The 72,089-nt window shown below is 37.0% G+C and overlaps 1 pseudogene; it reads left to right on the top strand.

The window, feature by feature from the left end:
- The first annotated feature begins 22,496 nt into the window (after positions 1-22,496).
- On the top strand, positions 22,497-52,585 carry LOC110142514 (amine sulfotransferase-like; annotated as a pseudogene).
- Positions 52,586-72,089: the final 19,504 nt, after the last annotated feature.

The following is a 72,089-nucleotide window of genomic DNA, read 5'->3' as shown; positions in this document are numbered from 1 at the left end:
TAGGCAATCATCCCCACGCATGACCAATTGTTCAAGTTTTGTGTCCTCTCCGCAAAATGTCTGCCTTTGTTTACTCTTTGGTGTATTTGTCTAGTTGTGTGTTTTTAAATTCACTTGTCCGGAGAATTTATAGATATCTGAAAGATGGGCGAAGGGAATTATGCCACCATCCTGCAACCAGAACTTGAGTGATAGGGTTTTGATTCTAGAGTTTTATGGTCCTTTGAGCGAACTTGATGGGCTTTAAACTCCTCTAGATTGGATTGATATCACAAAATTCTGTCTCCCAGAAAGGCTTCTCTCTCTCTTCTTGCATGAATAATATTTTTACACAGTAAAAAAGGCACCTATAGTTCTTCCTTGAAATGTGGCCTGTCTAAGGTTCCCTGCCTAAATTTTCCTGCATCCCCATTTTCCCCAGGAAATGACTGTAATACATTTAAACCTTAAATCAGCTCCCACTGAGAAAAAAATTTCAAAAAGATTTTTTTTTTCAACTCTTAATCATACCCATTGAAATAAAGAACTCAGAGAATGACATGAGCATCTTCATGGCATAAGATATTCACTTTCTCCTCTCCTTTGATTTAAAGCTAATTGGATATATATAACCAAACAGAAGTGCCTCTGTGCAGTGCATTAGGACACCAGGGAGACACACACATTTTCTGCATCTGAAAGGGAATGGACTGGACCTCAAACAGGACTCGGGGGCCGTGAGTATCACAGCTGCTGTGGACACAAAGGGGCAGTCGTGGTCCCTCTAGCAGAGGAGGTGGAAAGGGAAGTGTTTAGCGAAAATCTGTCTGCCTGCTCAGGTACAGCTGGAGAGACCTGCTGCTATCTAGGAGCACCTGGATCTGTGAAGCAAACCCTGTGACGCAGGAGGGAAAGGGGAGGGAAGAAAGCAGACAAAGAGAAGAAAAGGATCACATTTCCTGCTGTCCACTCCGTGATTTCAGCAAGAGGACCACTCACAGTCCCCTGGGATTCCCTCCTGGGCTGCGGACACAGACAAAGCCCCAGGCGCTATGCACAAACCTCCCTACTCTGCTTCCAGCTGCTTTTTAGGCCACAATTTGTAGGGTCATGCCCAACTTTTTTGCAAGTCAGATCCACTCAGAGAAACCAAAAATTTGTGCTAAGTGCCATCTTCTGGAAAACAAAAGAAAGGTTTCTGTCAATCTGTTGAACTGTTGAATCAAGGTAAACAAAACTTTCCCTAAAGAAGAAAGGCATTTGCCCTTTCAAATGGGATTTTTATCACAAGCTATGAAATAGCACAGTAATACAGTATCGCAAGAAGAAAATGGCAATTCTTAAGCAAAGGAACTGACGGACACATAATATTGCAATATAACTGATAAAGAATTCAAATGGCTGTTATGGAGAAATTCAACAAGGTACGAGATAACTCAGAAAGACAATTCAAAGAACTTAGGAATAAAATTAATTCTATGGAGTCTGTTTCTCCAGTTTCGTCACTAGCCTTCACTAATTCTGCAGCCTTCTTCCTCGCAATCATCGCTGATGTCTCTACTTTTGTGCATGTATGTGCTTCTTAGGTGTCAATCCTGTGTCAGCAGGTAAGGAATCCGCTGCAATGCAGGAGACCCTGGTTTGATTCCTGGGTCAGGAAGTTCCCCTGGCATAGAGAAATGTTACCGACGCCAGTATTCTTGGGCTTCCCTAGTGGTTCAGATGGCAAAGAATATACCTGCAGTGCGGGATTGATTTGGGTTTGATCCCTGGTTGGGAAGATCCCCTGGAGAAGAGAGTGGCAATCCGCTCCAGTATTCTTGCCTGGAGAATCCCCATGGACAGAGGACCTGTTGGGCTACAGTCCATGGGGTCGCAAAGAGTCGGACACGACTGAGTGAGTAAGCACACTGGGTCACTGTCCTAATAATCAGCTACTAATCGTCCTAAGTCGTGCGAACACCTTTACTCCACCTTCTTGCTGAGCTGTGTGGGTGTGAGTTGGTGTGCACATTCAAAAGTTCAGGCAGTTAACAAATATTTCATGATTTTTGCCTTCTTTGAGCACAGGACATCCTATTTCCCTCTGGAATGATGATGGGTGGAGAACAATACAGTCTCTCCTGTGTGTGCATGCATCCCTGTGCATATATTCAGACTTCCAGACCCCCTGAAATATACAGTTGATTATCAAAGTCCACTTATGGCTCTTGCATCCTCTGTGTGTCTCTGTTAACATTTCTGGTTTTTCTGTTTGTTGGACAAGCCAGTATCACATCTGCAATATTGACCTTCCATGAAGGTTTCCCACCATGATTATGATTATTTTCAACTCTGTCCCTTGACCTAAGGATTTTCCAGGTTCTAGTCCAAATCAAACATTCAAATTAAACACAGCATTCAAAAAACAAAGATCATGGTATCTGGTCCCATCACTTCATGACAAATAGATGGGGAAACAATGGAGACCGTGGGACTTACTTTATTTTCTTGGGCTTCAAAATCACCTCCAACTAATAAAAATAAATGAAAAAAAATCACTGCAGATGGTGACTGCAGCCATGAAATTAAAAGACACTTGCTCCTTGGAAGAAAAGCTATGACCAACCTAGACAGCATATAAAAAAGCAGAGACATTACTTTGCCAACAAAGTTCTGTCTAGTCAAGGCTATGGTTTTTCCAGTAGTCATATATGGATGTGAGAGTTGGACCATAAAGAAAGCTGAGTGCCCAATTGATACTTTTGAACTGTGGTGTTGGAGAAGACTCTTGAGAGTTCCTTGGACTGCAAGGAGATCCAACCAGTCCATCCTAAAGGAAATCAGTCCTGAATATTCATTGCAAGGACTGATGCTATAGCTGAAGCTCCAATTTGGCCACCTGATGTGAAGAACTGACTCATTGGAAAAGACCCTGATGCTGGGAAAGGTTGAAGGCGGGAGGAGAAGGGGATGACAGAGGATGAGATGGCTGGATGGCATCACTGACTCGACAGACATGAGTTTGAGCAAGCTCCGGTAGTTGGTGACGGATACGGAGGCGTGGTGTGCTGTAGATCATGAGGTTGCAAAGAGTCAGACATGACTGAGTGACTGAACTGAACTGAGTTTTCTGTTTTAAATCTGTCTATCCTAAATCAAGATCCAGTGCATAGCGAAGGTGCAAGAATCTGGGCTGGGAGGACTTCAAAACCCTCTCCAGAGGAACGGCTAAGAAGATGTGGTACATATATACAATGGAATATTACTCAGCTATAAAAAGGAATGAAATAATGCCATTTGCGGCTACATGGATGGACATAAAGATTGTCATACTGGAGCTTCCCTGGCGGCTCAGTGGTAAAGAATCCCCCTGCCAATGCAGGAGACATGGGTTCAATCCCTTGTCCAGGAGCATCCCAAATGCCGCAGAGCAACACATGCCTGTGTGCCAGAACTATTGAGCCTGTGCTTTGGAGCCTGGGATCCTCCTATACTGCCTCAACTATTGAAGCCTGTGAACCCTAGAGTCCCTGCTCTGCAACAAGAGAAGTCACTGCAATGAGAAGCATGCAAAGCCCCCGCAGCAACGGAGACCCAGCACAACCAAAAATAAATGAATAAAATTTAAAAAATATTGTCATACTGAGTGAAGTAAGTCTAACAGAGAAAGACGAATTTATGACACTGCTTACACGTGGAATCTAAGAAAACGGTACAAATGAACTTATATACAAAACAGAAATAGAATTACAGATGTAGAAGTGAAGTTTATGGTTCCCAGAAGTGATGGAGCCATAAATTGGAAGATTGGGATTGATATATACACACTAGTATATATAAAATAGATAAATAATAAGGACTTACTGTGTAGCATAGGGAACCCTACTCGATACTCTGTCATGGCCTATAAGGGAAAAGAATCTAAAAAAGAGTGGATGTATGTATATGTATAAATGATTCGCTCATTCACACCTGAAACTAACAGAAAATAGTATCAATAAATCAGCTCTACTCCAACCGCAGTTTAAAAAAAAACAGAAAAGGTGAAGAAATTACAAAAACTAAAAGAAGAAAAATATTTTGAGCCACATGCAAATTATATGATGTTCACATTTCAGTATAATGGATGAAGTTTTGTTGGCACACATGCTTACTCGTGTCGACATGTCTACGGCTGCTTTGGCACTGCAATGGCCAGGTGGAGTAAGAGTGACAGAGATAATTCACGGTGCTCAACAAACTCTTTGCTTCCCACGGCTGCTTGTTTCCCTGCAAATCACAATGATGTCTTCATAATCTGGCTACTGTTAATAATGCCATGATTAGCATGGAGTGCACATATTTTCTTGAATTATTTCTTGTATTCTTTGGATAAACACCCAGATGCAGGATGGCTAAATCATATGGTAGTTCTATTCTTAAATTTTGAGCCATCTCGATGCTATTCTCCATGGGGCAAGCATGCTCAGTCGTTCTGTCCTTTCCGACTCTTTGAGACCCCATGGAATGTTGCCCATCAGGCTCCTTTGTCCATGGAATTTTCCAGGCAAGAATACTGGAGTGGGTTCCCATTTCCTATTGCAGGGGATCTTCCCAATCCAAGGTTCAAACCCACGTCTCTTGCTTCTCCTGCACTGGCAGGTGGACTCTTTGCCACTAAGCCACCTGGGAAACTTATTTTTCATGGTAACTACACCCATTTACGTTCCCTTCAACAGTGTATGAGGGTCCCCTTTTCTCCACATTCCTGCCAACGCTCATTTTTTCCTGCCTTATTTGGTAAAATTCTAACAGATGTGAGGTGATATCTCATTGTGGCTTTTAGTTGTATTACCCTGATAATTAGTTTTGTTGAACATCTTTTCATGTGCTTGCTTGTTGGCCATCTGTATGTCTTCTATTCCTCTCCTCTGCCCATCCTTTAATTAGGTTGTTTTTGTTGTTGTTGAGTCATATGAGTTGTTTATGTACATTATGGGATCACTTACAATAGCCAAAATAAGGAAACAAACTTGGTGTTCAATGACTGATGAAAGAATAGAGATGTTTTACATGTTTCCATTTCTTTCAGATTAAAAAAAAAAACTATTGAAAAATATAATAGTTCCCATACAATAGTTGCAATTCTGTGAGAGCAACATTTACAATTCAATTTCAGTTCTTACTCACACACAGCATTTTCTCCAATTCATTTGGAAAAACATATTATATCCTGAAACCTCAGAAGCTTCATTCAGAGACAGGAAAGTATGCACATTCCACAAAAAGTACCCTTGTTTAAGAATCTCCTATTGTTAGAAGACTAAAAAGTGTAGAGATTAAAAACATAAAATACTAAGAAACTCTATGATACAGTGATTAAAAGCATGGGTTCTAAGGCCAAAATGTCTAGTGTCAGGTCTACCATCTGGGCCTCTTTGAACAGGTTGGCAAATGTCCCGTGCTTCAATTTCCTCTTCCTTATATTTTGAATCACGATATTACCACTCTCGTGAGGCTTTAGAAAAGCTACTTAATAACCTCTTAAAATCTCAGTTTCCTCATCTGTAAAATAGTGACAAAGCAGTACCTCTAGCAATGTTGGCTTGCTGTGAAGAGTACATGATATAGTATGTGTTAGGTGGTTAGTATCAGAATGAGCTGATATACATGGGACATTTAGATAGTGCTTGGCACATATTGAGCACTCAGGAAATGTTAGTCATTATTATAAAATACTGAGAACTTGAAAAGAAGTTTACCTGCTTTTACATTTAGATATTGATTAGAGATAACACAGACATAATTACTGAACTTTAAAAGCTATTATTTTCAAAGTTCTTTACTTAATGTTGACCTACAAAATCTAAATGATTTTGAAATTATGATTTTGAAATTATGATGTTTATGATAACATATATAAAACTTGGTAAGTTTGAAGAATGGGACACCTGTTTCAGTTTTCACTCTGATTTGATAATATATGTGTATAGACATGACTGTTCCAAACATTGACAGTAGCTCATCCACAGAATCAGAAAAAATGTTAAATAAATTTTGATGTAAGATCATTTGAAATGCATATACTGTCACTTTCGATAGCACATATGAAGAACCCAAATACTGAGCCAATAGCCAATATTTCATAAATATTTAGTAGGAGATGGAACAAAGTATATTTGAAAACCCAGCAAGATTTTTGTTACCAAATTATCTCAGTCAGAACTAATTCTTAATGTCTTTCAGTTACTCTCATTGCTTTGTATTTCTCTGTAATAATGCAATAATTTTAAATTAAAATAAATTATCCTCAAATCTTATATTGCAAAAAAACACCCTTATTCTTAAATTGTGCTTATTAGAACATGGGTTGATTTGTGAGTGCCACTGAAGCAATGTTGTACTGAGTGGCTAATGTTGCTAAAAGATTCACTGAAGTTTGAGTCAATACAAAAATATGTTATTCCTCATTTTGATGAATATGCTTCAGTCCCTATTTTTACCACCTAGTTTGAAATTCATCGTCTTATTTACTTTCCCAAAGTAGTAACACATTGTTTTATTCCTGGAATCTTATACTCTGCAAAATTTTCATTATACCTATAATTGTTTTGTTTTTCTCTTCCGTAGAAGTTGGTGACATCTCATTTGCTTAGTTTTAGGTCAAGCACTGTGTCCATAAAACCATCTAGACTAGGGAGTGTTCCCCAGATTCACTAGACACTGTATCAAATCTATTATGGTTATGTATCAGCTGAACAGTGACATTTGTAGGATTGTTGACATCACACATCTTTTAGAATGTTGATGGTATGTCAATGAAAAATCCTAAACCAAATATAAGCAAAACAAATCAGGCAATGTTAACAATGCAACCTGACCAAGGTGGGTTTATTTCAAACATCAAGATTGTTTTACAAATTTATTAGTGCAGTTCACCCATACTATTAGAGTATAGGAGAAAGGCTGAGTTATCATCTCATTACTGCAGAACAAGCATTCAATGAAATTCAGCAGCAGTTCATAATAGAAATTACTAATAAACTAGGAAACAAGGGAATTTCTTTAACCTGATAAACAGAGCCTACCAAAATTACCACAAACATCAATGCAATAAACATCTATAATGAGAAGCAGGACAAGAATGCCAGCTATCTCTACTTTTACTTAACATTCTATAGGAAGACCTATGCTATACAGTATGGAAAAAAAAAAAAGAAATGAAAGGGGCTGCATTCTTAATTTGTCCATACTTTTAAAGGTAAAGGTCTGTGAAATCAGGCTAAGGAAGAAGAAGCAGAGGAGTCACACAAAATTGTAAAATGAAATCTTAGTTGAATTATAGTTAACAGAGAAGGAGCTGAAGGGTTAATTTGAATCACTACTATAATAGAATCAGAAAAACACAGCCCTTCCATGTGAAAAAGGAACTAAGAGCCCTGATTTTATCTTTACCCATTTTAAGGTAAAATATAAACAAACAACTTGGGGGAGTTCAGTGGCATCTTAGAGTGGTTAAGGGAATAAAAAGCTCCAAAGAATTTTGAGATGGAATGTATTACTACTGAATTATTGATTACAAATTAATCCAGGATTGAAAAAAGATTATTTTTACAGATACCCTTCAGACTCAGCAGATATTAATTTAAGCTTGGTTTATCTGGCGGGACATTGAACTGAAATCCTGGAAACATTTTATAGAGTCTACGGATAGCTGTCGTCTGAGTGATTCAGCAGAAGAGTCACTGAAAAAATAAAAATACAAAATTATGTTGTATTTCTTCACACTAAAAACACAACAGAAAGAGATATTAACAAATAATCCTATTTAAAATTGCATCAAAAAGAATTTAAAAAAGGATAAAATACCTATGAATCAATTAAACCAAGGAGGTGAATACCTGCACATTGAAAACTATGTTACTTCTGCAATTTTCTGGAAGAGTTTGAGTAAGATAGGTGTTAGCTCTTCTCTAAATTTTTGGTAGAATTCAGCTGTGAAGCCATCTGGTCCTGGGCTTTTGTTTGCTGGAAAATTTCTGATTACAGTTTTGATTTCCTTGCTTGTGATGGGTCTGTTAAGATCTTCTATTTCTTTCTGGTTCAGTTTTGGAAAGTTATACTTTTCTAAGAATTTGTCCATTTCTTCCAAGTTGTCCATTTTATTGGCATAGAGCTGCTGGTAGTAATCTCTTGTGATCCTTTGTATTTCAGTGTTGTCTGTTGTGATCTCTCCATTTTCATTTCTAATTTTGTTAATTTGGTTCTTCTCCCTTTGTTTCTTAATGAGTCTTGCTAATGGTTTGTCAATTTTGTTTATTTTTTCAAAAATCCCAGCTTTTAGCTTTGTTGATTTTTGCTATGGTCTCTTCAGTTTCTTTTGCATTTATTTCTGCCCTAATTTTTAAGATTTCTTTCCTTCTACTAACCCTGGGGTTCTTCATTTCTTACTTCTCTAGTTGCTTTAGGTGTAGAGTTAGGTTATTTATTTGATTTTTTTCTTGTTTCTTGAGGTAAGCCTGTAATGCTATGAACCTTCCCCTTAGCACTGCTATCCATGGCTGATTCATGTCAATGTATGGCAAAAACCGCTACAGTATTGTAAAGTAATTAGCCTCCAACTAATAAAAATAAATGGAAAAAAAAACTATGTCACTGATGAAAGAAATGAAAAATGACACAAGTAAATGGGAAGATATTTCATGCTAATAGATTGAAAGAATTAATAGTTTCAAAAAGTCCGTACTACCTATACAACCTATCAATTCAATACAATTGAAAATTTCAATTACTTTTTTAGAAATAGAAGAACATTCCTAAAATTTGTGTGAAGCCACAATAACCCCAAATTGCCAAAGCAATCTTAAGAAAAAAGAACAAAGCTGGAGGCATCGTACTTCTGTGTTCAAACTACATTGTAAATCTCTAATAATAAAACAATTATGATATTGGTATAAAAATAGACAGACACAATGATCAGTGAAACCGAATACAGAGGTCAGAGATATACTCAGACATATAGGATCGATCAGTTTACGACAAAGGAGGAATATGCAATGGGGAAATGGCAGTCTACTCAGTAAATGGTAATGGGAAATTGGTCAGAAGCTTTTGTTCGACTTCCAATTTCCATTCAACTACAAAATTCAGTCACATGACCAACATAGACCATTCTGTTGTGAGGGAGAATGAGATTGCCATGGACATCTTGGATCAATCAGGATTATTCCATTATTGGGCTAGACACTGTTGCCAGAACCAGAGATGTCTCAGCCTGCTGAATATTTGTAAGTACCTTTGGTTAAAATCTGCCCTAGATTCTCCTGTTTGAGTCCAAATCACCCACCGACAAAAATGCAAGTATCTGGCTGCTTTGCAAACCTTTCACAATAAGGCCCGCTCCAGTTCCTCCAGCCACGTCTCCCGTTTCCCATCCCATGCTTGTCCCCATCAAGCTCCAACATGTAGCTTTTCTGTGACTAGGCATTTCACACTTTTCATGCAAAACATAGACTGCGTAGACTACTTTTATTCTCTAGACCCTGTTCTCCAGTTTTGCCTATCTATAGCATCTCTGCTTTTCCTTTACGACTCAGAACTAATTTATCTTCTTGGAAATTCTCTGAATTTTGTTGCACAATTACTCTTTCCCCATAGGTCTTGAACACAACTCGTAGCAGTGATTCCACTGTTATCCCCCAGTTCACCTGCACCATTGCTCAGGGCAGTGTCTGACATATAGCAACCTCCCCAAATGTTTCCACAGTGAGCACAGATAAAATGAAATGCGAGCACCCTTAAAATGTACCCAAATAAGCACTGTGCCTGTAGACAAATGAAAGACAAATATATCTTGAAGGGACAAGAAGTGAAGTGTTGGTCGCTCAGTTCTGTCTGACTCTTTGCAACCCCATGGATTGTAGCATGCCAGGTTCCTCTAGCCATGGAATTCTCCAGGCAAGAATACTGGAGCAGGTAGCCATTCCCTTCTCTAGGGGATTTTCCCAACCCAGGGACCGAATCTTTGTCTACTACTTGATAGGCAGATTCTTTACTGTCTGGGCCACGAGGAAAGACCGAAAGGATAAGAAAGGCATTTTTAACTGTGCAGCTATTTATTAATAAGCCAGCTTTAGCACCTACAATTTTACCTACATGATACATATCACTGTGGCATTTGTACATTTTTCTTCTTGGAACTTTCATAATTTATCATTATCACTCCAATAATGGGATCAGAGTGATATTTGGGGGTAATTTTGAAATCTCAGAAGTTGTGTTGAAGTTTGCAAATTTCTTGGAAAAGAACTGAGTGAGAAAGCCATGGATGACGCTGTGAGACAGGCCATATTTCAGAACATGCCCCAGTAGCAAATTTAAAATATCCTGAAAAGCCAGACTGGGGTAAAAGGAAAAGAAGGCCACTTCCTTCCCGAAGGTGAAGTTCACCAGTGAATGGTTGTCTTGGACCATGGTACAAATGAACCAAAGTGCAAATTGCTAGGCTTCTTCCTGGAGTTTCCAAAAAGTTGAGCCCTTACAGTTCCCATCCCCTCTCTAGACTGTTTATTTTCCAATATTTCTGCCTGGTGGTTTTCATGAGACTGTAGTATTTACTTCATGAAGGTATCCAATGTCACCTAAAATGACCTGGTCTATTGCATGGCTCCTGAATACCTACCAGTGCCCAGAGGTGCCTGAGGAAAAAGTGGATGTTCACTTACAGTTTAACTTGTTGCCTCATCGACACTGGCCACAGCATCTGATGATATAGCAATGAGAGCTCTTTCAGCCATCATTGGCTGCTCTTGCCTCTCAATAATTTGTACTGAACTGCCCCCTGGGAAGAGGTAATGCCAAAATTTGAACTTCTTTCCTTATTGGGAGGGACTATTATATGCTTTTCATTAAACCAGAATCTCATACCATAGAAATTTATAATAATATCTCATTTATCTGGACCTTAAATAATCAAGTGTTTAGATTATTTGTATAACTGATAAATAAGAACATGTTAAAATATTTTTATTTTATATAATCACTCAATTACATTTTATGATCTTCTAACTTAGTACATAGAAATGTGTAATGTGGAATTATAGGCATTGATATTGCAGTTAATTATAGGGTAATATGATCACAACAAACTGGAAAATTCTTGAAGAGATGGGAATACCAGACCACCTTGCCTGTCTCCACAAAGGTCCCTATAGTCAGGCTATGGCTTTTCCAGTAGTCATGTATGGATATGAGAGTTGGACCATAAAGAAGTTTGAGCACCGAAGAACTGATGCTCTTAAATTGTGGTGCTAGAAAAGACTCTTGAGAGTCCCTTGGACACCAAGGAGATCAAACTAGTCAATCCTAAGGGAAATCAACCCTGAATATTCATTGGAAGGACTGATGCTGAAGTTGAAGCTGCAATACTTTGGCCACCTGATGCAAAGAACTGATTTATTGGGGGGGAAAAAAAAAACCCTGATGCTGGGAAAGACTGAGGGCAGGAGGTGAAGGAGACGGCAGAGGCTGAGTTGGTTAGATAACATTGCTGACTCAATGGACGTGAATCCGTGCAAACTCCAGGAGATGGTGAAGGACAGGGAAGCCTGGTGTGCTGCAGTCCATGGGGTTGCAAAGAGTCAGACATGAATTAGCAACTGAACAACAAATGGTGCAATATGACTCTATGAGAAATAACAATAAGAATTGACTTTGATTTCTCTTAGTATTTTGTTCCTTTCCTCTCAGATCATCTCTTTCCCTCTTCTCAAAAATACGAAGCACTGGTAACAATGTAGCCTACCTGATGAGAGCACATATCCTTGATGCTCTTTTGTCCTGGCATATTCTATCATGTTCTAGATTCTAAGGTCTTTGTCAACTGCCTTGCCTGTTGCTTTTTTTTTTTTTTAAGAAAATTTTCTGTGTTTCTATGTCTTTATTTTCTGTGTTTCTATGTCTTTAACAAAACCTGAAAATTAGAGACTTAAATGGCTAAGAAGAAAAATAGTAGAAGCAAAATTTCTTTGTGGAAGTAAAGCATATACCCATGTTTATTTTACAGAAGCGCAGGCACTTAGCTCTGGGATATTACCTACCTGAACTTCATTTGTATCGGCTTTTCTACACTTGCATGAAGTTTTTGTTTGTGTTTTCCATTTGTTCAGTGTTTCAGTTTATTTAAGTTGCTTATTTTCACTTCAGTGTGTGTGTTTTTTTTTTTCCCAGTGTGTTTTTAAAATTCTTTTCTGGCCTCTCTTATCAGCTTGTATTTGTCATGGCAGCTTTGTATCTCTGTTGATTTAGCCTAAGGTTATCTCATATTTAAAGAAGGAAAAGATGAAGTGAATTCAGGTCTGCCATTCTAAATTATGTAAACGTGGATTGCTTTTAATAATCTCTCTGACTCTTCAAGTCCTTGTCAGTAGATGCTAGCTCAAGGACATATGATTTTGTCCTTCACTTGTCCTCATCAGTAAATGTTGGCTCAATGATATCTGATCTTGTGGAATTGTAAAGGTCTTGTAAAGATGCAAGATACTTGCATAAGATACAATAACCAATGTCAGCCTGGTAAAAATTCGTGATTCTGTTGTATTAATTTTTCTTTTCCCCAAGTGACTGACGCTGAGTAGGGAGACTAATTAAATCTAATAACAGTATAATTGCAATGATAAGATTGTTTACTTTCTTGCCATAAGGTGGGAGACCCATGGCCATGTGAGGAGTGACCAGGAACTTAGTGGAAAGAAAAATAAAAGTGGAGGAATAATGTTTTATTCAGCACTAAGTTATCATGTTCCCCTTCCCCCAAAACCTCACTGAAGCAATTTTTTGTTTTCCCTCTCATTTGCAACTGGAAACTCGATCACATGACTCTAGTGGATAATTAAAAATTTCACAAGCTCTTCCAAAGGAAGGTGAAAGATTTCCCTTACGTTCACTTGGGACATAAATTAAGAATAGAAGTTCAGCACGTAAATATTCCTTTACAGCACTCTCTGAAAAAAGTACATTTAGGGTGGGATGAATTGAGAAAGTTGCATCGACCTATATACACAACCATGTGTAAAATAAACAGCAAGGGGGAAACTGTTACATAACACAGGGAGCTCAGCTTGGTGCTCTGTGATGACCTAGAGGGGTGGGATGGAGGGTGAGAGAGGCCTCAAGAGGGAGGGGAGATATCTATATCTATATCTATCTATCTATATATATATAGATATAGATATATATATATATAGATATAGTTTCAATTGAGTGTATGGCAGAAACCAGTACATCATTGTAAAGCAATTCTCCTCCAATTAAAAACTACATTTTAAAAGATATATTTAAGGAGCTTACATATTATGTAATGCATGAGACATCACGAGGTTTGTTATCTGGTTTCTCTTATTGTGTTGTGAAATATTTAGTTGAAATATCCAGTGTTTTGTCATGGTGGTCAATTCCCATGTTTGTCATCACTTTTGTCTTCAGGCTTGTCCATTAGTCATGGTGTGACCCAAAACCAGATTTTCTGTGGAAAGAGGAACAAACTATGTTGCTTTTATATTTTACTAATGATGCTTGCCCTGTTCAGTTCAGTCACTCAGTCATGTCCGACTCTTTGTGACCCCATGAACTGCAGCACACTAGGCCTCCCTGTCCATCACCAAATCCCAGAGTCTACCCAAACTTATGTCCACTGAGTCGGTGATGCCATCCAACCATCTCATCCTCTGTCGTCCCCATCTCCTTCTGCCCTCAATCTTTCCCAGCATCAGCCCTGTAATGACAAGTAAAACACCTTTAGATAATCTGTAGATAATCACAGTACTTGGCACATATTAAGAATGCAACAAATCACAGTATTATTTACCCTGCACAACCAGGAGAGTGAGCCTTCTGCAATTATGGCTGAATTCTGTTTTCAAATCAATATTATCCTACCCTGTGATATAAAATGTGTGTCAGTTCAGTTCAGTCACTCAGTCGTGTCGGACTCTTTGTGACCCTATGAATCGCAGCAGGCCAGGCCTCCCTGTCCATTACCAACTCCCGGAGTTTACCCAAACTCATGTCCATTGAGTTGGTGATGCCATCCAGCCATCACATCCTCTGTCGTCCCCTTCTCCTGCCCCCAATCCCTCCCAGCATCAGGCTCTTTTCCAATGAATCAACTCTTCGCATGCAGTTCAGTTCAGTTCAGTTGCTCAGTTGGGTCTGACTCTTTGCAACCCCATGAACCGCAGCACGCCAGGCCCCCTGTCCATCACCAACTCCCAGAGTTTACCCAAACTCATGTTCATTGAGTCGGTGATGCCATCCAGCCATCTCATCCTCTGTTGTCCCCTTCTTCTCCTGCCTTCAATCTTTCCCAACATCAGGGTCTTTTCAAATGAGTCAGCTCTTCGCATCAGGTGGCCAAAATATTGGAGTTTCAGCTTCAACATCAGTCCTTCTAATGAACACCCAGGACTGATTTCCTTTAGGATGGACTGGTTATGTGTCAACAATACAACTGTTGTCTCAGCCCCATGGTAATATTTTTTCATAGTGATGTGATGAGTATCAAAATTTTGCACAAATCCACACCCTCCTCTCTGTGGTTTGATGTAGGTACTCAGGGCTTCCCCGAAGGCTCAGCAGTAAAGAACCCACTTGCAATGCAGGAGACACAGGAGACATGGGTTTGATCCCTGGGTCAGGAAGATCCCCTGGAGAAGGGCATGGCAACCCACTCCAGTATTCTTGCCTGGAGAACCCCATGGACAGAAGAGCCTGGCCTGGCTACAGTCTATAGGGTCACAAAGAGTTGGACATGACTGAGCAGGCATGCACATAAGTACTAAGGGTGCTAATGACCGTGCTCCAGCCCCTTACAAGTGACACTTCAAAGCCAAATTAAGGCAGTTTCATAGCAAGTTAGAGACTAAAGGACATGGACACGGCCCAGGGAAATTAAAGTAAGTCAAAATGAAACAAATCTCAGAACTGGTAGACTGTGAAAGGATAGGATGCAGTTGGGAATGTAGGAAATGGATTGTGATCTGGGATGATCAGCCTTTGTTCCAGTCGGCATCATTATCTAGATGGACTAAAACATAGTTCTTGAATTAAGAATGATTAAACTTAAGGTTTTAAAACAGGCAAGAAAGAGATAACCACATCGCATGTAAAAATACAGGCAAAATTAAAAGCTGATTTATTTTGCTTTCCTGGAAGAAAAAGAAAAAAATACATTTGATTTCAGACTTGAATTTTTGACTCTCATTGGATAATTTCTGAAAAACTTCAGTGAATTATAAAAATTAATAGAGTATCTTAACATCATTTGCCACTTTTATTTACTTCCAGGGATTCCTCAGTTTTTGATTGAAAGTGGATTCCACTTACTATTTTGGCTTATAATTATGGAATATTTTTATTTTACTTTTAGTAACCCCTCAGTTCTTGGAAAAAAGAGGAGATCATAACATCTGATCAATTTGCTACCCTGAAATGGAATCCAGGTTAATTAAAAAGAATATTGGTTATGATTTTTTACATTTGAGATTTTAATTTTCACCTAATCAAATGAATCAATCTTTTATTTTATGGCCTCTAGGTTTTGAGATTTAATTAGGAGGAGTGCTATACAAAAATTTTCATGTATTTATAAATCATATCTTTATTTAATCTGTATATTATTCTTAAATTGTAAGAAAACTATTTTTTCATACAGAAAATAAGCTGACCCAACAACATTTATTGAATAGTCCATCTTTTACTTACTGATAAAAGGAACATTATCATGTTATAAATATTTATATGTACATAATTAACTTATGTATAGTAGTGAATTAGCTCAGTCATGTCCGACTCTTTGCAACCCCATGGACTGTAGCCTACCAGGTTCCTCTGTCCTTGGGATTTTCCAGGCAAGAGTACTAGAATGGGTTGCCATAATGACATGTTATTCTACAGATATACTTTTCAAGAAATTGACATTTTAATTTAAAATAAATTATTAAGCTCTCATTAGAAATACTGTTGGAATTTTAAAAATATTGCTTTATGCCTAAAAAAGTAATTTAAAAACTGACATCATTACAAATGAGTCTTCCCAACCAGAAATATTGTATGCTCATCATTTATTTTTGTATTCTCTCAGATCATCTGGTAAGGAACTTAGTTCTTATAACAGCCTTGCTCATTTCTGTTTTGTGTTAAGTCTATTCCTAAGCATGTATAGACAGTATTTGTAGCTATTGTGAGTAGGATATTTTTTCAGTTACATTTCTAACTGCTTATTCGTGCTCCTGGATTTTTGCCTGCTCCTCCATAATCAGGGTTCTGGTATTACGTCTGGTTGAGTGAGAAGCAATGCAATTAGTCTGAGGCCACAGAAGAGTGAATACCACCACCTCCAACCATTAGATTCTGCACCCACTGGTATCTCTTTGCTGATTCACACCCAAAGTAGGAAGGCAGGCTGCCTTACTGGCTTTCATTTCAACCGCTGTTCACCTTTCCTAAGAAACACAATGATTTTTTGTAAGCTGGTCCTTTAAACCAGGATATAAAGGGCTCTGATTCTTGCATTGGGAAGAATTTTTCATCCCTTGCCCCCAACCCCTGCTTCACTACTTTCTGCCTTTCTTGGTCGAAGCTTTCATAACTTCCATAGGTGCCAGCATAGGAATGTTATTCGACTGGAGAAAAATGTTCCTTTTCTCTTCTTTTCTCCTTAAACAAGGGTTTGGGTTAGCAGTGGAAAGGAAATCTTGTGCTTAAGAAAATAAATATAGGCACCTTCTGCATACCAGAATGGAGTTAGATTTTCATGTGAATTATCTCCTTTATTATTAACACAAAAACAAGTGAGGTAGATGCCATTTCATAAAATGAGAAAACAGTGTGTGTAGGGAGGTCAACTAAATTTCCCAAGGGCAAATATTTAGTATTAGCATTATGATGCCAACCTGTTCTGACTCTAGAACTGAAAACTCTTTAATATTCTCTCTCATCTTTTTATGTTTTATGAAGGAGAAAGAATGGCTTTAATACTCTCATCTTGACTTTTAGTTCAGTTTTAAAAATTAAGTTGTTTGGGGACTGAGTTATATTTTAATGTATTCAAATATACCTTTGTTTTATCCTCATCCCATTGACAGCCCAGTAAGTATCTTTCTTTAGCCCTTAAAAATGGGAGTATTTAGTTATCATTCTCTGAAGTGCTGATTTTAGTTCTTTATAATCTCCTGCCCTAAAGTTTCAAATTCTGACCCAAGTCCAGAATTCACACATGCACCCTGAAAAGAAAACCAATAGTGCTTCTTATACAGAAGGGCTCTTCCTCTCTAGAATTTTAGTTAATCTAGTACTTATAGTTTCCAGAGATCTAAGGTTTTATAATTTTGATTTTTGTACTTTACCTGTTTTTTACTGGATTTCACCATGGGAGCATAGGTTTCTCATGACCTATTGGTGTGAGTGTGTGTGCTCAGTCGTTCAGTTGTGTCCAGTTCTTTGTGACCATATCAACTGTAGCCCACCAGACTCCATTGTCCCTGGGATGTCCCAGGGAAGAATACTGGAGTGGGATGTCATTTCCTCCTCCAGGGGATCTTCCTGACCCAGGGGTGGAGCCTGGGTGTCTGCATCTCCTGCATTGGCAGGCAGATTCTTTACCACTGAGCCACCTGGGAACCCCAGGAAAGAAAGTTGTAACCCAAATTTAAATGATGATTTGTATTAAGTTTATTACCATAGCTACCCTCTTAGGTGCTGTAATTGACCATTTGTGGTGACCATCCTTCAATTCTGAAGAGTTCAGCTTGTCTTTCAACTGTAGCCTTAAATGCAAACTGACACTTTGGGGTTGGAATTCCACTCTTGCTATTTTTAATCTTCAAATGCATTTGCAGGAAATCATAGGTCTAGAGCAAGAGAGTGAGAGTTACAAGCTATAAGTCAATTAGCTAGTCCAAGTGCATCACCCAAAATACCACAAGTACTTTATCTAAGTATTCCCCCAAATGTGACATACTTTGTCATTTAAAATCATCCCTGTGAACATTTCCTGAGTGTGTTCCAGTTGTCCCATTAACACAGAAAGCCCTTTTATGTGTCAGTTTATTGAACTATCACATATTCCAAGAAGAGAGAAGCTGATGAACCTAAATTCATCTGTTGAAAAATCAAGATTCCTGATATGTAACCCTGAAAAACATTTTAATAATATAAATTTGGGGGGAACACCAACATTTCATCCTTAGCAGTGGACTTCTTTACTATAATTTGGGTAAGTAAGGCAGGTGGAATAAGGTTCAGTGGGAAAGGTGGGAAAGATTTGTAGACAAAGGCTTGTGAAGAAGTTTGCTGTTAACTCTCCAGTTTTGTATTTATTAATTTTATTTTAAATTATATTTTTCATATATAGAATATACATCTTCCAGATGAGAAAACTTAGGAACAGAGGTTATAATAGTTTTTTTCAAACTCCCACAGTTAATAGAAGAGCCTATTGTTTTAATTTTCATTCCCCTTTCACCAGAATCACCTCATATATTTTCATACCAAGAAATATGTTAAATTTTGTGATGGACTAAAATAATCAGGATGAAATATTAAATCTTCACATTTCCTGCCCATTCCCCCACCCCACCCCAATGCTCAGGATCCTTGGGACAACCTCAGAGTATATTGGTTCATTATGAATTGAGCACCAGTGTCAGAAAGAGTGAAATCCCAACCATCTCACATAAAAAATTACATGTACACAGAGACACTTCCTACCTAGAATATAATCCCATAAAACTAGTCGATAATAATAAGTAAAAAGACCAAGACATAAATACAGACCTTTGAGAATGTGCCTACCATTCTCCTTCCATGATATTTTCAAAGACCTTGCCATCAATATTTACCTTTTAAAACAAACACATTTAGGAACAGACCCAAATATCTTAAGGCCTTTAGATAAATAGATATGAATCCATCTGATATTATAAAGACAAAATATTAAATTAATATTAAGAAATATTGAAAAAACACTTTATCCAAAAAGTACAGGTGGAAAATGTTCTAGTTCCATATTATCAAAACAGTCTCAATTTCACAGTAATCAGTCTATTAAAGATACCACTAATTGGGAATACAATTCATTTCACTTAATGACAACCTCACATTAAATATGATTACTATTGTATGGTCAAAGCCAATAACCCACTTTTAACTGTCTTAGTCATGTGACAGTAGCCCAAATTCCAGTAATTTTCAGGTCTTTAATTATCTTAACTCTGCTTGAGGTTGTCAGTAATATGGATTATCATTGTTTGTCCACTGAGCACATTCATTCATGCAGAGAAAACTCCCTTACCTGAAAGCTCCACAAGGTTCCACCTTCAGGCCTTTCTACGTAACCATCTTCAAGATGGAGGCCAGGGAAACCTGAGAGTCTTTTTGAACTACTAAGTATTATTGGAGGAGATGGAAGCACTTATCCTGTATGAAAATTATGGCAGCACCAAAACCCAAGTAATCAAGGTAAATAATATTTTAATGCAATATTTTAAAATATTAAAAAAGTAGTGTAAAACCAATGGCAAACAAAATATTCAAATTTTAAATAATTACTGATGTTCCTTTTTGTCTTTGGTGCCAATGTGATGTTAAGGCTGTATAGTGTCACCCTGCCTATTTAACTTATATGCAGAGTACATCATGCAAAATTCCAGGCTGCATGAAGCACACTCTGGAATCAAGTTTGCCGGGAGAAATATCAATAACCTCAGATACACAGATGACACCACCCTCCACCCTTATGACAGAAAGTGAAGAAGAACTAAAGAGCCTCTTGATGTAAGTGAAACAGGACAGTGAAAAAGTTGGCTTAAAACTCAACATTCAGAAAACTAAGATCATGGCATCTGGTCCCATCACTTCATGGCAAATAGATGGGGAAACAATGAAAACAGTGACAGACTTAATTTTGGGGGGCTCCAAAATCACTGTAGATGGTGACTGCAGCCATGAAATTAAAAGACACTTTCTCCTTGGAAGAAAAGTTATGACCAACCTAGATAGCATATTAAAAAGCAGAGACATTACTTTGCCAACAAAGTCAAAGCTATGGTTTTTCCAGTGGTCATGTATGGATGTGAGAGTTGGACTATAAGGAAAGCTGAGCACTGAAGAACTGATGCTTTTGAGCTGTGATATTGGAAAAGACTCTTGAGAGCTCCTTGGACTGCAAGGAGATCCAACCAGTCTATCCTAGAGGAAATCAGTCCTGAATATTCATTGCAAGGATTGATGTTGAAGCTGAAACTCCAATACCTTGGCCACCTGATGTGAAAAACTGACTCATTGGAAAAGACCCTGATTCTAGGAAAGATTGAAGGTGGGAGGAGAAGGGGACAACAGAGGATGATGGGGTTAGATGGCATCACTGACTCAATGAATATGAGTTTGAGTAAGCTCTGGGAGGCCAGTCCATGGGGTTGCAGAGTCGTGACTGAGCTACTGAACTGAACTGATCTTAGAAGACTCTTGGTACATTCCACAACCATAACCACTTTTTATATAGGATTGTGCAAATAAACGCATAAAAACTAAACACCAGCTCTGTGAAAGAGATACAAAAGATTTTACTAACCACCTTTCATACCGAAGAAGTCATTGCTATAGCTTTCAAATATATCTTGTTGTGCTTTGGACAGTTTACAAAGTTAAGTACATATGACTACTGGTTACACGCAGGTCTCTTTAGTACCAATAACAGTTTTAACTCCTTTGCTGTTTCTGGAATAACCAGATATCATTCTCCTAATATCATCAAAATCTTACTCAATTTATTTATCCAAACTGCACTACCTCCTGCCACCCCAGAATGACACTCATTAATCAAGACAAACTCTGCAGGGTATATTCCTCTCTCAACAAATTAACAACTATCATCCTTAAAGTTGCATCAGAAATAGATTTTGTTTCTTCAGTTGACTTGTAACAGTGAGTAGTAAAAGGGTAGATTCTGAGGTCTTTCAAATCTTACCCTCTCTTTAGTACACAAAGGAATTTACTCTTTCATCAATTTTATGTTTTTCCTTCTCTCTTTTTGAACTTCAGTGCAAGAATAAGAGAGAGACCAATATATATATATATATCTCCTTTACACAGTCACTTTCTCCATATTAATCAAAGAAAGGCAAACAATATATATTTTGCAAATATCCATATCCTACAGAAATCTACCCTTTATCTCACTCTTTTCCTATTGTTTCTGTGGCACAACTGTTAGCATTCTCTCTCTCTTGAAACTGTGCTTGACAAGTTAAAAATAAAAAACAGCACAAATGGAATGATGTTCAGAGTGTTTGTGTGGGCTGGTTGATACTCTTCTCTCTTTTCTCAGCATCCAGATTTTCTGGAATTTGTTTTTCAAGTCTGTGTGTTTGGCATTAGGGGGTGTCAGGAAGGATGTGATAGTGACTCATGTTTTCTTCTCTGCTTTTCTCTTTAATTGTACTCCCTACTTACGACTTCAGTATTTGTCCATGTTTTTCAAGAGACAGAAAAATTATTCATATTCCTGGAAAAAAGAGAAATAAAAAGTATATGTATTAAAGACTTTTCTACTTCTATACAATGAAATATGTGTAAAGAAGAAAAATATAGTAAAAAACTGCATGATAAATTGATAAGTATCATGGAATCTGTGGGGCTTCCTTGGTGGCACAGATGGAAAATCATCTGCCTGCAATGCAGGAGACCTGAGTTCAGTCCCTGGGTTGGGAAGATCCCCCGGAGAAGGGAATGGCAACTCACTCCAGTACTCTTGCCTGGAGAATCCCATGGACAGAGGAGCCTGGTGGGCTACAGTCCATAGGGTTGCAAAGAGTTGTGCACAGTTGAGCAACTAATACACTCATGGATTCACACTCATGGACACCAGAATAGAATACTGCAGTGGGTAGCCTTTCCCTTCTCCAGGGCATCTTCCCAACTCAGGCATTGAACCCATGTCTCCCACATTGCAGGCAGATTCTTTATAAGCTGAGCCACAAGGGAAGCCCAAGAATACTGGAGTGGGTAGCCTATACCTTCTCCAGTGGATCTTCCCAACCCAGGGATTGAACTGGGGTCTTCTGCACTGCAGGTGGATTCTTTACCAACTGAGCTATGAGGGAAGGCCCTGTGGCCATATTGTCCGGCCTCAAATCTTGCAGCTCTGCTAACTGGGCCACCTTGAGTACCTTGCCGAACTACCTGGCCTGTTTCCTCATGTAGGCTTGGAATCATGATAATACCTACCTAATGGGATTAGAAAAAGCTATTATTCCCCTTAGTATCTTACTTTCCTCATCTTTAACATAGTAGTAATAACAATACCCGCCATAATGTCCGGTTCCTGTGAAGATTAGATGATCACCATATGCAAGCTTGTTTCTATGGTAAATGAACTGATAACACATATGACATTTAATGATGCTTGGCACTTATTCAACACTCAGGAAGTGTTAGTCATTAGTTCAAAACCGTCAGAAATTGAAAATAATTTTACCTGTTTTTACTTGTAGGTAATAATTATGGACAACAAAGACATATTTATTGAACTTTAAAAGCTGTAATTTTCAACATTATAGCTTTGATTTTGACTTAATGAAAAATCTAGATGATTTTGAAATTAGAGATAATGATGTCTTTATAATCACATATCCCGAATCTGGTTAAGTTTGAGTTATGTGTCACGTGTTTCAGTGTTCACTTTGCTTTGGTAATACATGTGGACAAATGTTCCTGACCCAGGTGTTGAGAGCAGCACATCTGAAGTTAGACAACTATTTAGGATCAGAAAAAGTTAAATAAATCTCAAGCTTATCTCACAGAAGCTCATTGGAAATGCATATATTGTCATTTTTGATGGCAGATATGAAAAGCCCAAATCCTGAACCAAAAGATTACTGGTAAGTGGTGAGCTGTTGTGTGGGCCTGAGAATGGAAGAACATACATTTGAAAACCAACCAGGAATTTTGTTAGCAGCATATCTCAATCAGAATTAATTCTTAATACACTTTCCAATTAACTTTGCATTGCCTATAATAATGAGCTAATTTTAAGCTAAACTAAAATTACCTCAATTTTACATTACAAAAAGAGTATTTTAAAAAATTGTACTTTTAAGGACATAGCATGTTTAGTCCCATTGAAGTAATATTGTATGGACTAGTTAATATGTCTCAATACACAAAGATACAGTGGAATCTAAGTCAATAGGAAAAAAAAATTCCTGATCTTCATGAAGATGATCCAGTGTCTCCCTTTTTCTATTTTGAAATTTAAGACTTTGTTTAATCTTCAAAAAGGACCTACTTGAATTATAGAGAACAGGGAAGGAGCTAAAGGATGAATCTGAATCACTGTCATGGAATCAGAACATCCATAGCTTTTCAAAATGAAGAAAGAACTGAGTCTTCATTTTTATTTTATTAACTTTAATGTAAAATACAAACAAACAAATAAAATTTGGACAAATTCATTGAGGTCCTTAAAATGGTTAAAAGAAATAAGAAGCTCCAAATAATTTTGAGACAGATGGCATTCCTATTGAACTTTTATTAAAAATTAAGTCAGAATTGAAAACAAGATTATTTTTACGGGTACCATCTGGACCCGGCAGATATTAAGCTTGATTTATTTTGAGGGACATAGTAACAGAACCTAAAATGTGCAAACACTTTACAAAGCTCCCTACCGGGAATACAGTCGACACAATTGGGACCACGCCAAGAGACCATCCGCTCACCTCTTTCCTTCCCACATCCCATGTTATTTAGCAACAAAAGGCCTCAAGAACGAAAAAGCTAATGTGTGTCATAGAAGTAACTTATAGACCAGTTTATAAAGAGAAAATTTTTTTTTCAAATTTTTCTCCAGCTTCACTCATCCACTTTCTCTTGATTGTTATAATCTTTATGATTTTACACATTAAATATGTATATGGAATTATAAACATATAGACAAATTAGGTCACCACAGACATTGTTTGCACTGTAGTTATATAATATGTTGCAAGAATTCTTTTATGTCAGGCCATAAAATTCTATCCTTTTTAATGGTTTAGTAGAAGTATATTGTATAGCCATGCAATATTGAATGTATATTGATGGAATGGTAGGTTGCAAAAAATGTATATATTACACAAACATTCTTAAAGATCTTTGCACTCTTTTGACCTTGTCAAATGTTTGTCTAAAAGACAAATTTTCACTTTAGATTTTCTAAATATTTTAAGGATTGGTAGGCATCATACATTGCCTTCTACAGTATATCAACTTATATTTCATCACATAGCATATGAGAATGCTTTTTTAGTCATGTACTCAGCATTGGTTGGAATTATCAGCCTTTGCTGATATGCTAGGTATTATCAATTTCATTCTTTGAATACTATTTCCATAGTCTCTCCCTCTGATTCTGCACAAATGGATAGAAGTTTAACTTGTGACAGTTCTTCACTGTTTTAAACTTGACAACTGATATGGTAAATCCTCATCAACTTTATTTTTAAAATGTTAATTCCTCAGTAATTTTTAAATGTTGATGGAATTGATGACATATACAGATTAATTCAAGGACAATCATTATCATTGCAATATTCCAAAATTCATTATGCTATCACTCTTATTTACCAAGTCATCTCTCCTGTCTACCAAATGTACTATTGCCACTCTATGTATGTTTTTTTCAATATTTTTATCAATTTTCAATTTTTTATTTTTTAAAGACTTTATGAACTAGACATACTTTCAATGTATTTTCTGTTTAGATTTTGCTGTTTTAAAGGAAAACGAGTTGGTTTTTTCCTCTAGTACATTTGGCTGCCTTAATCTCTTCTATTATTTTTATTAATTTTTCTTTTATTCTTTAGGATATATATCATCCTAAATTAATAACACATTTTATTTTCCTTTACAATATACTTCACAATAAGTGAAAGTCACTCGTCATGTCTGACTCTTTGCAACCCCGTGGACTGCAGCCTGCCAGGCTTCTCTGTCCGTGGGATTCTCCAGGCAAGAATACTGGCGTCGGTTGCCATGCCCTTCTCCAGGGGATCTTCCCAACCCGGGGATCAAACCTCTGTGTCTTACGTCTCCTGCATTGGCAGGTGTGTTCTTTACCACTACCACCGCCTGGAATAACCCTCTTGTCCTTTAAACTAGCATTTTTAGTATTTTTTCTTGTTTTTGTGTTTTGATTTGTTTTGAAATTGCTTTCTGTGATACATAAGGTTGAAGATTCTTTTCTATTCTTAGTTGATTTAAAGTTTTACATTCACTTTTGTTTTTGTGCTCTTTAGAAAAGGTCTAATGACATAAAATGCCTTTTGGGCAATTCTGAAGATGCCATGCTCCTGTTCTTTAATCCACAGTGAAATAAAAGTCAATAATATTTAATGAAGTTTAATTCCTGGAATAAACTCTACTTGCTTATAATGCTTGTTTTAACATAATGCTGGTGAGTGCAGGAGTTTTTATGCGCGATTATTTAGAAAATAGACTTTAATTTTCTATGATTATTTTACCTGTATTTTATTTTTATCACTGTAATTTATAGTCTTGTCAAATTTCAAGGCTCTTTGTAGTTTTGCTAGATATCAAGTAGACTAAAAGCTATGAATGAACTGAAACAGGAAAGATTTGATTAAAGTATATAATAAATATATATATGATCCTGTCAGGTATTTATAATCTTATCAAGTTTGTTTATAATCTTACCACATTTTTATTTTCTCATCAATTTACTTAAATCAGTTGACTTTTCTTAAATTGGTATTATATATTTTTTCAAAGCAAATTATTCTCATAACATCTAGATTTCAAAATATAAAAAATTTTTAAATCATAAGTTTTCGTGATCTAAACAGAAAAACATCCTTTATTTTCTTAGATATCAAATTTTGCTTTCATATTTAAATCCTTAATCAAACTATAAATGCATTTTAGTCTAGGGTATGAGATAGAAATGCATTTTAATTTTCTTTCTCCATATGGATAATCATTCTAAAATCATCTATTAAGTAGTTTTTCCTTTTTTCACTCATCTCCAATGTTACATTGACTGTGTATCAAATATCACTTAATGCTTACCAAGAATAAATTGAATATCTCTGCAAGATAGTTTGTGATATTAATCAAATGTGAAAATAAATTATTTCACTTTGAGAAATTAGTCTTATACGGTAGCACATGTAAAATGTCTTTAAAATGAAATTATTTATTCCATAAGTCTTTGTAATAGCAGATATTGGGAATAACCTAAATGTCAATGAGTAGCAAACTGATGAAATGAATTATTCTTTATTCCTGTAATCAAATACTATGTAGGTGTTAAAAACAAAATCTGTAAGGATAACCAAGAACTGTTAAAATCGTTTCATTATTTCTTCTGCAGGTTATTTACATCTATGGAAAGCCTAAGAATGTTTTGGTCTCAGTTTTTCATTTTTCAAATAGGATAGCTATATTTGTATCTTCAGATAACATAGAACATTTCATGAAAAGGTTTCTAGAAGGAAAAGGTAACTCTAAATTTATCAAGGAACATGTTTCGAGACAATATTGCCATTTAGCCAAATTCTCAAACATAAGAATTAGTTTTAAGAATCACAGAAGGCAGAGTGCATATAAGTGGTCACTATTGTCTGTCCACTTAATCTGTCACCCAGTGGCTTTCTAATTTCAACAGGACTACTTGGGGATTGTCAAGGTTGCAAAGGGACATTGTTCAAGAAACCATTTTGACCAGATCATAAAAGAATCAAAAGCAATCTAGTAATTCATCTAGCTAGATCCAATGCTAGATGCTTGTGTTCTAGAATAGCCAATGTTCAGGGTAGGTGTGATTTTCTGTGTTCTCTCATGGTCCTGTAGTAGACTTTATAAGGTACCTGCGGAATATTCGTTTCAACTCTGAAGAGGATATATGAGGCTAGAGACTTTTGTAATGTGGAATTGGGGCTGGTAGTTATTTAGTAGATTACATTCCATTTCTGACCCATTACAATGGGTAGCTAAAGTTGTTACCCACAGATTTTAAAATAAATAATAAGAGGGAAAATAAAGACACATGTTTTCAGGTAGAGGAAGTAGGAAAAGGAAGAGATTTACCTTAAAGAAATGTTTACAATTAGGTATCCTTATTTCTACAGTCCCACTTTCCTACAGACATAGAGTATCTTGCAAAGGCAAGTTTCTATTAAAATCATGTAATTGTTCCCACAAAACCACTTTTCAAAGGTAGCATAGATGCCCAGTGTAGGAGCAATTCTGTCATTCTAAAGACTCCAGGATAGAAAAGAAAGGCAGTCATCTATTCTTTAACATCTATCCCTCCTTTGTTACTTACAAATTTCCACAGTGTAAGGAAGCCTTTGGTTTGATCACATCAGAGGCTGGTATGAGCACAGACATGACTTTAATATTTTGTTCTTGATGTATGAGGAGATGAAGAAGGAAAGAGTAGGGTGTTTTTTTTTTTTTTTAATTTATTTCTTTGAAACCCTTTCCTCCCCTGGTTTCCATGAGCCACCCTCTCCTTTATCTTTATACCTAACGACTCCAGTTCTTTATACCTAAAGACTTCTCAAAGTTTTAAAAATCTAATTCCTTCTCTCCCCTTCATTACTGGTCTTTCTCAGAGCACTTTGCTCCCTGTCCATGAACATCAATTAGGATTCCTTACTGAAGTGAGAAACCACTAAGATGTGAATAATTGACCAGAGAAGAACGTGGCCATGTGCTGCAAATTCTTTGCATTTTTTTAGAAGAGAATCTTGAAATGTAGTTTTCCTATGAAACCACATAATGCTTACATTTGATATCCAGTCAGTGCTGTTTTAAAACATTGCATAAACCAAAGAAAATACTTTTGAACTTCACCATTTTGTGATCTCTGATTAATATGTTGATCCACTAATGCATTTTTACTGCTTGAATTGCTAAAGTGAGTTAATTTATTTTTCAATTTATACTGTTTTATTATGGGCTTCAGCCATGAAATTCAATATATTGCATTTTATACAAAAATAAGGAAATTGATTTAGGATGGTTCTTAAGTACATAAGGGAAATATACAAATAAAAATGTAGTAGAAATGATGGAAATATGTTATTACATTACTTGAAATCAGGCATTTATTGTCTAAGTTCTGTGAAGCCTTATGCTTTTCTTTTTTAAAGTTCATGAAAGAATAAAGTAGAATTATGAATCAAGATTATAGAAACACAGACTTTGTATTTGTCCATATATTTGTCTTTATTGGAAATCTTTTTTTTTTTCATAAGGATTTGAGTTACTGTGCTGTGCCTTTCTGTTTCAACTTAGACTCCCTTTAGCATTTCTTGTAAGGGCAGCCTTACTAGAAATGGACATCTTAAATTTTTGCTTATCTGAGATTGTCTTAATTTCTCTCACATTTTCAAAAGGAGAGTTTTGGTGCACTCAGAATTCTTGGTTGGTAGTTTTTCTCTTTCAGCACTTTTCATGTGTCATCCTCCTTGACCTGCAAATTAACTGTTAAGAAATCTGATCATTATTTTATTGAGGATACTTTGACCAGTTGCATTGTTTTGCTGCTCTCAAGATACTTTGTCTTTGACATTCAACAATTTGAATATAATATATTGTACTGTAAGTCTCAGTGGGTTTCTCCTACTTGTTTGTTGAGCATCTTTAGGTATAGCCACTTATTTCCTCAACTTTAGAGATATTTCAATGATTATTTCTTCAAATGGGTTCTCTGCCACTTTCTCTTTCTCTTCTATTTTTGACAGTCTCATAATATGTATCATTCTCTCTTGGATGATATCCCCAAAGTCCATTTAGGTTGTATTTACTTTTCTATATTCCACTTTATTTTGATGCTTCAAACTCCATAGTTTCAAATGACCTGCCTTTAAATTTTCTGATTCATTCTTCAGACTATTCAAGACTTCTGTTGAACCCCTCTGAATTTCAGTAAATAAATTTCTCTTACTGGTTGAGACTTTATCTGAGTTCTGTTTCAGAATTACTCTCTCACCGTAAGTCCTTGTACTCCTAGCCCTGGCTATACTGTTATTTTTCTGTTCACTTGCACCATCACCTGAAACAGTTTGACATATAGTAGGTACTTTCAAAATATTTACTGAGTGAACACAGATAAAATGAAATGTCAGTTTAGTCACTCAGTCATGTCTGGCTCTTTGCCATCCCGTGGACTTCAGCACGCCAGGCTTCCCTGTCAGTCACCAACACCTGGAACTTCCTCAAACTCATGTCTGTCGAGTCGGTGATGCCATCCAACCTTCTCATCCTCTGTCGTCCCCTTCTCCTCCTGCCTTCAATCCTTCTCAGCATCAGGGTCTTTTTCTGATGAGTCAGTTCTTTGCATCAGGTGGCCAAAATAAAATGTAAGAACTCCTAAAATGCAACCATATAAGCACTCTAGCAGTAGACAAGTCAAGACTAATTTACCAGGAAGGGATAAGTCACCTCTCATGGTCCAAATCAAAATTAATATACAGCTTAAGCACTTACATTTTTCATCCCCATAATGATATTTAGCTGTGACATTTGTATAAGCCTTCTTTCTTATAATTTGCATAATTTTCATACCCTTAGGATCTCAGAAGTTCTGTGTTAAAATTCTGTGAATTTCTGGGGGAAGAACTGAATCAGGAAGCTGTGGATGATGTTGTTAGGCCACATTTGAGAATATGAAGTATGATCCAGTAGCAAGTTATGAAACTATAATAAGCCAACATTGTTTATCAAGAAAAGAAGGCCATTTCCTTCAAAAAGGTGAAGTTTAGCTGTGAATGGTTGTCTTGGACAGTGGTGCAAGTGAACCACAGTGTAGTCTTTGGGTTTCCTTCCAGAGTTTCCAAAAATAGTGTCCCTTTTGCCTTCTTCTCTTACCTAGTTAGTTGCACTTCCATAATTTCTGCTTCTTGTCTTACAAGAAACTACATTATGTTTTTCTGGAAGGTATCTGATAAATATCCTAAATTTGTAAGTTCTTCTACCTGACACCTGAAAATCTACCAATGCCTAAGACAGTGCCTGGCACAAAATGGTTGTTCATTTAGTGTTCATTTTACTTTAAACTCTTGCCTTATTAACAAGCCCACAGAACTGATGATGTAGTGGTGACTGTACTGTTTTCCATCACAGGCTACTTTTATATCTTCATAATTTATCCTGAACCTTCCCCTGGGGAGATTTAATAACATAAATGGCTGTTTTTCACTATTGAGAGGGGCTATTAGATATCTTTTATTATACCAAAATCTCATATCATAAAATTTATAAAAACATCTCATTTATCTGACCTTTGGTGATTTGCGTTTGCAGAATAAATGAACTCTTCATATAACAAATAAACTGGAACACATGAAAGGTTATATGCATCTACGTCCAGTAGCAATAAACACTGGATTTGTATTTCTGTAAGTTAGTATTTCTTCCACTTAATCTGAGGTATAATTTTCCCCTTTATCTTGAAAAATAAGAAGAACTGGTAATTCAAGACTTTAACAGTGTTCACTAAGTTTTTGTTTTCGTTTTCAATTTATTTGGAGTTTCATTTGTTTATATTTCTGTGTATTTTAAAAATCATTTTCTTTTATTGATACTCCTCCTATCAGCTGTGTTTGTCATCAGAAATCAGTATCTCTGTAAGTTCAGTTTAAGGTTATCTCACATCTAAACTGGGTAAAGGTGTAATAATTTTAGCTTTGCCATTATGAATGTATAACCTTGGACTACTTATGAAAATCTCCATGTGAAAATTCATGTCCTCATTGCTAAATATTAGCTGACGGATCTTACGGAATTTTTAAGTACTTCTGTAATGTACAATAACCAGTGTTAGCCTGGAACAAAACAGTCATCAATTTATAGTAACTTTCTTTTTTCCCAGGTAGTTGAAGGCACATTGTCTATATGTAATTGTAATATAAATACAATGGTAAGTTTGTTCGCATGCTTCCATAAAGTGGGTGAGTCATGGCTTTGTGGAGGCATAACTGGGAACTTCACAAAGAAAAAAGTAAAAGAGGAAAAATAATGTTTTTTCCAACACAAAGTTACCATGTTTCCCCATCCTTAAAACTTCACTGAAGCAATTTCTTTGCTGTCTGTCCCAAGTACTGTTAGAGACTGGAAAAATCACGTTGTCTGTGGATCAGAGTGAAAGATTTCACAAGATTTTCCAAAAGAAGATGAAAGATTTCCCCTTGAGGTTCGTCTGTGATATAAATGAAGAATAAAATTCTCAGCCAAATACAAATAATCCTAAGAGATGAAATCCCAAAGAGAATTTTTTAAAATGTTGTAATCCTTGACTGCCTTTGGCTCATTAGTGAAAACCCTCAGGGATTAAGAAATATTAATGCAGTAGCTTTATATCATGTGCATTTGTGACCGGTTTTTTATTTCCAGGGATTCCTCAGTTTCTGATCAAAAGAGGATTCCCTTAATATTGTGGCAAACAATTATGGGATATCTCTAAATTTTTCATTGAGTAATTCCTGAAGTTCTTGAGCAAAAGGGGCAGTCATAACATGTGATCAATTTGTGATCTTTAGGCACTATCAATTTAAAATAAGCTGCTTGCGGACTATTTTCACTTTTAAGATTTTAATTTTTAAGTAATCAAATGACTCAACCGAGTTTCATGACTTATACATCTTGTGTTTTACTTAAGAGCATTTGTATCTCACAGAGGAGCCTGGAGGGCTATAGTCCGTGGGGTTGCAAAAGAATGGGACATAACTTAGCAACTAAACAACAATAACAATATCTTTATGGGAATAGAATCTAAAAAAGAGTAGATGTATGTATATGAATAACTGATTCCCTGTGCTATATAGCAGAAACTAACACAACTTTGTAGATCAACTACTGTCGCTGTTGTTGTTCAGCTGCCCAGCTGTGTCTGACTCTCTGTGACCCCATGGACTGCAGCACGCTAGGCCTCCCTGTCCCTTACCATCTCCTGAAGTTTGCCCAAGTTCATGTCCATGGCACTGGTGATGCCATCAAGCCACCTCATCCTCTGTTCCTCCTGCCCTCAATATTTCCCAGCATCAGGGACTTTCCAATGAGTTGGCTATTCACACCAAATGACCAAAATTCTGGAGCTTCAGCTTCAGTATCAGTCCTTTCAATGAGTATTCAGGGTTGATTTCTCTTAAAATTAACTATGCTTCTATATAAATTTATTTTTAAAAATTAAAAAAGAAAATTAAAAAAAGAAAACGTATTTTTTTCAAATAAAGCAAATTTACCCAGCATTGTTTATTGAATATAATATCATTTTCTTACAAACTATAATAGACTTCATCATCTTGTAAATAATTTTATGTATATGATTTGATTCTTGTATAATGACACATTGGGTGATAAACTTTTTACAGAAAGTTGACATTTTAACTTATAAATTTATTGCTCTCAGAAAGAATCCTATTCGAATTTTGTTATTGATTTAAATTATAATTTAATAAGTGACACCTTTAGAAATTGAGTATTTCCATTCAGGAATACTGCACTTACCATTTATTTCTGTTTTCTTTCAGGTCACTTGGTAAAGAACACTGCTCTTATAAAAATCCTTGCTCCTTTCCTGTTAAATTTATTCCTAAACCTATATAGATACTTTTTGTAGCTACTGTGAGTAGAATACTGTTTTAGCTACATTTTCTAATTGCTTTTGGTTGCTCCTGATTTTTGCTGGCTCCTTGAGAATCTGGGTTCCTGGAAGTTAATCAGGCTGAGGGGGAAGCGATGCAATTTGTGTAAGGTCCACAGTAGAGCAGGTGCTGCACTTCCAACCTGAGATTCTGCATCCACTAATGCTGGGCTTAGACACTCAGTCACGTCTGACTCTTTGCGACTCCATGGATTGTAGCCCACCAGATTCCTCTGTTCCTGAGGATTCTCCAGGCAAGAATACTGGGGTGGGTTGCCATGCCCTCCTCCAGGGGATCTTCCCAACTCAGGGATTGAACCCAGATCTCCTGCGTTGCAGGCAGGTTCTTTACCATCTGAGCTACCAGGGAAGCCCGCATCTACTGGTGCTTCTCTGCTAATTTGTGCTCAGCTTAGTTCCTGGCTGCTTCACTTGCTTTTATTTCAATTTGCTCATAACTCTGTTTATCTTTCCCAAGAAACATATATGATTTTCTTTCCCAAGTTCTTACTTTAAACAAGGATGGAATGAATCCTGATTCTTCCATCAGAAGGTTTCTCATTTTCCAGGTCTCCTCCTGGTTTTACCTCCTACCTTTATGAACTTCTCTGTTGGAAGGACTCAGAGCTACCACACATGGACTGAGGAAGGGACATATGTCTCCAGAAAAGCATTGTATTTTTTCTCCTTTATCCTTTTCCAACAAAGGTTTGGGTTAGTAGTTACAAAGTTTATATAACACAACCCATGTTACCTCAAAAAATGATCACAATGATGTCATTATAAGTAAACTGCCTTACAGAGTACATATGACCATATTTTAATAGTTTACTTGTTATTACCAGTACATTCTTATCATGGAAAAATAAGAAAAATAGATTCGAATGTCATGCTTTGAAGGCACAGTGGAGAATGGATTACTTTCATTGATGAACAGATAAAGCAATGTTTTTATTACACAATGACACTGTCTTGTTGTTTTAGCTCCTCAGTCGTGCCTGACTGCTTTGCGACTTCCTCTGTCCATGGGATTTTTCAGACAAGAATACTGGAGTGGGTTGCCATTTTCTTCTCTGGGGGGTCTTCCTGACCCAGGGATTGAACCCACGTCTCTTGCATCGGCAGGTGGATTCTTTACCACTGAGCCGTCAGGGAAACCCTAATGATACTATAGCTAAGCTAAAAGGACAACATGCATTCATCTAACCAGACTAAGTACTTGTCACAGTATTCCTGTTACATGAAAAAAATGGACAGAAAAAATACAAAATTTTAAACATAATTTCTCGTCTCAACAAAATGGCTTCACAAAAATTAAAATAAAAAATGATGCGGCAGTCAAAATAAATTTGCAGTGATTCATTTGTTAACCAAGCAAGATAAGCTATTGATCTATGTTGGGTCTAATAGTTTGAGTAAAGTATCTATCACAGGGTCAGGAAGACCCCCTGGAGAAGGAAATGGCAACCCACTCCAGTATTCTTGCCTGGGAAATCCTGTGGACAGAGGAGACTGACGGGTTACAGTCCATGGTGTTGAAAAGAGTTGGACACAATTTAGTGACTAAACAAAAAGCATCTAAAGAAACATGTCCATAGAAAATATATGACTGTAAACTATCTTCTAACATCTGTGAATCTGACCTTGTCTTTAGTAGATGTGTATTACAAAGAATTATTATAAAGTATAAGCTTGAATGAATTCTTACAAAAAAATCCGTGGATTTTTGTTTCTTGTTATATAAACACTTAGATAATATTTGTGCTGTAAAACTAAAACCTTTACTGGCCTATTACCAAAAAAGTTTGCCAATACTTCTCATTAGGCTCATATCTTCTTTCTTATTTAAAGAGTATAATCTGTACTGTCATTATTTATTTTAGTGTTTCAGATGTCCCAGAATTTCTCAGATGCCTTGAGTCCAAGTTGGCTTTCATGTGCTTTTGACATGTCTCCAGTGTACTTTGTGTTCTTTCTGGTGTAGGAGATGTTCTAGTCTCATTTGAACTTTACTTGCACCACTGCAATCAGCTATTTACTGTGTTTCCTCTAAATAGAGAATGGTATTTAGAAATCAGGAGCTAGGCTTTAGGTGTGCAAATTGCTCTGACTTCTCATCACTTTCATGCCCTCCAGCAAACAGACCTAGGTAATATAAAATGGTACAATTTTATGTGATGATATGATGGGCTCCCAATTTCTTCTACGTTTTGGGCTCCAAAATGACAAAATGAAAAGATAATTGATTACTTAGTGTGAAGAAGAGAACAAACTGCAGCACAACATCAAAATTATATAGACCTTTCAAAAACATTCTCTCCACTTCACCTTTAGTTAATATTTTGGGCAGACCTTTACTGGAATAGGGCATCCCCTCCAACATTTCAGAAAACTAAGACTTCAGTAATCATTAAAAAGTGCTGAGGAAACAAAAAGTTACTAACATTCTTAGCTGCAAGCTGTACTGCACCTTTCTTTGTGGTTGTTGTTGTTATGGAAATGACAAAACTAAACCAATTTTTAAAATTGTAAATGTGGTACTGTCATTTTCACTCTTATGTTATTAATGACTTGTCTAAAGAGAGATGTCAAGCATCTCTAAAGGCCCCTAAAGTATTCATTTCAATGAAAATTCCTGCCATAAAATTAGAAATTATTGGGGGAGCTATCCACCTTTGTAAGTGTTCTAATCTCTTTGATTCCTACTTTTCAGGTTCTCAAAATGTATTCGTGTCTTAATTCATGAACATTAGGTGAAACAAGAGAGAAAATGAACATTTCCAAGCATAAATTACCCTCAGATTAAACCCTATTTCCTTATCAGTGCCGATTTGGACATTGAAAGGATTAAAAATCTCCCCTGGAATTAAATTCTGTGTTTAGTGGAAAGCTGAGAACCACTATCAAAGAGAAGCTTATGCAAGCATGATGACTGCTGCTGCTGCTAAGTCACTTAAGTTGTGTCCAACTCTGTGAGACCCCATAGACGGCAGCCTACCAGGCTCCCCCCGTCCACGGGATTTTCCAGGCAAGAGTACTGGAGTGGGGTGCCATTGCCTTCTCCAATGCATGAAAGTGAAAAATTAAAGTGAAGTCGCTCAGTTGTGTCCAACTCTTAGCAACCCCATGGACTGCAGTCTACCAGGTTCCTCCGTCCATGGGATTTTCCAGGCAAGAGTACTGGAGTGGGGTGCTATTGCCTTCTCCCATGAGGAAATGTCCAAAAGATATGTTAGGATAGATCTGAGACAAATTTCAATTATTGTTGAGTTCAGAAAAGATGGGCTGGGATGTGATAATTCCTGCTCTTTTTATTTCTCAATATTGCTTTAGCTATTTGAGGACTTCTGCTGTTGCATGCAAATCTTAAGATTATGTGTTCTAGTTTTTTGAAAAATGCCATTGGTTATTTGACAAACATTGTATTGCATTTGTAGATTGCTTTAGGTAGTATGGACACTTTTAAACTACTGATTCTTGTAATCCATGAGCATGGTATATTGCTCCCTTTTTTCAGTTGTCTTCAGTGTCTTCCCTGAATGTCTTATAGTTTTCAGAGTACAGTTTTTTTTACCTTCTTGGTTAAATTTGTTCCTAAGGATTTTATTATTTTTGATGAAGTTGCAAATGAGATTGCTTTTCTTCACTTCTCTCTTGGTTATTCAATATTAGTATAAAAAATGTAATAGGTTTCTGTATTTTAATTTTATATTATGCAACATTACTGAATATATTAGTCTAATAATTTTCTATTCTCTGCAGCCAAAGGTGGAGAAGCTCTATACAGTCAGCAAAAACAAGACCGGGAGCTGACTGTGACTCAGATCACAAACTCCTTATTGTAAAATTCAGACTAAAATTGAAGAAAATAGGGAAAACCACTAGACCATTCAGGTATGACCTAAATCAAGTCCCTTATGATTATACAGTGGGAGGGACAAATAGATTCAAGGGATTAGGTCTGATAGACAGAGTGCCTGAAGAACTATGGACAGAGGTTTGTGACATTTGTACAGGAGGTAGTGATCAAGACCATTCCCAAGAAAAAGAAATGCAAAAAGGCAAAATGGCTGTCTGAGGAGGTCTTACAAATAGCGTGAAAAGAAGAGAAGTGAAAGGCAAAGGAGAAAAGGAAAGATACACCCATTTGAATGCAGAATTCCAAAGAATAGCCAGGAGAGATAAGAAAGCCTTTTTCAGTGATCAGTGCAAAGAAAGAGAGGAAAACAATAGAATGGGAAAGACTAGAGACCTCTTCAAGAAAATTACAGATACTAAGGGAATATTTCATGTAAAGATGGGCACAATGAAGGACAGACATGGTAAGGACCTAACAGAAGCAGAAGATATAATGAAGAGGTGGCAAGAATACACAGAAGAACTATACAAAAAAGATCTTCATGACCCAGATCACCACTCTCACTTACCTCTATTGAAATGATAATTTATGGCTTACCAGCCAGTCTATTCTAACTCAGGTCTCATGAGTAGAGATTGCCTGGATTTCAGCTTCAGTGAGGAAACCTCTAGCCAGTTAGTAAGGCCTTATCTCAAACTTTTAACTGGGTGTCAAATAACATCTCACAAAGGCTTCTCTGGAGGTCGAGAGAAAACATTCATCAAAACCAAGGCAATGCTTTATCACTTATTATTTTGATTCTGAACGTTTAGTGTGAATGTTTGAATTGCTAAAATGCAGATTTTTTATAACAATCTGCTGAAATTCTGATTCTTCCAGTCTTGTGTAGGACCTATAACCAGGAACATTTGTGCAGAAACCCAGGGACACTCATGAAACTGGTTTTCTACTCTTATACTCTGTAAAATTCTAAACTTTGACTCTCTTTATTAATCAAGTGAGTTAGTGAGTTACGTTGGATTTTTTTAAAATTACAGTTTTTTTCTATGTAGTTTAGACAAACCCATATTTGCAGCTTTCTAACAAATTTATTTTCTTGGTGTGCATGTGAGTAGTGAGTGAAGTCTCTCAGTCGTGTCCGACTCTTTGCGACCCCACTGTAGCCTGCCAGGCTCCTCCGTCCCTGGGATTTCCTGACAAGGATACAGGAGTGGGTTGCCATTTCCTTCTCCAGGGGATGTTTCTGACCCAGGAATCTGAGTCTCCTTCACAGAAAGCAGGCTCTACCATCTGAGCCACCAGGGAAACCTTGGTGTGCATAGGAATTTTAGCAATACATAATGGAATTATGAGGCTTCCCAGGTGGCACAGTGGTAAAGAATATGCCTGCAAATGCAGGAGACACAAGAGACACGGGTTCAATGCTTGGATCGGGAAGATCCCCTGGACGAGGAAGTGGCACCCCACTCCAGTATTCTTGCCCGGGGAATCCCATGGACAGAGGAAACTGGAGGGCTACAGTCCATAGGATCACAAAGAGTCAGACATGGCTCAGTGACTGAGCACAGACACACACAGTGGAACTTTATGCTGGTTCTAACAGTGTCATTACAACTTCTGGGATTTCCTCATCTGTTTAACACTCAAAAACAGATATTTTAGGTAGAGCTAATAAAGAAATACTTGTCTAGTTTGTGTTTTGGGCATATATATCAAAATGTTTGCTTTTCATTTTTATTTAGACTTTCTTATTTTGATTCCTTTAAGATTCCTGATAAAAAGAACTTATTTTCAAAAACACAATAATTACCATACTGTATCTTTAAATTTCCTCAGTGGCTCAGCAGGTAAAGAACCTGTCTGCCAATACAGGAAAAGTAAGAGATGTGGGTTTGATCCTGGTTTGGAAGATCCCCTGGAGGAGGAAAAGACAACTTACTCTAGTGTTCTTGCCAGGAGAATCCCATGGACAGAGGAGTCTGGTGAGCTATAGTCCATAGGGTCACAAAGAATTGGACATGACTGAGCATCTGAGCACACATGCATATCTTGAAACTCTGAGGGCAACATTTCTATTTAGGTTTTGCCATTATAAAGGAAAAAGGCCATGAATGTTTTCTCTATTACATTTCACTGTATGAGTGGTTCATGTGCCTCAAAGATACACTGGAATCTAAGTCAATAGGAAAATAAAAAATTCCTGAGTTTCATGAAAATGTCCTAGTCTCTCTCTTTTGCTGCCTAATTTGAGATTTAATACTTTGTTTAATTTTTTAAAAGGACCTTATTTGTACTACAGGGAATGGAGAAGGAGCTGAAGGATGAATCTGAATCACTGCTATCATGGAATCAGAACAATTTAGCTCTTCAGAGTGAGAAAAGAACTAAGAGCTTTTGATTTTACAATATGTTTACTAATTTTATTGTAAAATACAAATAAACAGAAAAATTTTGGACAAGTTCATTGAGTTCATTAGAAGGATTAAAAGAAAAAACTCCAAATAATTTTGAGACAGACAGATCAGTTTCCTATTGAACTTTTATTAAAAATTAAGTCAGAATTAAAAACAGGATTATTTATTTTTAAAGGTACCATCTGGACCCAGCAGATGCTAAGCTACATTTATTTTGAGGGACATTGTAACAGAATTGAACATGTGTAAACACTTGACAGAGTGTCCTTCCTGGAATACAATCTACAAATTGGACCCTGCCAAGAGACCACCATGCCGAGAGACCTGCCTCTTTGCTTCCTGCATGCCATTATTTAGCACCAAAAGACCTCAAGAACAAAAAAGCTAAAATATGTCATATAAATAGCTAATAGTCCTTTTTATAAATGAAAATACTTTTTTCAAATATTTTTACCTAGCACCAATCATCCACATTTCTTCAGGATTATTAAAGCTTTTATTATTCTATACACTTAAAATACATATGGAATTATAAACATATACATAAATTAGGTCACAATATACATTGTTTGCTGAATAGTTATACAAAATATTGGAAAAATTCTTTTATGTCAGGCCATAAAATTCTTTCCTTTTTAATGGTTTAGTAGAATTATACTGTATAGCCATGCAATATTGAATGTATATTGATGGATTGGTAGGTCATAGCAAATGTATATATCACATAAACATTCTTAAAGATCTTTGCACTCTTTTGACCTGGTCAAATGTTTGCCTAAAAGAGAATTTTCAGTTTAAAATTTCTAAATATTTTAAGATTTGGTAGGCATTATATGTTGCCTGCTGAGGCCAGTGCAGCAGGTAGGGATCAAAAATGGTCAACACACAGTTTTGGGGGAAAAAAAACTAGAGACAGAATTAAAGTTTTAAAGATGGGACTGGGGGACTCAAGACCTCTTGGATCAAGAACCCTGTTCTCCAGAGCCACATCATTTTATTTAGTGTCTTGGCAAGCAGAAAGTATCTGTTGTGCTACGATGAAGTCAGCCTCCTGAGTCCCTGGTCATGTCTCCCATTTATTGATGACTTTGAACTATCTTTGTTATTTTCTTATACAAGGGGTATCACCTAGCTGGAGGTCATAGACCCACATGTGCCTTGGGAAAACATCTTAGTGTGTGCATAAGCAGTGTTCTGAACTTGCACTGACCTGGCGTTCCAAGGGCAACACTATGTTTTTCCTTAGCTTAGCAGGGCATGGCAACCCTCAACTAATCAACCCCATGTACTTTTATTTGGGTTATGCTGTATTGCTATATTTTGCTTTTATTCTTTTCCCATGGTGATTTTCTCATGGCTTAGCCAGAGTAACAGGCAGCTGACCGTTAACCCCTGTAACTGTCTTCTATAGAATATCAACTTATATTTCATATTTCATCACAAGGCATGTAAGAATGCTTTTTCAGTCATGTACTCAGCATTGATTAGAATTACCAATCTATGCTGATGTGCTGGGTATTATCAATCTCATTGTTGAATACTATTTCCATAATTTCTCCCTCTGATTCTGCAAAAATGGATATATGTTTAACCATGTGGCAGTTCTTCACTGTTTTAAATTTTACAACTGATAAGTTAAATCCTCATCAACATTATTTTTAAAATGTTAATTCCCCCAGTAATTTTTAGGTATTAATTAGAGTTGATGAAATATATAGATTAATGGAGGAATAAAGGGACAGTCATTATCTCCGCAACATTCCGCCAAACCACTCAGCATTGTGCTATCCCTCTTGCATCAGGTCATCTCCTGTCCACCAGATGTGCTAGGCTGTTCTGTGTGTCTACATGCTCAGCTGTGTAGTTGGGTTCAGCTTTGCAATCTTTATGAACTGTGGCCTGCCAGGCTCCTCTGCCCATGGGATTTTCTAGGCAAGAATACTGGAGTGAGTTGCCATTTCCTCCTCCAGGGCATCCTCCCAACCCAAGGATTGGATCCATGTCTCCCGTGTCTCCTGCTTTGCAGGCAGATTCTTTATCACTGGGCCATGTGGGAAGCCTACTATATTGTTCTATGCATTTTACAGATTTGCCCTCAATTTCCACTTCAAAAATTTTTCTTGAGGCTATTATGAACTAGAAATATTTGGCAATGTGTATTCTATCAGGGTTTTGCTGTTATAAAGGAAAAGGCCATGATTTCTTTCCCTACTGCATTTGGCTGCCTTACTCTCTACTATTATTTTTATTAATTTTCCTTTTATTTTCTGGAGTACATTCATCTTAAATTAGTAACACATTTTATCTTCCTGTACAATATTTATACTTAAAAACTTCAGTAGTTAAAATCTGCAGAAAAATCAGAATGATAGGGTGACTTATAGACAAATAGAAGAGTTATCCAAATATTGAGTGTTCTCACACTGTTTGCTGAACCCAGGGAAGACAAGGTGTGGGCAGGGAAGCTGGAAGAAAACTCCAGGAGCCATTGGGACTGCAGACACATTTATTTCCTTCAGGCAACAGCAAAACGGGGCTCCTCAGGTAAGGCTTATACACTCTTACAGAACAAAAATGGCCCGTGACCGAGCGGGAACCACGTGACGTGCATCTGCAGTGCGATAGGTGATCTCAACTGTTACATAACCATGCAAAATCCTCGTTTACAGAACATGGGGCCAGAAAACCTAACTGGCACCATCTTGTTTATTTCTCCACAATGAACAGCTCCTTTTATGTTTACATTAAAATGTTTTTAATAGTTTATTTGAGCAAAATTCCATTTGAGTCAGGCAGCATCCAATCCAGCAGATAGGACGTCTCCAAAGAGCTATACAAAATGAGTTTTTTACAGGCAGAGAGCAGAGAGAACAAGGAAGTTGTACTCTGCAAAAAGGGCAGGTTGGTTATTACAAACTTCCTTTCCATCAGGGCATCCACCGGGGTGTCTCAGGCAGGTTACCTAGCTAGTGTTCCTTAGGCGACGACTGACTGACTGGTGTAAGATTTCATTGCCTGGAGATCCAGACTGTAATTGCCTGTCTTGGTTTGGTTATTTGTGGCTTAGCATAATCTCCATTTTGGGCCTGTTGTCTTATATATAATACTTTCTATTAACTTTCCTCACAAACTCAGTGATTGCCCCTTACAATTTGTTACCATGAAGAATTAGGTTGGTCATTATACCTGGCTTGAGCGGCTTTCCTTTCTTCCACCTTTGTAGCAGTGTTTTCCTAACAATTCTTTTCTTTTACTGGAAGGACCAATGGGGTAGTTTTGTGAGGTGGGTTTGGGTGAGGCTGGAACAGACAGGGAGTCAGGCTGCAAATCCCCTCAAATGCCAAAATAAAGGCTCCTAATCTCCAGGGAGAACACTTGCACTTATTCCTGGGTAAAGCTGCCTTTGATATTTTTGTTATATGTGTATTTTTCTTTTTTCCCAGCATCTGATAACGAAGTCCAGACTTTCCTTAAGCTCTGCTCTCTCCCTTGGGTTTTACAACCGGCTGGTTACCTAGACAAGCCACTCTTTCAAAGAGTGGTTCTCAAGATTTATTCAAGTTAAAGCTTTTCTCTACAGAACCCAGAAATCGGGAGAGGCAACACCCATGCAACCAGCTGTCTGGAATTAAGGTTGTTAGTAGTTACCCTGCCCCAGGGCTCATGACCACAGTTGATCTTTAATCTGGTTGCTTCTCCCTGAAGTTTGCTCTGAACTCTTCTGGGGAGAACCTCGCTTTTCTCTGCTCTCCTGGTTGAGTGTTTCTCCTAGTTTTTACTTTTTCCTTCGGTTTGTTTTTCACTATCTGGGAATGTAGTGTTTCCACATCATGTTTTCCAACCTTGTTACGGTTTTCTGCGACCCTTGTTACGGTTTTCTTTTTGCCCTTTTGTCGAAATCGTGGGAGATAACAGAAGGTAAGCAAACATATTGGTTGTTTTCCTTGGTTCACAGTGTTTGTAAGGCAGCCTCTTGAGGTGCAAAAACCAAAACAAGTGAAACATCTCACTAAGCTGATACAGTTTTGCAAAGTGCTGACATAATGTTGTAGTCCTTTGGAGAAATACTTAGCTACTAGAACCTTGTGAAATAAGTGTCCTTATCTCAAGTTTAGAGATGAGGAAATTAAAACTTAAAATAGTCTAGCTACATGGCCTCAACTAGTAAGTGAACAAGTTGGGATTTGGTTCAAGTTTCATTCTTTTATGTTTGCATTTGTGCCTATTTCTGGCTATATTTACACATAGATCAAAAACCCTGCTGATAATTTGATCGCCTGACTGAAGTGAAAAATCGTTCACCCATCCCAGAAACATGTTCTCCATTTCCTCAATGTATAGATGTAATGTTCTTCTCTGGTCCTTGATACTAGTATTTTTAGTACCTTTTCTTCTCTTTGTGTTTTGACATGTTTTGAAATTGTTTTCTGTGGAACATGATGTTGAAGATTTTTTTTCTATTCTTAGTTTATTTGGAGTTTTACATTCACTTTTGTTTTTGTGCTCCTCAGAAAAGGTCTAATGACATAGAATGCCTTTTTTGGCAATTCATGTCATGCTTTTTCCTGCCCTTTAATCCACAATGAAATAAAATTGAATAATAATGATATTTTGTTCCTGGAATAAATATTACTTACTTATAATACTTGTTTTAACATAGTGCTTTTGAGTGCAGGAATTTTCATGTGTAATTATTTAGAAAATAGATTTTAATTTTCTATGATTATTTTATCATTATTTGATTTTATCACGGTAAGTTTAGTCTTATCAAATAAATTTCAAGGTTCTTTGTAGTTTAGCTATGTTATCAGGTAGATTAAAAATATAAATAAACTGAAAAATGAAAGATTTGATTAAAGTATATTATAAATATGTATATGATCCTGTCAGGTATTTATAATCCTATCAGATTTATCTATAATCCTACCACATTTTTGTTTTTCTCATCAGTTTACTCAAATCAGCTGCCTTTTCCTAAACTGGTATTATATATTTTTACAAAGCTAATTGTCCCCATAACATCTAGATTACAAAACATCAAAAATGTTTACACCATACTTTTTCAGAAAATATATCCTTTATTTTCTTAGATGTCAAAGTTTTGCTTTCATATTTAAATCCTTAATCCAACTGTAAATGCATTTTAGTGTAGGGAGTGAGATAGAAATGCATTTCCTTTCTCTTTTTCTATATGGATAATTATTCCAAAATCATCTATTAAGTAGTTTTCCCTTTTTTCACTCGTCTCTAGTGTTAACTGTGTATCAAATATCACTTGATACTCACCAAAAGTGAATTGAATATCTCTGCAAGATAATTTGTGATATTAATCATGTGTACAAACAACTTCACTTTAAGAAATTAATCCTATATGATAGCACATGTAAAATGTCTTGGAAATGAAGTTATTTATTCTATCCATCTTTGAAATAGCAGATATTGGGAACAACCTACATGTCCATGAGTAGCAAGCTGATGAAATGAGTTATTCTGCATTCCTGTAATTAAATAGTCTGTAGAATTGGTAGAGAATTTAAAGGCTCAAGACAGTTTTCTATGACAGGTTAACCTGGGGTATCCTCTAATGCACATTAATGAAATCTCTTTTATGTATGGTTGGTGAAGTCCCCTGGAGGAGAAAATGGCAACCTACTCTAGTATTCTTGCCTGGAGAATCCCATGGACAGAGGAGCCTGGTGAACTACAGTCCATGGGGTCACAAAAAGTTGGACATGACTGAGCGACTAATACTTAGGGTGTTAAAATCAAAACCTGTAAGGATAACCAAGAATTGTTAGAATTGTTTCATTATTTCCTCTGCAGGTTATTTACATCTTTAGAAACCCTAAGGATGTTTTGATCTCACTATTTCATTTTCAAATTTGATAGCTTCATTTGAATCTTCAGATAACATAGAACATTGGATGAAAAGGTTTCTGAAAGGAAAAGGTAACTAAATTTATCAAGAAACATGCTATGTTGCTCTTTAGTCAAATTCTCAAATATAAAGAATAGATTTAGGGAGAAGGCAAATGGTAATCATAAGTGAGTGAGTGAGTGTTGCTCAGTTGTGTTCTACCCTTTGCAACCTCATGGACTGTTGCCTGCCAGGATCCTCTGTCCCTGGAATTCTCTGGGCAAGAATACTGGAGTAGGTTGCTATTTCCTTCTCCAGAGCATCTTCACAACCTAGGGATCGAACCCAGGTCTTCTCTACTGCAGGCAGATTCTTTACCGTCTGAACCACCAGGAAAGGCATAGAAAGTAGAATGCACATAAATGGTCACTATTGTCTGTTCATTTAATCTATCACCCAGTGACTTTTCTAATTTCAGCAGGACCACTTGGGGATTGTCAAGGTTGTGAAGGCACATTGTTCAAGAAACCATTTTGACTAGATCATAAGAGAATCAAGAGTAATATAGCGATTCATCTAACTAAACCCAGTGCATGTGTTCTACAATAGCCAATGTTCAGGGTGGGGGTAATTTTCTGTGTTCTGTCATGGCCCTGGCGTAGGCTTTATAAGGCACCTGTAGAATGTTCATTCCAACTCTGAGGAGGATAGATGCGGCAAGAGTCTTTTGTGAAATTTGGGCTCTCAGTCATTTGGAAGATTACATTCTGTTCCTGACCCGTTGTAGGTAGCTAAAGTTGCTACCCAAGACAAGAAGACAGAAAAATAGAGATACACTTTCAGATAGTGTATGCTAAGTCGTTTGAGTTGTGTCCGACTCTTTGCGATGCTATGGACTATAGCCCGCCAGGCTCCTCTGTCCATGGGATTCTCCAGGCAAGAAAACTGGAATGCATTGCCTTGTCCTCCTCCAGGTTTCAGGTAGAGAAAGTAGGAAAAGGAAGAGATTTACCTTAAATAGATATTTACAATTAGGGATCCTTCTACATTCCCACTTTCCTACAGACAGAGTACCTTGCAAAGGCAAGTTTCTATTAAAATCATGTCATTATTTCGCAGAGAACCATTTTTCAAAGGGAACACATGTTTAATGGTAGTAGCAACTTTGTAATTCTGAAGAGTCCAGAACAGAAAAGAAAGGTCCTCATTTACTCTTTAATTGGTGCAACATCTTTACCTTGTCACTTATTAATTTCTACTCTGTTAGGAAGCCTCTGGTTTGATCTAAACAGAGGCTGGTACAAACATGGGCATGACTTCAATATTCTGTTGGTGATGTATGAGGAGATGAACAAGGTAAGAGAGAAAGGTTTGTTTTTCTTTTTAAAAGTTATTTCTTGGAAACCTTTCCTTACCCTTGTTTCCATGAACCACATTCTCCTAGTTGTTTTTACCTAATTGCTTCTCAAAACCCTAATTTGGTGCTCTTCCCTGCCATTTAACAAAGGCATACTCAAGTGTGTGGAGCACCCACAGTTTAAAAGAAAGAAAAGGCACAGGGATGCACTGAAGTTAGAAACCACTAAGATATGGCTAATTAGCTAGAGAAGAATATGGGCCTGTTCTACAAGTTCTTCCCATTTTTTTTTTAAATGAGAATCTTGAAATGTGGCTTTGTTGTGATACCAATAATGCTTACATTTGATTTCCATTCAATGCTGTTTTAAAACATTGCATAAATCAAACAAAATGCATTTGAATGTAACTATTTTGTGTGATTAATATGTTGATTCACTAATACAGTTTTACTGCTTGAATTGTTAGTTAATTTATTTTTCAATTTAAAATGAAATTTTATTAAAAGACTTCAGTCATGAAATTCAATATATTGCATTTTATTCAAAAATAGAGAAATTGATTAGAATGGTTCTTAAGTGTATAAGCTGAAATATATTAATAAAAATATTATACAAATTATGGGTTCTTTCACTAGGAAGTACATTATTACATTTCATGGAATCAGGCATTTATCTATGATCTAAATTCTATGATGCCTTTAGTAATAATTCTTATGCTTTTCTTATGTAAAGCACATAAAAGAATAGTGGAACTATGAGTCAAAATGATAGAAATACAGGTTTTTATATTTGCCCATATATTTACCTTTACTGGAGTTCAATGTATTTTTATAAGGATTTGAGCTACTGTGCTGTGGTTTTTTGTTCCAACTTAAAGGACTCCCTTTAATATTTCTTGTAAGGGCATCTTGTTGGTAATGGAAATCTTAAAATTTTGCTTATCTCAGATTGCCTTAATTTCTCTCACTTTTTCAAAAGGAGAGTTTTGGCACACACAGAATAATTATTCAGACTATTGAACAATTTTCCTTTCTCCTCCTTTCATTCTAAGTGGGGAAATGGGAATCTGGCAGCTTCTGCTGATTAGTCAGTCTTATTCCAGGGAAAGTCCAGGCAAACTGAACAAAATTATTACATATTTTCCTACCATCATGACTAAGCTTTTTTTTCCCTCAGTTGAGAGTTTGTTTGGTGACTGCAGTTTCTTAACTGGCTTCTGATGTTCCCTCAGAAGTGCTTTGGTCAATGATATTTACCCAGTGATTTAGTAAACTCAGATACAAAATCTATATATAAAAATGTGCTGCTTTTCTAATAACAACTAACAGCACTGTTGTTAACACTGATAACAAACTATCAGAAAGAGAAACTAAGAAAACAATCCCATCTGCAATTGCCTCAAAATCAGTAAAACGTCTCAGAATGAATTTGACCAGAGTTGAAAGATTGAATATATTGAAAACAATGATACTGATAAATTAAAGAAGACACAAAGAAGTGGAAAGATAATCCATGCTCATCAACTGAAAGAATTAATAGTGTCAAAAATATCTTACTCCTCCAAGCTATCTTCAGATTCCATGCATCCCTACTAAAGTTCCAATGGCAATTTTTCATAGAAATAGAACAGATAATCCTCCTAAAATTTGTATGGAACCACAAAAGACAGTGGGTAGCCCAAGAAATCTTAAGAAGCACATAGCTGAAGAAATCACACTTCTTACATTCCAACTATATTAGAAAGCCATAGGAACAAAACAGTATATAAGCATAAAAGCAGACACAGAACCGTGGAACAGAACATACAGCTCAAAAACAACCCACAGATATAAGGCTGATTAACTTAAACAAAGGAACCAATAATAGAAAAGGAAAGCCTTATCTCTTCCATAAATGGTGTTGGGAAAACTGATTGGAGGCTTCTCTGTGTTTCAGTGCCAAACTGGGTCGTGTGACCACCCTGGAACAATCTCTTGGAAAAGGAGAAAGGGCTTTCTATGGGGATCTTTGGCCAGTCAAGATCATTTCCGGAATGAGCCTGGGTACTGTTGTCAGAACACAGCCCGGGACCTTTGGCCAAGAGAGAAGAGACAAAGCTGAATTGTAGGCAACAGCAAGCAACTGCTGAATATTTATAAATAGCTTTGGTTAAAATCTGCCCTGAAGTCATGATACTAAGCCTAGACTCTCCTGTTGAATTCAATTACCTACAAAGGAGTCAGGTCCTCTTGTGACAGTATAACCCCCTCCAGTGCCTTTAGCCACTTTTATCTTCAACCTCATACTGGGTCTCTTCCCTTTAAGCTCCAGGGACACTGAATTTCTAGCCTTTCTGTGACCTAACATCTCACACTTTCAATGCAATACTTGTATTGCATGTATTCTTTCATTTGTCTAAATTATATAACTGAAGTTTTGTTTACCTAGAAAATTCCTGTTTTCCCTTTTTGAGTCAAAACAAATTTTTGTTATTTGTTGAAATTTTCTCTGAGTTCTGTTCCAGAATTCCTTTCTCAGTATAAGTCCTTGTACTCAACCCCTAGCACTGACTTTATTATTTTTCTGTTAACTTGCACCATGACCTGGGAGAGTCTGACATATAGTCCCAAAATGTTTGCTGAGTGAACACAGATAAAACAAAATGTAAGCACTCTTAAAATGTGGCCAAATAAATACTATAACAGTAGACTAATTTACCAAGAAGAGATAAGAAAGCTACCTCTCACTGTCCAAATCAAAATTAACAAACAACTTAAGCACTTCTATCTTTCATTCCCTTGATGATACTTAGCTGTCATATTTCTTATAATTTGTGTAATTTAATACTCTGATTTATTTTAGGGTCTCAAGTTCTGCGTTAAAATTATGCAAATTTGGGGGGAAAGAACTGAGTCAGAAGGCCATGGATGAGTTAAGCAGGCCACATTTTGGGAATATGAAATATGAACTAGTAGCAAGTTATGATAGTATGGAAACAACCAACTTTGGCCCAAATGAGAAAGCTATTTCCTTCAAAGAGGTGAATTTTAGCATCTTCTGGATGTCTTGGAATGCAGTGCAAGTAAACCAGCGTGTAGCCTTTGAGTTTCTGTCCAGAGTTCCCAAAAATGGGTTCTTGTTTGCCCTCTTCTCTAGTTAGTTGTATTTCCATGATTTCTGCTTCTTGTCTCACAAGAAACTACATTATCTTGAAAGATAGCTGATGGATATTCAAAAATTGCAAGTTCTTCTACCTGACACTTGAAAATCTACTGGTGCACAGTGTCTGGCACAAAGTGGTTGTTCATTTAGTGTTCATTTGATCTTAGACACTTTTGCCTCATTAACAACCTACAAATCTGATGATGTAGTGATGACAGGTCTGTTGTCCATCACAGGCCCCTCTTATTTATCTATGGTTTATCCTGAACCTCCCCATGGGGAGAATTAATTGCACAAATTTGACCTTATTTTGTTATTGGGAGGTGCTAGTACATGTCTTTTATCATACCAGAATTTTATTATTAAATAAGATGCTTATAGAAGCATTTCATTTATCTGACCTCTGGTGATTTGAGTTTGTAAAATGAATGAATTCTTCATACAACTGATAAATTGGAACACATGAAAATACTTGTGTTAGTTTATGCATTCATTCTAAATTATATGTTATGATTTTCTAACTCAGGACATGGAAACCTTGTAATATAAAATTATAGACATAGATTTTGACTTTAACTATGAGGTTATATGCCTCTATGTCCAGTAGCAATAAACACTGGCTTTGTGTTTCTCTAAGTTAATATTTCTTTCCCTTCATCTGAGGTATAACTTTCCCTCTTATCTTGAAAAATAAAGAGCACCGGTAACTGGTAAGAAAGGGACACACCCTTTACTATTAGCCTGAGCAAACCCTGTTGTGTGCTGATGCTAAGGCCATTTTCAACTGCCAATATTGTTGCATTGGTATTTTGTTTTCCTTTGAGAAAATAAACTTTTCTGTGTTCCTATGTCTTTAATATGGAGCTTCTCTGGTGGCTCAGTTGGTAAAGAATCTGCCTGCATTACAGGAGACTACCTGCAATGTGGGTTCAATCCTTGGGAAGATCTCCTGGAGGAGGGCATGACAATCCACTGCAATATTCTTGCTTGGAGAATCCCATGGACAGAGGAGCCTGTTGGGCTACAGTCCGCGGGGTCACAAGAGTTGGACAAGACTTAGCAACCAAACCACCAACGTCTTTAATAACACCTGCAGGGAGAGTGTGACATCATTAATAAAAAAGTAGAAATGAGCAAAATTTCTTTGTGGAAAATAAGCATATTCCTATATGTTTATTTTGCAGAGACCCAAACATTTTTCTTTTTGATGCTACCTACCTGAACATCATTTGCATTGGCTTTACCAGTCCTCACTAAGTTTTTGTTTGTGTTTTCAATTTGTTCAGTTTCATTTGTTTATATTTGTGTATTTTTTAAATCAGTGTTTCTTTTATTGTTGCTCCTCCTTATCAACTGGTATTTGTCATCAGAAATCAGTGTCTCTATAAGTTAGTTTAAGGCTGTCTCACAGTTAAGTTGGATAAAGGTAGAGTAATTTTAGCTCTGCCATTATAAATGTATAGTAGTAGTAGTGAAAGTCGCTCAGTTGTGTCCGACTCTTTGTGACCCCATGGACCATACAGTCCATGGAATTCTCCAGGCCAGAATACTGGAGTGGGTAGCCTTTCCTTTCTGCAGGGGATCTTCCCAACCCAGGGATCAAACCCAGGTCTCTCACATTGCAGGAGGATTCTTTACCAGCTGAGCCCCAAAGGAAGCCCAAGAATACTGGAGTGGGTAGCCTATCCCTTCTCCAGTGGATCTTTCCAACCCAGGAATTGAACTGGAGTCTCCTGAACTGCAGGCGGATTCTTTACCAACTGAGCTATCAGGGAAGCCCTTAAATGTATAACATTGGACTAGTTATGAAAACCTCTGTGAACATTTATATCCTCATCATTAAATATTAGCTGACTGATCTTATGAAATTTTTAAGTTACGTCTGTAAAATACAACAACCAGTGTTAGCCTGGAAAAAAACAGTCCTCAATTTAGTAGTGACTTTTTTTCCCCAGGTGGTTGAAGGCACATTATCTATATCTAATTATAATATAAATACAATGGCAAGTTTGTTCATATGCTCCATAAATTGGGTGAGTCATGGCCATGTGAAGCATAACTAGAGCTCAATAAGGAGAAAGGTAAAAGAGGGAAAAATAATGTTTCCCTTGACACTGAGTTATCATGTCCCCCCCACCCTTAAAATTCTAATGAAGCAATTTCTTTGCTCTCCATCCCAGGTACTATTGGAGAATGGAAAAGTCACCTGACTGTGAATCAAAGTGAAAGGTTTCACAAGGTTTTCCAATGGACGATGAACAATTTCCCCTTGGAGTTCATCTGGGATATAAATGAAGAATATTAGTTCTCAACTCAGCACAAGCAATCCTGAGATCACACTCCAAAGGAAATATATTTATTATATACTCTAATCCACGGTTGCCTTTCACTTATTACTGAAAAGCCTCAGTGATTAATAAGTATTAATCTAGTACTCTTTATATGCATTTATGGCATTTTTTTTTTTAAGCTTCGTTTATGTGTTTATTTTTGGTTGTGCTGTGTCTTGGTTGCCGAGCAGGCTTTTCTCGAGTTGCGGCAAGCTGGGGCTGCACTGTAGTTGAAGTACATGCGCTTATTGCGGTGGCTTCTCATGTCGTGGAGCACAGGCTGTAGGGTGTACCGGCTTCAGTATTTGCATCATGTGGGCTCAGGAGTTGTGGTTCCTGGCCTGTAAACACAGGCTCAATAACTGCGGGGCGGGCTTAGTTGCTTCACCGCATGTGGGATCCTCCTGGACTAACCGCAGGGACTGCACCCATTTACCCCTGCATTGGCAGGTGGATTCTTTACTCCTGAGTCAACAGAGAAGTCCTGTGGCCTGTTTTTTACTTTCAGGAACTCCTCAGTTTCTGATCAACAGAGAATTCTTTGGCAAACAATGATGGGATACCTCTAAATTTTACATTCAGTAATTCCCGAGTTTTTGAGCAAAAAGGGCCATCATAACATATGATCAAAATGTAATCTGGAAACGGAGGCCTTGTTAATTTAAAATAAACTGCTTGAGGACTTTTTCATTTTTAATATTTTAATTTTCAGTAATTAAATGAATCAACCCTTTTGGGCTTCTAGGTCTTGTGTTTTATTTATGAGCATCACTGTCTCACATATTTTTAATATACAAAAATCATTTCATTTCATTGGATATTATTCTTATGTTTAAGAATATCTTGTAATGACCTATATGAAAATAGAATCTAAGAAAGAGTTGATATATGTATAACTGATTTATTTTGCTGTACAGTAGAAATGAATACTACATTGTAAATCAACTATACTCTAATAAAATTAATTAAAAAATAAAATTCCAAAAAAGGAAGTGTTTTTTTCAAATAAAGCAAATTCACCCTTCATTACTTATTGAACATTCCATCATTTTATTGCAAGCTAAAATAGAGTTCATCTTCTAAATAATTTTAAGTACATTATTTGATTCATTTATGTGTGTGTTAGTCACTCACTTGTGTCTGACTCTCTGTGACCTCATGGACTATAACTGGCCAAACTCTTCTGCTGGTGGAATTCTCCAGGCAAGAGTACTGGAGTGGGTTGCCATTCCCTTCTCCAGGGGATCTTCCTGACCCAGGGCTCAAACCCAGGTCTCCTGAAGTGCAGACAGCTCTTTACCATCTGAGCCATCAGGGATAATGACACAATATCCTGCTGCTATACTTTTTCCAAAAAAATTTGACATTTAACTTAAAACAATTTTATAGCTCTCATAAAGGATCATACTGGAATTTTGTTAATATTGCTTTAAAGTGTAATTTTAAAAGTGACACTATTACAAATTGATTTTTTTCCATTCAGAAATATTGCACTTACCATTAATTTGTTTTCTTTCAGATCACTTGGTAAAAAACAGTTCTTACAAAAGCCTTACTCCTTTCTTGTTAAATTTCTTTTAAACCTGTATACTGTTTGTAGCTACTGTGAGTAGAAGACTTTTAGCTACATTTTCTAACTCCTTTTTGATGTTCCTGATTTTTGCTGGCTCCTCAGCTGGTAAAGAGTCCACCTGCAGTGCAGGAGACCTGGGTTCGATCCCTGGGTTGGGAAGATCCCCTGGAGAAGGGAAAGGCTACCCACTCCAATATTCTGGCCTAGAGAATTTCATGGACTACATAGTCATTGGGGTCACAAAGAGTTGGACACGACTGAGTGACTTTTGCTTTTGCTTTCCAGAATCTGGGTTCAGTTCAGTTCAGTCACTCAGTCATGTCCAACTCTTTGTGACCCCATGGACTGGCCTCCCTGTCCATCACCAGCTCCTGGAGCTTACTCAAACTCATGTCCATTGAGTCGGTGATGCCATCCAATCAACTCATCCTCTGTCGTCCCTTTCTCCTACCTTCAATCATTCCCAGCATCAGAGTCTTTTCCAGTAAGTCAGTTCTTCGCATCAGGTGGCCAAAGTATTGGAGTTTCAGCTTCAGCATCCATCCTTCCAATAAATATTCAGGACTGATTTCCTTTAGGATGGACTGATTGGATCTCCTTGCTGTCGCTTGAAATTAACCAGGCTGAGGGGGAAGCAATGCAGTTTGTCCGTGGCCCGCAGTAGAGCAGGTGTTGCACCTCTGATCTCAGATTCTGCATCCACTGGTACCTCTCTGCTTATTTGTGCCCAGCTTAGGGTTCCTGGCTGCTTCACTTGCTTTTATTTCAATTTGCTCCATCTCTGTCCATCTTTGCAAAGAAACACATATGGTTTCTTTCCTAAGTTCATACTTTAAGTAAGGGTGGAATGAGTCTTGTTTCTTGTATGAGGAGAGGATTTCTCATTCACTGTGCTCCCTTCTAGTTCATCATCTCTTGCCTTGATAGAAGAACTCAGAGCTTCCACACATGGGAAACTTTCTTTCTTTGTGAATAGATTTTATTTTCTTTATTAAGGCATAAAGTATAATTAGAGATGTCTTATTTACTAAACTGATATCAAGCTTTTAAATTTTATTGGGATAATCCCTATGAGTAAAACTGTTTTTACTTTCACAATCTAAGGATTACGTTGATGCTAATCTATTGAAAAGATCATTATAAGAATTTTGGCCTTTACAATTCTTCAGAAAGCTTAACTTTAAAAAGTGAGAATAGCCACTGACCATATAACAAAATAGTTATAAATTTTAATACAAATAAGGCATACCACAATGGCAAGAAATATTGCTACTTACTATATGGCTGAAAAGCACTCTCAAATGATTATATTATTTAAAGATATAAATCTTAAAATGAACCAGTATCACTTTAACTTTTTAATGCTATGAAGAGAAAGTTGTTGAGAGAGGAGATACAGCTTTGCAAAAAATAATAAATGAGAACATTATTAACTCTTGGTAGAAGTCAAGGACAAATCATGTGACAATCATGGTTAATTGGCTGAAAGTGAAAGTTGCTCAGTCATGTCCGACTCTTTGTGATCCCATGGACTGTATTCCATGGAACTCTCCAGACCAGAATACTGGAGTGGGTAGCCTTCTCCAGGAGATCTTCCCAACCCAGGGATCAAATCCAAGTCTCCCGTGTTGCAGGCAGATTATTTACCAGCTGAGCCACAAGGGAAGCCCAAGAATACTGGAGTGGGTAGCTATCCCTTCTCCAGGGGATCTTCCTGATCCACTGGGATCTCCTGCATTGCAAGTGGATTCTTTAGGAACTGAAATATCAGGGAAACCCTGGTTAATTGGCTAGTTACCTCCATATCCTCAGGTGATCTGCTCCTGAATGTGCAGAAAGTTGAATATTTTGTTTCTTATCTCTAACTTGTAATCATTACTCTGGTCATGTCAAGTTATTTGAATCCTTATTTTTAAAGTCTTTATTGAATTTGTTACAACACTGCTTCTGGTTTATGTTTTGGTTTTTTGGCCTCAAGGTATGTAGGATCTTAGCTCCTTGATCAGGGATGGAACCTGCACCCCCTGCATTGGAAGGAGAAGTCTAAACCACTGAACCACCAGGGAAGTCCCCTGAATTTAAAACAGTATAATTTCCCATCAGTTTCTCTTCAGAACCCAAGTAATGCTTGAGGAACTTCTTACAGTGGGACATGAACCTGCTTCTTTTCCTAATAAGCAGGCACATGTCAGAAATTTCTGGCAATGTAGATTTAGCAGGAATCCTCAGGATTTTACTGCTCAACCTTAAATTTTTGAAAACCAATCTTTCTGTTGCCTCATATGCTCTTTAAAAAAAAGTAGTTAGTGTAAATCATCAAGTTAAATTATGAAAGTTCATGAACCGTATGTGTACATAATGAATCTATAAAGTGAATTCTAATGCAACCATCATTCAGGTAAGAAAAAAAAAGGGCATTCTGGGTATGCAATTTTGATTTAGTTCATCTAGGCAGTCACTTCAACTTTTATGCTTTAAAACTGTATATATTTAGGTGCTGTTCAGATAATAATCACTTTATAGAGTAATATTCAACCCAATATTTTTGACTAGAATCTAAATCTCATCAAATTCTTCATTTCTATTCATGTGTTGGGATCTCTTGTAAATTTCCTATCTTATTATTTTTATAGTTTCCAGTTTTCTGTCAAATTTTAATCTAAATTTTATCTTTGATATCTTAAATAGCATAGTAATTTAATTATTTCAGATATTGCAATATGTGTAGTATCTTCATTCTATTTCTCTTAGTTTCTGCTGTTTTTGGCTACATATCTTATCTCTTCCTGTTCTTGCATATCCTGATTTTATATTAGTTATCTTATACAAATATTATTTAAAGAAATAATTTGATAACTAAGGTCCTAATATATTAGTCACTCCATCACACTCAACCTCTGCCATTGACTAAAAGGGAAATATGATCTATCTAAAATATAAAGATACTAAGGTGCTCATCAGGCTTAGAAGGTCATTCATCTTGCATCCAATTTACCAGTGAATCTGTCTAGTCCTGGGCTTTTCTTTTTTGTACCCACTATATTTAATTGTTTGCTTTACTCTTTTCCTCTTGAAATTGTGAACTCTTAACAAGCAAGCTATCAGATTGTTGTTGTCTTAACCTCCAGGACTCAGTACAGTCTGAAACGTATAAGGTCCTAAAAGTGTTATATGAATATAGGAAAGTGATCTATCCTTATAAAATTAAACAGTAGGATACTCTCACAGAGGTGACAACCAGAGCACTGATTTCCATAGAAGGAATTAGAAAGTCAAACTCTGGATGTAGAATAAGCCCAAGACCTTCAGTTTTACAAAATACGATGAAGATGTTGAGTTGCAACTCATAGATTCCTTATTGGTTAAGTACTTTCTCATACTCACAATTCTTTCAGAATCTCAAAAATTCCAGCTTAAAATCAGCAGTTTTCTTGAGAAAGAACTGAGCGAGGAGAATGTGAATGTTAGTGTGAATCAGGCTACATTTCAGAACATGAAGTTCAATTGCAAGGCAATTATGATATAATTCTAAAATATGAATTTGGGACAAGAGGGAATGAGGCATATTTCCTGCACAAAGGTGATACCTTATAAAAGTGGTAAGAGTCCTTGGCCCCTAGACTAGTTAAGAAAAGCCTGCAACAGATTACCTCATTAACCTAATCTTCTATAAATTCAATTACTCACCAATATGCAATGAATTTTATTGTGCTCCTATAACATGCCGGGAATTGTTAAGAATAAATTTTCCTCCTGAATAATCTTAAATTCAAAATTTTTAAATTTAAACTTTTTAAAGTACATTGTTCTAAAACATAATTTTTACTGTTTTATTTTCTTCATATTTTATTCTCTAACATACTAATAGTTAAGCATTATGATAACGGATAGTAGAATATTAACTACTTAACTGTGTAAATATACTCTAGATACTAATATTATTACCATTATTATTCTATTTTTTCTTATTTATTAACAACTTTCAATTTCATTGCTCAAGTAGATCATATATGAAGCACTCTCCATTTCAGTAGTAGCTTGCTAACTTTTCCAAATGCCAATCGTAATATCTGCACTAGAAAATCCGACAGCTTGAGATGCTAAATGATTTATTTTAAAATTAATTATTTGATTAATATAACCCTCTGTCATCCTGACTTTATTACTTTATTACTTGAAAATTTAACAACCTAATTCATTTCAGTTTTATGAATAAGAAATACTTACCTTTTAAGGATTGTTTTAAGAATTAATATTACATGATAGATGTAGTTTGCCAAGAATGGTACCTGTCATTTAGTCAAATATATTTAAGATTTCAAATCTCTTCATGTATTTTAGTTTTTTTTTTTTCTCCCAAAGAAATGTTATAATTTAATGGTAATGGTTGTTAGAAGTCTAACTGATAATGTCGTGGGCTAAATCCTACTTTCAGCCTTACTACATCCTAAATTTATTTCTTAGCTGATAACTGTAAAAGAAATGTGAAAGAGCATACACTATGGAGAACTAACATGTTTAACTGACTTGAGAACAGATTGAAGTAAGTTGGAGAACAGATTAAAGTGGGGTGGAGGAAGTTTTTGCTCTCATCATGCTACCTTTTTACCCAGTTGTTGATGTTCTTGTCCCATTAGGTAGCCTTGGAGACTGGAAACATCACTTGACCATGGAGCAAAAATGAAACATTTGACAGGGTATTCCAAAGGAAGATGAAAAATTTCCCTTGAATTTCATCTGGGACATAAATGAGGAATAGAATCAATGGAAAATAATCTTAACAGTCTACTAAATTAGTGGGCATATTTTAATATATGTTTTAATATGTACTTCTCAAGCTAATGTTGATGATAAAACTTTACTATTAAATAAAATTAGTGAAGAGTGCTGACATTCATTGCCATGAGTTTGATGAACATTTTGAAATTTCAAACATTAAAATGACTTGGGAGATAACCTGCTTTGATAAACTGTATGATACAGGGAAAAACAGAAATTATGCAAAGTTAATAGTAAATGCCTCAAGAGAGTTTCCTGTCCTGTGTACTTTATCTACAATTAAATTTTGGATCAAAGATTAAAAATCCTTTCAACTTTCTAAGTGTACTTTATACTTCAGTTTTAACCAATGTGAATGTCAAAATAGAGAATTCACATGAAAGGCATGCATCATGCTTTCTTAATCCTGGCAAAACCATTGCATCTGAGAATTATGCTCAGTAAATCAATGAGATACACCAGAAACTGCAATGCCTGCAGCCCGCATTAGTCAACAGAAAGGGCCCAATTCTTCCCCAAGACAACGCCTGACTGCACATCACACAACCAACACTTTAAAAGTTGAATGAATTGGGCTACAAAATTTTGCCTCATCTGCCGTATTTACCTGACCTCTTGACAACTGATTACCACTTCTTTGCATCTTGACAACTTTTGACAGGGAATACACTTCCACAACAAGCAGGAGGCAGAAAATGCTTTCCAAGAATTTGCCAAATCCCGAAGCACAGATTTTTATGCTACAGGAATAAACCAACGTATTTCTCATTGGCAAAAATCTGTTGATTGTAGTGCTTCCAATTTTGATTAATAAAGATGTGTTTGAGCCTACTATAATGATTTAAATACACAATCCAAAACCACAATTATGTTTGCACCAACCTAATATTTTTGTGGAAATTGACATTAGTTCAAATCTTCTTTAAAACCCTTTTGAAACAGAATCAAAATAATCATATTCTATGGTTTCTAGGAAACTTCTAAATTCCTATTCAACTAAATTAATTTTACACAATTTAAATGTTATCTTCATTACATTTACTTGTTAACTAACATGCTTCCATGCAATTGCCTTATTTTTATTGCACAAATGAAACATCTTTTTACATTTTGTGCAGAACATAAGGCTGCAGTTCTGTCTCATTTTAGAATCTTTCTGATGGCATCCTGGTCAAGCAAAAAAATTTTTTTTTAAAGAGCAACTTACTTGTAACTAACTTATGCAAAATAAGGTGATTCGTCAAAATGATTCATAGAACACCAGAAAAAAAGAATTGTCATAAATTTCCTGAAGAACCAGAACTAAGAAGTATGAGACCATCAGGGATATGTATATGTTTTCTTTTTTTTTTTTTTTCTCTCTGTCTCCTCATCTTAGAGTTTTATGTTTCTCACCTCCGTGAGCTTCAAATGCGGCATTCATTTTTCCTTCCTTAGTCTCTGAAAACTGGATTTGCTGTAACACTATCCCAGTCATACACTATGTCCAAGTGACCTCACTTCATACAACAAACAGAGATAGGTTGGTGTTGTGGAATTCAAATTTAAACTGTGAAAACAAAACCTTAATGGTGTAGGTTAGGTCTCTTCACTTCCTGGAGCAATCTACCTATTGTCAAGGCAAAGAGTCATGGAGTACAGACACATTACCAGAACTTGGAGTATCTTTGAAATAATGGGATAAGCAGTGAAAAAATCTATTATTCTTGATTTTGCTTCAGTTAACCCCAAAGGATATGTTGAACTGTAATTCTCATTACCTCAAAATGTGACAGTATTTGGAAATAGAGTTATTGAAGATGTAATTAGTTAGATTCAGGTACTGGAATAGCATGGGTCTTTAATCCAATAAAATTGGTGTCCTTAAAAAAGAGGAAAAAGATACAGAAAGAAAATGGCCACGTGACAATAGAGTCTGAGCTTGGAGTGATGCATTGATAAGCCAAAGAAAACCAAAGATAGTTGTGAAGGAGGAAACAGACAGAACAGGCTCCTTCTTGAAAGCATGACTCCATCTTGGGCGGGACTGTGAACTTTGAGCTATACGTCCAGTATCTATGGAAACGACATGCCAACTGGAAAACCAGATCCCTGGTAGGAAGAGCCCCAAGGCTTGTACCTAGACTCTCCGTCACCTAAAAGAATACCCTAATTATCTGTGTAGCCGAGTAGAATCATACATTCTATTATGCTTATTGGGGTATGACCACAGGCCTATTAATAATTGTCCACTGTTAACTACCTAGGCTTAAGGCATATGAATCAAGGGTTAACTTTGTATCTTTCTTTTCCTTGGTTTAGATTAGTATCAGGGAATTTGGGGAGGTGAGTTTGGGCCCATAAACTTAGGGTATATAAGGTTTTCACAAAAACTGGTCGGAGTCCTTGGCTAAGAGGAGACTCTGCCTTGGGCGCTCTGGTGTAATGAACTGCACTCCACTATCTGCATTGTCCTTTTAAGTGAGTCTGTTTCCTGGAACACGTGGCTACAGAAGTTGGAAAACACCAGACCCTAGAAGATGGAAGTAAGGGCTCTCTCCTACAGGTTTCAGAATTGGTATGGCCCTCCTGACATCTTGATTTCAAAATTCTAGCCTCCAAATGGTGAGACAATAAATTTCTATTGCTTTAAGCAGCCTGCATATCAGTATTTTATTACAGCAACCATAGGAATTGAATACAGTATTCCCCAACTCAATTGAAGAATTGCTATTCTAAATCACAACCAATAAGGCAGGTTCTGGAGCCAAACCAAAGAGGTCAGTAAGGTAGCATAATGCTGATTAGCTCTGACTGCATGACATAAATATTAAAAAACAAAAAACACAAAACAAAAAAAACCCCAGCAAAACTGTAATAGTAACTGGAGATTTAGCTCTGTTCTCATCTCTCTCATTAAACATAGTACTGAAGAAAGGTCACCTGAGACAATATGTCAAGAGGAAATAAAAGCCATATAGTTTAGAAACAAGAATCAAAACCATTTCTGTTTGCAAACAACTTGATATTCTATACAGACTATTTCAGGGGATAAGCAAAACAAAACAAAAATTACCAAAACTGATTAGTGAGTTTGCAAAGTTGTAAAATTTAAGTTCGCAACACAAAAAACTCAGTTGTGTCTCTGTATGCTAGCAATGAACAACTGGAAAAAATTAAAAACATAATACCACTTACAATTGCTCCAAAAAGAATCAAAGATCTAGGTACACATCTAAAAAATATGTACAGGGTCTGCATGCTGATGAACAACAACAACAAAATGTTAATAACAAAAATCAAGAAAAACTAAATGAGAAAATGTATGATGCTCAGTGATTGTAAGATTCATCATACTAAAGATGCTAGTTTTACCCATTTTAAACTTTGGGTTTTGAAGGAAAGCTACACGGCTCAAAATAGCCTGGAGTTAAAACTCCCCTCCAAGTCCTCCCCATCATTCTATAAAAAGTTCTATAATGAACTTTCTCCCCCAGAGAAAGGAATGGACATTAAGAATGATTATGTTCAGCTCCCAGCCGATCCCAGTCTCTGGCGGGTCTCAGGAATTCCTTACCCTGGTTGTTGAAAGCTAACTAATAAAAAATAATCATGAGGAAAAACAGACCCCCCTCAAAACGATGTATCTCTGCATATATATGTTTTCTATATATACCTACTCTCTTCTTGACTTAGCGCAGCAACTCACTAATCTGACTGCTGCCCCTTCTAGCCTCGTTAAAGGTGATCTGTTCCTGTAAAGTGCTGGTCTTGTTTATTTATTTATTTTTTTCCTCTAACATTGCCTTCTCTGACTCCTTTACCTTACAGGTTTAATTAAATTACTGCTGCTGCTAAGTCACTTCACTCGTGTCCGAGTCTATGCGACCCCATAGACGGCAGCCCACCAGGCTCCCCTGTCCCTGGGATTCTCCAGGCAAGAATACTGGAGTGGGTTGCCATTTCCTTCTGCAATGCATGAAAGTGAAAAATGAAACTGAAGTCGCTCAGTCGTGTCTGACTTAGCAACCCCATGAACTGCAGCCTACCAGGCTCCTCCGTCCATAGGATTTTCCAGGCAAGAGTACTGGAGTGGGGTGCCATTGCCTTCTCCATAATTAAATTACTACCAATATCCAAATATAATTCTTTGGAGCTATAGAAAAGCTAGTTATCAATTTTACAACTTACTAAAGATCAGCAGCTAATGAAGACAGCATGGTGTTGCAGAAAAACAGAATAGAGGTTCCACACACAGAGCTACACAGTACACCAGCTGAATTTTGATAATGGTTCAGAAGCAGTCCCATGGAGAAGGAGAAATTACAGCAAAAGATGTTGAAATAATTGGACATTAATATACAAAAACATTGACAGCTGACCTAAATATCATGCCTCTACAAAGGAACTCAAAATACTTTTTGGTTCTAAATATGAAACAGCAATCTGTAATACATTTAGAAGAAAACGTAGGAGAAAATATTCATGACCCTGGTGTTGACAAGGAACTCCTAGACATAATGCAAAAGGCATTCAAGAAGAGATCACAAATTAAACTTTATCAACATTAAAAAAACATTTATCAAAATGTAAAAACAATCAAAATGTTTAAAAAAAATAACCACATAGTCCTTGTTTGGAGATTAAAAAGGAAATCTACAAAATAGGAGGAAATATTTGCAAATCCTATATTTGATAAAGGAATTACATCCAGAATTCCCTAAACTCAATAGTAAGTAAACCAGTAGTCGAATTAGGGGGGAAAAAAAAGACACTTTACCAAAAGGAAGATAAAGGAATGGCAAATAAGCACTTGAAAAAATGTGTACTTCCATTAATCATCACAGATATGGAAATTAAAAGTGCTGTGAGATACCTCTGCATGTTTATTATAATAGATGATCAACTATTAGCAACATGATGTCTGACAAAGATGTGAGGCAAATGGATCTGTCCTACATTGCCGGTGACCATATAAAATGGCAGAGTTAGTTTGGAAGGCAGTTTGTCAACTTTTTAAAAAATTAAACATGTATTTAACATAGGATTCAGTAATCCCTCTGTTGGGATTTATCCTAGAGGATGAAAACTTATATTCACACATAAACTTGTACATAAAATTTCAAAGTATCTCTTGTAACATCCCCATATATGATACATCCCAAGAGAATTAAAAAAACAAACAAACACAAAACTATAAGATATCAATATGGTGGAATTCCACCCAGGAATTAATTGCAAGGGCATTAAACTAAGTGAGGAAAACCAAATGCAAAATATCTCAGTGTTTATGATCCTATTTTTATGAAATTCTCAATGTGACAACATTATGGTGACGAAGACCAGATTCATGGTAGCTAAGTGTTAAAGTTGAGGGCTGCAGTGATGACTAAGATGAAACACAAGAAGTTTCTTTGTGGTGCTGGGAGTGTTTTGTGTCCCAGTTGTGCTGATGGTTACATAAATCTGCATGTGGTAAAGTTTCAGTGAAGTATAATCAACTCATGCCTTCAAAATGCATGTGTGTAAAAACTAGTGAACTGAAATAATGTCTGTATTTGGGTGAATAGTCTTGTGCAATGTCAACTTCCTGCTTTTGATAAAGTATTCTGATTATGTAAGATACATATTAAATATCATCTTTGGGTATGCAGGGTAAAGGGAACATCAGGATTCTGTATTATTTTGCATCTCTTCTGGCTCAAACTATTTTTCAAACAAATATATATCATAAAATAGAGTAGTCAATATAATTTTGAAGAAGAATAAAGCTGGGGAATTCATCCTAGAGAGTCACCAAAATATATTTTAATACTTTTTATTATTAAATAAGAGATTACAGAAGACTTCCAAAGGTAGTAAAAAGACTTTCGACATTCCTTCTATCTCTCACAGTAAGAAACTAGTACCTACAATAAACTTGCTTATTTGTTCAGCCCAAGTGTAAAAGTGTTAGTCACTTGGTCATTCATGTCCGACTCTTTGTGACCCCACAGACTGAAGCCCACCAGGCTCCTCTGTCCGTGGAATTCTCCAGGCAAAAATATTGAAGTGGGTTGCCATTCCCTCCTCCAGAGAATCTTCTTGACCTAGGGATCAAGCCTGGGTCTCCTGCATTGCAGGCTGATTCTTTACTACCCGAGCCCATGAGTACATGTAAAGTAACTTAAGAATTACTAAATCATACCAACTGGATACAGAGTTGACATTCAGTTTTGTCTTTAGCCTAAGAGTACCTAGACAAAATGTTAGTATCTAAAGCTCTTTAGATCAGATATCTTTCCTCCATCCAATTCAGTAAGGCTGTATTACACATCTGAAATACAGTTAGATCCATTTTTCATGAGTTGAATTTCATTCTGCATTCCTCTGGCAACTTGGTAGCTTTTAAAATTAACATTTGGGAAGGTTTAAATTTACCCAAGTAAAAGCCTTTTTTTTTTTTTGGTATGAAATGATAGGTGAAGTCATGTAACCTCCACTTCGGTATTTCTAATGGACTGAATGATTGTGTTCCCTGAAATTCACTCTTCTTTTGTTATTGGGAGGGACTATTACATAGCTTTTATTAAACCAGAATGCCACATTATAAAAATTTGGAGTAACATCCCATATAGCTGGCATCTAGTGATTGAGATTTTGGAATAAACAAATTCTTCACACCTGGGTGCCCTTTCCCAATAAAATCTCTTACTTTGTCAGCACATGTGTCTCCTCGGACAGTTCATTTCTGAGTGTTAGACAAGAGCCCAGTTTCGGGCCCTGGAAGGGGTCCCTCTTCCTGCAGCAAATGCCGACTCTGGCGGGGACTTTTCTTCACTACGACTGACATCCTGACCACTTGGGGTACTCAGGGAACAGCTTGCCCGCTGATGGACCAGACCCAGCAGCTGCAACTAGGACCCTTTTATCTCTGGTCTCCTCCTAACGAGGACAGCTGGCCAGACTGCCCCGACCTGGTAAGGAGGAAGAGACTTTATTGCCCTCTCTACCCTTCCCTCTCTCTTTCCTCTGCTTAACCCTTCCTATCCTTCCCCCTTTTTCTAGTCCCCCAGTCCTGGACACAGGAATCTGGTCAAAGGGCCTCAGCGTGAGCTGAGCATGGGAGACTGATCATCTCCTCTTGGCAGAAAACTCTAACTCTAGGCTTCCCTGACAGTTCAGTTGGTAAAGAATCTGCCTGCAATGGGGGAGACCTGGGTTCAATCCCTGGGTTGGGAAGATCCCTTGGAGAAGGGAAAGTCTACCTGCTCCAGTATTGTGGCTGGGAGAATTCCATGGACTGTATAGTCCACAGGGTCACAAAGTGCTGGACACGACTGAGCGACTTCCACTTCACTTGAAATATAAGGAGCACTGGTAACACAAGGTAACGTGAAGAGGGCACACGTCTTCTACTCTTAGCTCCAGAGTGTCCTATTGTGTTCCCAGGCGAAGGCTGCTGTCAATAGCCACATTGTTGCATTCTGTTTATTTTTTTGAAAAAAGAACATGTTCTGTGTTCATATGTCTTTAATAAAACATGAACACGAGAGACTGAAATAGATTAAAAAAAAATAGTAGTGAGCAAAATTTCTTATGGAAGTAAAGCATCTTCCTATGTTTTGATTTTGTACATATACAAAAACTTCTCTCTTTGATAAGTCATTTGCATTGACTTTTCCACCCCTGCACTAACTTTTTGTCTGTGTTCCTTGCTGATTCAGAGATATCTGATTTTATTTAAAAAATATAAATGCTTCTGTAAAATACAATAATATTAGCCTAGAACAAAATAGTGATCTAATTTGTAGTAATTTTCTTTTTTCCAGATGACTGACAGCTGAGAAGATGGGGCTAATTATATCTAATGATTGTATATTTGCAATGTTTGCTTAATAATTGTCATAACTGGGTGAGTGAAGAGTCATGACTATCTGGTGAAGTACCTAAATGGGGAGAAATATGTTGAGAAAAATATTGTTTCTTCCAACATTAAGTTCCCAGGCCCTTTCCCACCCCCAAAACTACACTGAAGTAATTTCTTTGGTCTTCCTTCCAAATACAACAGGAGACTGGGAAAAACACACAATTGTGGAGCAAAGTAAGAAGTTTCACAATATTTTCCAAAAGGTGAAAGGTTCTCTTTAGATGTTCAGTCAGCATATAAATGAAGAATAGAATTCTAAACCCAGTGTAAGAAATCCTAAGAAAACATTTTCAGAAGAAGAAGAAAAAAAAAATATATATATATAAATGTACACTTTAATCTTTGACTGTCAATGTATAATTATTGATAAATGTTATTGATACTGTTATTGATAAATGTTATATCTTTACAGCATCTGCCATCTGTGCCTGTTTTCCATTTCTTGGGATTCCTCTTTTCTGGTCAAAAGAGGATTCCCCTTCTTTTCAGGCCTATCACTATGGAGTAATTTTTTTTTAAATTTTACTTTCAGAAATTCCTAAGTTGTCAAGCAAAAGAGAGAGATTGTAACATGGTCAGATTGCTGTTTGGAAATGGAAGTCTTGTCAATTGATAAAAACTGTGTATGTTCTTTTATCATATTTAATATTTTAATATTTCTGTATACAAATAAGTCAACCTTTTATTTTATCAGACATTATCTTATATTAAGAAAGCTATTTTTAAAAATATATAGAAAATTGAAACATCATTATTGAATAATCCATACTATTTTATGTTATCATATTGTAAATAATTGTATGTATGTGAGTTGGATCAAGTATAATTACATATTATCCTGCAAATATACTTTTCTTATTAAAGACATTGACATTTTAATTTAAAATAAATTCACAACTTGTGAGAAATCATGTTGGAATTTTTGTTAATATTGCTTCTCACTTAAAAAGTAACTTAAAGACTGACATCATTGAAAATTGAGTCTTCCCCTTCAGAAACATGGCATTCTTACTATTTGTTTATGTTTCCTTCCAGGTCATTTGGTAAGGAACATGGCCTTTGTAAAAGCCTTGTTTGTTTCATGTTAAGTTTATCCCCAGCAAGTATAGATAGTATTTGTAGCTATTGTAAGTTGGACATTATTACAGTTACAGTTTTCCAGCTACTAGTTGCTGCTCATGGAAGGTTTTCATGCTCACCCATAATCTGCGTTCTGGTATTAAACCTGGCTGGGGGCGGTCCTAAGATGGTGGAGAAATAGGATGGGGAGACCAGTTTCTCCCCCACAAATTCATCAAAAGAACATTTGAATGCTGAGCAAATTCCACAAAACAACTTCTGAACGCTGGCAGAGGACACCAGGCACCCAGAAAGGTAGACTTCGAAAGGAGGTAGGACAAAATATAAAAGATAAAACGAGAGACAAAAGAGTTAGGGATGGAGACCCATCCCAGGAGGGAATCGTAAAAGTTTCCAAACACCAGGAAACCCTCTCACTGGCGGGTCTGTGGAGAGTTTTGGAATCTCAGAGGGCAACATAACTGGGAGGAAAAATAAATAAATAAATAAATAAAACCCACAGATTGCGTGCCTAAAACAACTCCCAGCAGAGAAGTAGCCCAGATGCTGGAGTCTGCCACCAGCAAGTGGGGGCTGAACAGGGAGGCGCGGGCTGCACTTTTTAGGGTAAGGACCAGGCCTGAATGCCCCAAGGGCAATCTGAGGGAGCTAACGTGAGATAGCAACCCAAGCTGTGGGTTGGCCAGAGAGAGCGAGAAAAAGAGAGAGAGAGAGAGGGAGAGAGAGAGAGAGCGCGCTTTCCCGCTAAAAGCCCTAAGCTAAGCACTGCTGGGCCCACTCACAGAACAAAGGACTGAGCGAATACCAGAGAAGAGCTAGCCGGCTGAGGTCTGGCCCATCCCCTGCTGGAGGCAGAGAGGCAGGTGGGCAACAGCAACAGCCGGAAGGGGCAATCTCGGCCTCAGAGACGGCATCCTCCACCAAACTGCAAGCAGGCTCCCAGTTGCTAACCAAGTCTTCCTGGGATCCTGGATGGTCGACATCTGCCGGGAGGGTCGCAGGCAGAGGTCAGCTCCCCAGAAGAGAGACACAGCACACCTGAGATGGCGCTCCCGCTGCGTACCCGGGAAACCGAGTGGCTGGGACAGACGCACCGCTCCTGGGGAGTGTGCGCTCACCAGTCACCTGTCGCATGAGCTGCTTGGACCTGGGAAGGGCTCAAAGAGTGGGCCCAACTGAGTCTGTGCCTTTGTGGAGTACCCGAGAACCTGAACCTGAGCGGCTTAGACCTGGGAAGTGCACACAACCCAGGGCCCACTTGAGACAGTTCCCCTGCAGAGCAACCTGGAGCCTGAGCAGTGTGGACTGGGAAAACACACACGCCATGAGAGGGGGAAACCCAGTGTGGCTGAGACACTGCGAGCACTCCCCACACACGACAGTGATATTTGCAGTGTTCCTCCCTCCCCACAGCACAGCTGAACAAGTGAGCCTAAACAAGTGAGCACCTTTGCACCCTTGTGTCAGGGCGGAAATTAGACACCAAAGAGACTTGCAAACAGTAGAAGCCAAAATAAACAGAGGGAACCGCTTTGGAAGTGACAGGTACAACAGATTAAAACCCTGTAGCTAGCACTGACTACATTGGAAGGGGCCTATAGATCTTGAGAAGTATAAGCTGGAATAAGGAACTATTTGAAACTGAACTGACCCCACACTGCCTGCAACAGCTCCAGAGAAATTCCTAGATATATTTTTACTATTGTCATTTTTTAAATTAAAAAAATTTTTTTATTTTAAAGTTCTCTATTACTCCTTTAATTTTCATTTTTATAACCTACTATTACCTTGCAAAAAAATAGCCTGTTTTTAAATCAAACTTCATACATATATTTTATATTTTTTGTGATTTTGTTTTGTTTTTTTAATATTGTATTTTTGAGAGTCTAACCTCTACTCTAGATTTTTAATCTTTGCTTCTTGGTATTTGTTATCAACTTTGTACATTTAAGAATCCAATCTTCAGTACCCAGTTTTACCTAGGAGTGTGATTACTGGCTTGATTGCCCTCTCCCCCTTTGGACTCTCAATTTTCTCCCCTAGGTCACCTCTATCTCCTCCCTCACCCTTCTCTTCTCTACTCAACTCTGTGAATCTCTTTGGGTATTCCGGGCTGTGGAGAACACTTAGGGAACTCATTACTGGCTAGATCTGTCTCTCTTCTTTTGAACCCCCCTCTTCTCCTCCTGGTCACCTCTATCTCCTTCCTCCCTCTTCTCTTCTTTATGTAACTCTGTGAACCTCTCTGGGTGTTCCAGGCTGTGGAGAAAACATAGGGATTTGATTACTGGCTAGATTGCTCTCTCTCCTTTTGATTCTCCCTCTTCTCCTGGTCACCTCTATCTCCCTCCTCCCTCTTCTCTTCTCCATGTAACTCAGCGAACCTTTCTGGGTGTCCCTCATTGTGGAGAATCTTTTCTCCATTAACCTAGATGTTTTATAATCAGTGCTGTATGGATGGAGAAGTCTTGAGGCTACTGTAAGAATAAGACTGAAAACCAGAGGCAGGAGGCTTAAGTCCAAAACCTGAGAACACCAAAGAACTCCTGACGCCAGGAAACATTAATCGATAAGAGCTCATCCAAAAGTCTCCATACCTGCACTGAAACCAAGCTCCACCCAAGAACCAACAAGTTTCAGAGCAAGACATACCGTGCAAATTCTCCAGCAATGCAGGAACATATCCCTGAGCTTTAAAACACAGGCTGCCCAAAGTCACACCAAACCAATAGACATCTCAAAACTCACTACTGGACACTTCATTGCACACTAGAGAGAAGAAATCCAGCTCTACCCACCAGAACACCGACACAAGCTTCCCTAACCAGGAAACCTTGACAAGCCACTCGTTCAACCTCACCCACAGGGAGGAACTTCCGCAATAAAGAGGAACCACAAACTGCCAGAATACAGAAAGGCCACCCCGAACAAATCAATCTAAACAAGTTGAAAAGGCGGAAAAATACTCAGCAGGCAAAGGAACATGATAAATGCCCACCAAACCAAACAAAAGAGGAAGAGATAAGGGGTCTACCTGAAAAAGAATTCAGAATAATGATAGTAAGTAAAAATGACCCAAAATCTTGAAAACAAAATGGAGTTATGGATAAATAGCCTGGAGACAAGGATTGAGAAGATGCAAGAAATGTTTAACAAGTACCTCGAAGAAATAAAGAGTCAATCAATAATGAATAATGCAATAAATGAGATCAAAAACACTCTGGAGGAAACCAGAGTGGAATAACTGAGGCAGAAGATAGGATAGGTGAGGTAGAAGATAGAATAGTGGAAATAAATGAAGCAGAGAGGAAAAAAGAAAAAAGAAGTAAAAGAAATGAAGCCAACCTCAGAGACCTCTGGGACAATGTCAAAAGCCCCAACATTCGAATCATAAAAGTCCCAGAAGAAGAATAGAAAAAGAAGGGCCATGAGAAAATACTTGAGGAGATAAAAGTTGAAAACTTCCCTAAAATGAGGAAGGAAATAGTCACCCAATCCCAAGAAACCCAGAGAGTCATGAACAGGATAAACCCAAGGCAAAACACCCCAAGACACACACTAATCAAATTAACAAAGATCAAACACAAAGAACAAATATTAAAAGTAGCAAGGGAAAAACAATAAATAACACACAAAGGGATTCCCATAAGGATAACAGCTGATCTTTCAATAGAAACTCTTCAGGCCAGAAGGAAATGGAAGGACATACTTAAAGTGATGAAAGAGAAAAACCTGCAACCCAGATTACTGTACCCAGCAAGAATCTCATTCAAATATGAAGGAGAACTCAAAAGCTTTACAGACAAGCAAAAGTTGAGAGAATTCAGCACCACCAAACCAGCTCTCCAACAAATGCTAAAGGATCTTCTCTAGACAGGAAACACAGAAAGGGTGTATAAACTCGAACCCAAAATAACAAAGTAAATGGCAACGGGATCATACTTATCAATAATTACCTTAAATGTAAATGGGTTGAATGCCCCAACCAAAAGACAAAGACTGGCTGAATGGATACAAAAACAAGACCCCTATAAATATTGTCTACAAGAGACCCACCTAAAAACAAGGGACATGTACAGACTGAAAATGAAGGGCTGGAAAAAGATATTTCATGCAAATGGAGACCAAGAGAAAGCAGGAGTAGCAATACTCATATCAGATAAAATAGACTTTCAAATAAAGACCATGAAAAGAGACAAAGAAGGACACTACATAATGATGAAAGGATCAATCTAAGAAGATATAACAATTATAAATATATATGCACCCAACATAGGAGCATCACAATGTGTGAGGCAAATGCTAACAAGTATGAAAAGGGAAATTAACAATAACACAATAATAGTGGGAGACTTTAATACCCCAATCACACCTATGGACAGATCAACTAAACAGAAAATTAGCAAAGAAACACAAACTTTAAATGATACAATGGACCAGTTAGACAGAATTGATATCTATAGGACATTTCACCCAAAAATGATGAATTTCACCTTTTTCTCAAGTGTACATGGAAACTTCTCCAGGATAGATCACATCCTGGGCCATAAATCTAGCCTTGGTACATTCAAATAATGGAAATCATTCCAAGCATCTTTTCTGATCACAATACAGTAAGATGAGATGTCAACTACAGGAAAAAAAACTATTAAAAATTCCAACATATGGAGGCTAAATGAATTCTTTTTAGTGGCTGAGTAATATTCCATGGTGTATATGTACCACAGCTTTCTTATCCATTTGTCTGCTGATGGGCATCTAGGTTGCTTCCATGTCCTGGCTATTATAAAACAGTGCTGCGATGAACATTGGGGTGCACGTGTCTCTTTCAGATCTGGTTTCCTCGGTGTGTATGCCCAGAAGTGGGATTGCTGTGTCATATGGCAGTTCTATTTCCAGCTTTTTAAGAAATCTCCACACTGTTCTCCATAGCGGCTGTACTAGTTTGCATTCCCACCAACAATGTAAGAGGGTTCCCTTTTCTCCACACCCTCTCCAGTATTTATTGCTTGTAGACTTTTGGATAGCAGCCATCCTGACTGGCATGTAATGGTACCTCACTGTGGTTTTGATTTGCATTTCTCTGATAATGAGTGATGTTGAGCATCTTTTTAAAAAGAATTCATTTGAATCAGTTCTAATGAGATGGATGAAACTGGAGCCCAT

The sequence above is a fragment of the Odocoileus virginianus genome, chromosome 19 (assembly GCF_023699985.2).
Source record: "Odocoileus virginianus isolate 20LAN1187 ecotype Illinois chromosome 19, Ovbor_1.2, whole genome shotgun sequence".
NCBI classification, from domain to species: domain Eukaryota; kingdom Metazoa; phylum Chordata; class Mammalia; order Artiodactyla; family Cervidae; genus Odocoileus; species Odocoileus virginianus.
The sequence above is the reverse complement of the archived record's forward strand: the minus strand, read 5'-3'. Positions and strand labels throughout refer to the sequence as shown.